Below are 72089 nucleotides of genomic sequence, written 5' to 3' on the forward strand. Positions count from 1 at the left end.
AAGATGTAATATAACAGCCACGAACCTTCTAAGTGGAGAACGCAATTGCATACATAAACACGTGAAAAAAGATCGCGAAGCTGAACATTGCTGAGATCAAACGAGACATGCACTGCATGTAAACTTAAATTCATTTCTTGAAATATTGGTAAAATAAAACAGCAGAACATTTTGAGCGAACAACCATTGATACCAGGAAGGATCTTGAAAAACGTACTGTTATACCTATTTCCATTTTGAATACATACAGTTTTCTCTTTGTCAAAACTTTCAGAAATTAGAGGTAAAGATATGCAAAACTTCCGTTATTTAATGGATACGAAGTCCACTTCGCTTAAAGTATTTCAGACCCTCAGCATGGAACTAGTTTAATTGGGCCCAATCCATCGTATACGTTTTGCGCCTATTTTGCCAATTTGCCACGGAAAGCCGGATCCTATACAGAAAGTCCGTGCCGTGTTTTCAGCCCACGAAAAGCTTCTAGACCTTAATCTAAGAGTGACTTTTGTCACATCTTCCGTTCTCGCATGCACGCAAAAATGTCAGTATGGCACGTTGAACTCTGTGACAGATGTTAGCATACACATAACATTAGCTTTGCTTTTTAAAGTTGCATAATCACATTCATGAATCTTTGGGCCATTTTTAATATTTGAAAGTTGTATATTGAAATCTCTTACAACAAGAAAAAATGCCTTCAGCCCAGAGTTCGGTTTTAACGGTCACGTGAGTCGTTTCTTCAAGGTCGGGTTACTAAAAATCGTTGCTGAATGCAATTATACTGGATGAAACCTACGAAATTCCAATCACTTCTGTTGTATAGCTTGAAGCCAGTCGATTTTTTACAGAGAAATGTTACTGCATCATAACGGAGAGCCAAAGAAAACATTGCTGATGGAAACGCCGCAATACTAAAACCGTCGGATTCAGTTGTTCGGTAAAGAGTGAGCGACTCAAATCAAACTGATTTGCGCCAAATTACAACAACGCCTGATTGCGTCAATTTGCGTAAGTGTCCGCCTCGCCGTGAAACGACATAACGGTTGCATGCGTCAGCAACGTGATAGGCACAGCTGAGAAGATCTGCCGACAAGTTAAATATCTTATGATCGATACATATGGGGTTTCCCTTCCCTTTACTACGCAGCATCGACAGGAGGTCAACTGTTGGATTGTGTTTTTGGAAAAAGTATTACTACAGAACCTTTGGCGATTCGATTAACCAAGTCACTGACACATGATCGGAAATTTACCAATCGAAGCTCTTGGCGAAATAATGAGAAAAGGAAAGTTGTCCTTTGCAAGCACCTCGATCTTCGATGACTTTCTTGTGGACAGTTTCACCTGAACACGCACAAAGAGGAAAGAACGAAAGTTCTGACAAACACAGGCTACAAGAACGGACTGGCAGAGTTTCTCCAAAAAAAATGTTCAGTATAAAATTACAGAATTTGAAGATTGCTTTTAAACGGGAATATTAACCAACCGTTCGCGTGTATCACGGATTTTAAAGGCTGGTTTTATTCTATGACGAGATAGCACACCGTTTTGAAAATTTTGTTTTCATTGAACCTGCATTATCAGGGATGTCGTAAATCTGTAATCGGACTATAATCTTATACTCGAAAATATGTCAAATGCCAGTCAGTTTGTTAGGAGCTTAAGTGGACTATACATACTCTAATAGAAACAGATGAAAAATCTGCAAAATGGCCTTGTACCGCTGGTTAACGCATTGTCTTAAAAGGCTTTTAACATACTTGAAGTACGGTTGATCCCCACGTAATTTGATGTCATTTTTTTGATAATATATATTTGACAAAGACCATGCAATGTACTTTCCTCGTGTAATACCTGCCATTCCACCAAGGGTACAGAATGTCTTTCATATATTTTCAGAACTCACGTCTCTTGTGGCGTTGGTGTCAGGAAAAGTAGTAGTCATTCCGTATATTTTGAAATACGATGTCCTAGAACCATGAACCTGATTTAAACTACATACATACATACATACATACATACATACATACATACATACATACATACATACATACATACATACATACATACATACATACATACATACATACATACATACATACATACATACATACATACATACATACATACATACATACATACATACATACATACATACATACATACATACATACATACATAAATACGTACGTATGTACGTATAGTAAGTACGTACATACATATACGTACATACAGACAGACAGACGGACAGACGGACGGACGGACGGACGGATGTGCGTACGTACGTACGTACATACGTAATACGTAGGGTCATTACATACAAAAGTAATGTCGGCCTCGGGATTCACATAATCAATGTTGGCGTTGAAAACACTCCCGCCGAATGTCCTTCCTGAATTTTTAACGCATTGCGTCAAAGCGGAAGTCTATCATATGACATTAACGATAATCTAATTGACTTCGCGAACCAAGAGCATGTTTTGCATGTTACAAGTCGAAGCTATTGAAAGTTTGCTGCATGGATTTGCTCAATTCATTGGTGCAGTCACTGTCATGGTGGAGGGACTTATAAAACTCAAAATATTTTTCACTTAAACGTCACTTAACTTCAAAATACGCATTGGTGATTTGATGAGCTTGTTTTAATGCTTCTGACCATTACCATAACTGTTACTGTAGTGAGACGTAACAATGCTAAATGTGATACCACGGGTTCACACAACTATGTTGAGTGTAGACAGTTCAGAAATTTTGATGTAGATAATTTGACAAGTGATCTGAATTCTGTTCCCTGGTATCATTGTTCTCGTAAAGACAATGCCAATGCCATGTTCAGAGCCCGGTTGTGTGTTTTCAATTCAGATTGTAATGTGCATGCGCCAAATGCAGTTCTGCGTGTAAAACGGCTATGACAACCACCGTGGTTTATTAAACTACATTTGAGATCTCATCCATGTACAACATTATCATCTTGTCAAAGCTTTACGTTCTTACTCTGGCTTTTATACAAGTCCCTTAGAAGGTTGTGCATGCCATCGCCGTTGAGAAACGTAGGTTTTACAAATATACTTTTTAGATAACGTAGAGTAAATTTGCAATCGTCTGGCGTACTGTCAATGATATCCTTTCCCAGGGAAACTCCCATTAGCAAGTCCTCGCATTACCCATGATGGTGAATTGGTGTGCAGTCACAAAGGTATTGTTGTTGTATTTAATGATTACTGTGCTAGTATTGTTGTTACAGTGAATTTCAAAATAGCTTGAAATTACAACATGCTTGGGTGATAAGAAAAACGTTTCTTGCGATAGAAAATTAGGCTAACTGCATTCATGATAAACGTTCTCCTTTGATAGATTTTGCAACTGTTACAATTTAACCTAATACAACATCCACTCAATTACAGAACATGTTCAGTGTAGGAAACACCAATCGTTGAACCGACCCGTACACACTGTACCGAGAAAAAAATCCTGCTGCTAGCGTTCTGTGCAGTTTCATCGGCGGGAAATGTGATAAAGGCAGTATAAGAATGTTCAAACAGTCAGTGTACGTGACAGTGAGTTCTGCGATGGGAGCGCGGCAACACTGACGATGTTGACTGTTGCGCAGTAAACATCGTATTGGGTTAAATTGTTGCAAAATCTATCGAAGGAGAATGTTAGTAATGAATCTAGGTGGCGTCATTTTCTTTCGCCAGAAACGTTTTTCTTATAACCCAAGGAAGTTGTAATTCCAAGCCATTTTGAAATTCACTGTGAGTATACCGCCATCGTCTTCCAACTCACACAAACTGTAGCATCACAGAAGCATGGGTAAACACAGAAATGGGCTCAAAGTCAAATTCTTTCGTATTGCCTCTGGTTTCAGTTTGACTTCGATTTTGATTTTTGATCTTCAGTTTGATTTTGGTATGGAGGAGTTTGCGTCATTGGATGCTACGAGGTCACAAGGTATCGATAACATATCTCCTTAATTTCTTAAGATTTGGGCAAGCAATATTACAAATTCTAATAAGATTATTTTCAATTTGTCAGTTTTACGCAAGACTGTCTAGGGCAGTGCTAAGATAAGACCAAAACACCAAAGTTTGGTAGAATAAATCTGTATTAGCAATACAACAAAACACCTCTACCCGACCCTGGGGACGGACATGTAGGCAACCCCCTATGATAGGGGTCACGGAAATGAACAATTGTCGAGATTTGAATGAACGGTAGTCCAACTTGATAGGATAAGAGTGTTGTATTGTTAAGCTATATTTATAAGGAGTATTATCACATACACAACACAAATGTGTCATCGCCAAACCAAAGATACGGGATTTATCATTCTGTCGCTCTGCATCACGACATTTCACGTCTGTATGTCATCAATTTGGTTTGTCGGATCTTTGCTTCGATCTTTATTGGACTCGTCAATGCAAACAAACAATAAGGCGGCCCGTATGGAATTTGACGTAAATTTAGAATTTCGGTTAGAATTATTAAAGTCTGGCATAACAAATGCACTCGGCAAATTTTTAGTCCTTGTGTTTTAGTTTTGCCGCCAATGAGGAGGTTCGTATTTGCATATCTTGACTGGAACGTGCCGACATGCGGTAGACGTAATTTCCACTACAAAAATCATGGGCCAATGGCTACATCTAGAGCGCACGCTGAACCTCTAAACGTCGTGTCGAGAAATCAAGTTTGAACGTATTATGGTGGGTTTCGTAAGCATTGCACCAATCTTTGGGCGCTGCTGGCTTGACCGACGCCACAGTGTCCATTAGGATTCACTTGAGGTTTGTTCTAGAAAAGCAGTCAAACTTTGACAGGAGGAAAACGGAAGTACGTGTATACTGAGCGATCGTCTGGGATGTGCCCCGTTCACCAAGGTGAGCGCCGTTCCTCGCTCACGCAATCGACTAGAAATGATGATTGACAACTTGCCCACGGCGTATTGATATTATTCCAAAAGCAGTTCAAAAGTTGAAATCATGCAAACGACTTGTATCTAAAATTACCTTTGTTTGGTATAACAGTTCAACGTTTACATGTTTATCGAGTGTCCCAAAATATCATAGAAGTGGAGGACGGTTATGAGACATTGAACTCAGATTAAAGAGTCAAACAAACGACAGGCACAAACTCACCGAAAAGCCCTGCGCCCTCTAGAGACCGCCTATGTGACGCTCCAAATGGAGGCTTTCGCAACTACTCTTCAATAAATCTTCTGTCGAAATATATCTGCATGGGAAATGTCTTTTTACCGTTCATATGCATCTTAAGAAATCCGGTCCCTCCATTGAAATATAGCAAAATGATAAGATTACACAGAGACAGAAATATCGATCGGAAAGCATCGAGGCAGAGCACAAATCGTACTTTGGCCTAACACACGACTGTGTCCACATGTTCCTGACAGTCACTCTTGCTTTTACTCACGATAGTCTTCTAACTGTTGTCTAAATCCGATGTGGTGTAAAACATATGTTGACGAAGACTTACTTTCATATTGCCGTTCATATGTAATCTTGACTTGGATTATGGTTTGTAAGGAAATTATACTCCTGCATTCTCGGCAACTGTGCCTTCCAAGTAATTTTTGAGGGAATACTCGTTGTGTGCGACTAACTACATGTGTAAATGAATCATATTTGTACATTATTTCTATCGCATTAATTTCCAAAGCCATTCATTTATGAAAGATGTTGGCGTATGATTGTGTTAGACATGTTACTTTCTGGTTATTCTTATGCGAACGCCAACATCATGTCTGCTAGTCCTTCAACAATTAAATCGCGGAGTTTCTACGGAGACTAGAGGACGTGTGGCTTTCCGACGGCCCTTTCTGGCCATAACGATCAACTATAGCATGGTGATCTTCGTAAATGATTATTTTACAGCCACTAGCAGCGAACATTCATTCCTAAAGCTTATGGCACTATTAACACGATTGGTCCCGATTTGGGAGAATAGGATATTGTAGTAATGTTGCTATAGTCAGCAAATTTCAGCTCGTCTACTTTTTTGCAATTCACTTGTTTTTACTGGTAATTTGTAATATTGCGACTTTCAGCTATAGGGCACCTAACACTTTTGATAAATTTGAACAATTGAAGGACCCTGTTCTCTTCAATTAGATACACGTCTTTATTGAGGACTTATCGTCAACCGATTATATATGACCAAACATAGAACACAGTCAGAGTTTATCCTGCCAACGTCGATAACAAATACACTTTCGGTTTTGTTATTTGAGTGTATAACTTTGTGTGGAACGGGTTGAGTGCATTGCTTGAATGCAATCTCCACCCGGATGTCAAACGTCATTTTCGTGATCAGACGACCCGTCAAGTTCTATCAGACAGGATGTCCTCCACGATATCGTTCAATGATACCGTGCCATTGAGGTAGATCAGCATTCAAACTATTATCTCGATGCATATACTGCAGCCGACTAGATCATAGTTTTTTTCTCAGTTCCGAAGGCAACTAATTCTCCAAGATTTTTTCAAAACCTTACATCACTGTTCAAACATTTAGCGGTATGTGACTTTACATGGAATTCGAACGAACATAAATTGTGACATTTAAACCATACCTCTAAAAAAGGCACATGAGCTGTAACTTTTGGCATTATTTTCATGATCTTATATTTAGATTAAAATTAGTTTATAGAAATGTTCTTTCTCAGAGATGTTTACTCAAGGATAATTATCCGCTGAATGGGACTGCATGGGGAGGTTTCAGTAAGACAAATAATAAACGGGTGCCGCACCCAAATATGGCCGCCTCCATACAACTACATGATAAACAGCGTAAATGGTGCATGTACACATTTGAATCTTTACAAATACAACATGGTGCAACCCAATGAAAGGACGGGAAAGGGATTCACTCCACTTTGACAAAAATTCTCTGTTTTTCACATAACATGGCAAGATTTTTAAAATGGCGGGAAATTTAAAATGAACAAAAATCTGTTCAATTTCTTGCCTATTCTGCCACAAGCAAACATTGTTGAGGCATAGTTAATGACTATATCGTTCAATTTGCAGATTGCAATGAATATCTGAGGAAATTGGAGGTATCTTGAGGTTGGACTAATTTCGCAGAGTTGCAGCTCATGGGCCTTTAATAAAGCATAAAAATCAGGGGTCACAGGGCAAAATTTTATACGAGAGAATCAAACTATCAAATGTTTACCGGTAATTGAAATCAAAAATGGCAGTGGGGAAAGTTTTCGATTTTCACAAAAAAAAATGCTTTACGAAAGTTTCACCTACTCCCAAAGTGAGCACAATCAAGTGGTAGACCGAAACATCATTGTAAAAGTTTGAGAGTCTAAATACCTGTCTCTGAGGCGCATCCTGCCTCAAACACGAGAGTATCGTTAATTTGCTCATAATAAGCTGACACTCGACTTTCGCGGCATCCAAAAAAGACGCCATTGGCATCTCCACAAAAAAGATGACACTCACGGTCATTGACAAAGAACGTATAACGCGATTGGAACTAATTTGGGAGAATTGCATATTCATATTGTTCAAATTTCTCAAAAGTGTTAGGTGAAGTGCCCTATAGCTGAATGTTGCAATATTACAAATTACTCATAAAAACAAGTGTGTGACTCAAAAAAGAAAAGCAGATCAGCTTATATTTGCAGATTCAACCGATATTACTTCACCATCCAATTATCCAAAAAGTATCTCCAATCATGTTATATGTTGCAATATTTCAATCCTACGCTTCTAAACCAAGACGTAAGGCTACTTCTGTAGGACAGGTACGTCTCACGAGGACCCTAACAGACAAAACATTTGCCGAGTCAACATGAAGACACATCATTAACGATGGCGTCTGCAGGGTTATCTGCCTAGAATCGTAGTAATGAGCCACTGAATATGGTTCCAGTTACCTTTCTGAAGGACAAGATGAGTATCACCAAGACGAGATAGTGAGGAACAAGAGAAATCTTAAACTTTCTTTTACATGTAACACAAGTATTGTTGAAAACAAAACATAAGAACATAGTCACGACCCCGTCAGTCAATCATTGACCTCAGTATTCAGGGGTAATGTACAGACCTATAGGCTATTGGCAGTCATGTCGAGGTGAGTATACCTAAGATAAGATAGGAAGAAACTTGAGAAATCCAAAACTTTCTCTTATTTGCAATGCTAATGGTGAACAGAACACAGTCACCGACTTGTAGGGCTATCACTGGCTTGCCTGAGCTCTACCGAGTGAAACTCACAAACTTCGATCATTGAATGACCTTTGCAATCTTAGCAAGATTAGTTTGTGCGTCCACGAGTGATGTCAGGGTGAGATCAAAGTGCGCTGGTGTCTAGGGTAGGAACTTAGTTACTATGTTAGTGGACAGCTTATGTCAAATCGAATTGGCGATTGCTAAGAGACCTTGAATATATTGGGAGACTCGTATTTAAGACGTATTTAGGGACGTCCCAAATTATAATTAAAACTCAAGAAATACGCTTGACTGGCGAAACAAAAGCAGCAATGGATATACGAGATTTTAACTCACTCTTCTAAAGTAACACAGGGAATAGAACATACACTTGACATAACAATCAGCTTTTTAGAGCCTTTGCTTGTCCATTGCTATTCAGACATGCTAGTCTAGACCAAAATCAAATATTTAGCAGGATAATTAAAGTGCTCTACGCTTGATTAAAACAGTCGGGCTCTTAAGGCAGAATGTGCCTCGTAGGAATATATTTGGACTCTCAAACGTTTACAATTCTTTTCTGATCTACCACTTGCGATGACTAATTTTGAAGTTCTCGGAGTAAGTACAGATAAAGGCGTAAAGTCATCAATATCTTGAACTGACGAAGGCTTGTATCTCATAGGTGCACAGGGAGAACCCCTCACTGCAGGATTGGGATGTATCTTTGTTCTTAGTTTCTGCATTTGTATGGAAAGGTGCTTTGTCAATTGCGAACAACATTTTCTTGGCGTTATCGTAATTTTCAGAGTGTGTTTCACGCGTAGTGCACCATGGTGATTCGCAGAAATATCATATTGAACGGGTTCTTCGTCCCTCTAAAATAAGATTTTCGATCGTATACAAGGAAATCATTGAACTTGGAGATAGCTCTTAAATTATTATCTGTTCTGACTTCTTAATGATAGAAAAGTTGCTGAGTGTTCAACCCTTCTTATCTCTCCAGTTGTTAATTTGTATTCTTCATTAGCATTTTGACGCTATTATGCCACTAGACAATGATCTTTGCATATACTCTAGGCGTAAACATACACGTGTAAGAGGGAAATGTAGAGAACCTTGGCTTACATGTCAAATACAAGAAAGAACCAGTCCTGCTGTCAATCGTACCAAAGCGAGTTCCCGCATGGAGTTCGGTATTCAGGGTAGCTTTCACTGGAAAAACAAAAACAAAAAACAAAAAAAAAACTCATGGATAGTAGAAAAAGAAAAAGTTAAGGAAAGTTTTCTTGAAAAAAGTGAAGCTTGTACTTATGAATCAAGTCATAACCTAACTTGAAAAATAACAATTCGACGTAAATCATGCCAACCTGGGAGACTGTACATTACAAACACTAGATCCAACTTTGTTGAACTTAGCAGAAGCAAAGCTGTGAAGCAAACAGTTATGTTATTCTCATTCCCCTTGACCAACTCTACCTCCGTATCCACTATATAAAGAGAAAAGCGTTTCAGTACTCTTGGACAGATATTAAACGGTTTATCCGGCTAGATTTTTAAGAGGTGGCTGCGCAACATGTATGTCCAAACGTTGTATTTCTATCGCTAGAAGATATCATTCAAATCGACAGGCAGTACGTGGAAATGGCGTAAACCACATGTTTTCCTTATTCGTGTATGAACATTGCAGTAAACGAACGAACGAACGATCAACGTGACTGGTCTAGGAGAGCGGAAACTGAGAAAACGCCTGAACATGACAGTAACAGTAGGTCCACCTGTTCATATGATTGTATATATGATATGATATTGTATATATGATTGTATATGATTGTATAATACGAATGAATGACCGACGCCATACATGTAGACTCACGCGTTAAATGAAAATACACAAATCATGGCCCTTGCAGTGAGAATACAATTGTGAAGTAAAAGAGGCCTATCATATATACACAAGTATGTGATGTTAGTCTTAGGAAAGCTTCGTAAAACTGACACCCCGTTAATGGAGATGAACGTCGACAGAACGGCACCGTGGACGAGACACGATACTTATTGAGGCTGTCACAGTGTTGCGCATGGGAGTAAATGGAACGTTAATGTCATCGGGTCAATATATCTGCCAAAAGAATCTTGTTAGTAATGGCTTAAGTACACCGAAAAGGAACTTATTTAGAGATATAGATTACTAGGTTAACTACTCGGGGCCGTATAACTTGCATTTTTCGGTCAATGGCTGGTCAATAAATCTCTTTTTCCTGACTAATCACATATTACTTTTAGCCTTATTAGGGATACTGTGTCCCGTAGTGCTTTATTTATCACGATGATGTTAAGGTGATATATCCTACAAGGTTGCCTTAAATCGAACGTGGCTTGGAGCGGATCAGGCGTGACGGTATTATTACGACCATTAGTACGTCGGACCGAAGCTAAGACGTTGTCGATTGAAAACAGATTTCTTTTCCAATGTTTACAGCTTCACTGAACACCGATGACTTCGTTATAAAACGCCTGTAAGCTTAACCAAAAGCTCTATTTTGTTCGTCTCGACTCAGTACAATTGGTTGATTATTAGACTCAAGGCTAAGGCAGCCTGTGAAAGTCACTTCGCTGTGGAAGTAGTTATTTAAATGTACTATGGTGCGATAAAGAAATGCTATGTTCATGTCTCATATGGAATTTCGATAGCGGGCGGAACGTTATCAAAATCACGTATCATTTTTCATACTTAACAAGTAATGAATTGTTCTTGATATTGCCCAGTCCCTTTGCTGGATGTCTGTTTAAGACATATATTCTGTAAGTATCATAACGCAGGCCAACGGATACGATATCTGTTCATCTTACAATTCCAATTAAATGTTATCAATGATAGTGTACATGAAGCATGCCGATTTTTTATTATGACATTTGATGTGAGCCGATTGCATGAGGGGATAGTAAAAGCTCAATCTTTTCAAATCACCCGACACCACTTCTTGATTGTTATCAATATACATTTCTTTCATGATGGACTTGACTTTTGATCTCGTAAACAATCTCAAATTTCAAAAGTAACACAAAACTTAAAGAGAGAAATGATATCTGAATGTTCATTTTTTTTAATTAATTCTTCCCAAAATTCTTGCATAAGTAATCGTAGGCTTGTATAAAGTCTGTGTATTTTAGTAATATGTCGTATACTTGTTATGTTCCTATCAAGAAAACGTGTGTGTGCTGTGAACCTGATTGTCCTCAAAGTCGATGATAACTATGGGCGGGTTTATCCAGCTGTACCGCGGAGACGCCACTTCAGATTCGTTCCCTATGCTTTGATGATGAACAGCAAATAAACTTTCGCTCACCGAGGTCAAATAGCTGAAGATGAAAAAGGGAAGACATACGGTAAAACTATTCAAGTGACTTCTTTAATGCTTCTTTCGTCTCTATACCTGTTTGAACATATGGCCTATGTAAACACAGCTTGAAGAACGAGGTACAAGTCACAGCTTGAAGCATGTCTTTACATTTTATTGACAGAAATTTCTCTGATGCATGATAGTATTGCTTCGCAGGGCATGGAAATAACGAAACTAAATAGAAGGGCTAGGCGCTGCAATTCTATGGTTGACATTATTGATCGGTAAGACGACGATTGGCAAAAGCGGGACTTTTTATTGCACATTCTTTGTTCGGAGTTTTCAGCCACAGTGAGACAAATCGGAGTTAACCAAACTTTGCACATCAGACACGCATCATCTAATATCGATCGATATTTGAAATTCAAAATGGCTGCCATCCCTCTATTAACTCCATTAGGAAAAGTAAATTTTCTATACGTGACGACAACACTCAATGTGTTGCCCGTTAGCGTTGTACCAACATCAAACAGTGAGCCCGTGTGCACAGTTTGCCTTTATATAATTTAGGCTTCAGCGAAAGCATTTCCTTTGTACTACGTTTCACAATTTTGCAAAAAACTACATCTTATTAATTGCCTAGTCTCTGCAATTATAGAATTAATGGTGGGATATCAGTAAACATAAAATATCCCAATATGGCTGTGCCCATAAGCTCGTGCAGAGTAAGATTGGAAAAGTACATATTTCTATTAAATGACAGTTTACTGTGCGAGCTATCATGTGCTCGGTAGTCGGACATTCAAATTTCGACATTTCTTTTCTGATCTACCACTTGTATACAGGAGGCTCATTTTAAAGCTCTAGGAGAAAGAAAAACTTTCACCGTCTTATTTTTTCGTAAATCCCAAATTTAATTCTCCCCTAGAGTTAACATAGAAATGGCGGCCATTTTGAATTTTAAATGCCACAAAATGTTGAGTAATTTATTTCGCTAGTTCTAAACTTTGCACGATGACCCCTGGGCTGCAATAATTTTAGCCAACGGGCCTTTATTTGCCGTGTTGCCAACATGGCTAATATAGGCCCATGGGTTACAGTTATTTCAGCCAGGTGACCCCTGATTTTTATTATTTATATGGTAAGAGAATCGTTGAAAGTTTCATTCAGGAAAGTTTGAGCAAAAGTTTAAGCCTATACCTTTTGGCTTAAACATCAACTAGGAAAGACTGCGTTGATGTGTTATTTTCAGTTCGACGATGATTAGGAGTTTAAACGATCGTTGTGGTGCGTAGTGCATAATTTTATGAGAGTTACGCAATGCTCCTTTGGAGTGAAATATTACATCGGCCAAGCAAATTATTCAAGAACGGAGTGTATATCAACCAACATGAACTCTGAATAACCATATGAACTTTGCTTGTATTGTAGCATGTCACCGGGAACTCGGGAATTATTTCATTGAATTCAGGTATAAGTTCCTGTAAATCATGTATTGATCAATAAGCGATGGTTTTTATCTCCCAGTGCTCAGTTGATAATTCCAATATGATATCATTGAGATATCCGATTGAGTGATTTTAACGAGCCGTCGTATTCGCCACGTATATATAGTTGACTTTGTCGGCGTTATCAAAATTTTAAGAGAAGATAGGAAATAAGTATTTCGTTAGTGATCCTGTAAAAAAGACGTCCCTAAAGATTCAACAGAAGCAGTAGGTTAAACATGAAAGCAAACTGCCACTCGTGTGAATAATATTAAACTCTCTTGGGTGATCTCAAAAATACGTAATGAAAAATAACGCTACAAACAAAGGAAGTGGTGCCATGCAAATACCGATGCTTGATTTACTGATCGAAAGACCGTAAGGCGCTCAAGGCCAAGGCCAAGTTTGGCGTAACTCATTGTTTCAAATTTACGACTTCATTCCGCTGGACGACCATTGGGTGGCAGTACACTTACATCAGTTGTTTCATTTCGTTCTTGTACTGGCGATTATTAACCTTGAATTATACGGATTATTGAACCTGTTTTGATGTAATAGATTACTCCGTTAGGCTGCTCGCATTTGGATTTTGGAGCCCAAAATAGAAGGAGGGGTTTAGCAATGAACAATGTATCACCTAAAACACATGTCAATCAAGAGATCAGTTTTTGCCAAAGTTAATTTAAGGTCCATTTTAATTGCGATTCATCGACACGATGCATTGACTGCGGTTTAGCTTAAATCCATGGTACACATTTTACACTTCTAAGAGATCTGCGTGACTCTTCTATGGCGTGGGAGTTTAAATTGGAAAGTTACACGCATCAAATAAAGCCCTTCAGGTTACTGTGACATCTATGGCACACATTGCACTTCTAAGTGATCTCTACGACACTTATATGGCAAGGGAGATTAAAGTGGCAACTTACACACATCAAATAAAGCCAAGTCAGGTTACTGTGACATCTGAGGTAGGTCGTTCGCCCAGCGTATCAATATTCTATTCTTGTTGTATTGCCGGGACATATGGAAATATTCGGTATTCGATTTTTCAACACATATAGCATATGTGTGTGTCACCAGTATAACTGAGACGATAAAACGAAAGCCTGGACAAAATTACAATCGTCTGACAATGCCTAGAGAACCCTAAGGTGCTATTGATTGGTGAAACATTGCGTAATTCCGCATGTAGTACTGAGAAGGCTAAGAAATTGCAGTTGATCCATAGCACAAAGATATCATACTATGTAATTGGTTATAAATTGACATTTTAGCAATTGAAAAACTATTGTTAAAAGTTTCTGTACTTTAGGAATTACATTCAATACCGAGCTTTAACGATGCCATTGAGGCACAATGTCACCCGACGCGACTTGATGCTCATTTTCCCCGGCCCTTAATAGTGTGAGCATTAAGAAAACCGCATATGGTAGCATTTCAAGTTGGTCAATTCAGGATGTCACCTATACATGACATATGCCACTCTACTTACCTGCTTGCGAATGATTCAGTTATTCTTTCTAGTATTTGTTCCCCCGTCTCCCCTCTCTCTCTCTCTCTCTCTCTCTCTCTCTCTCTCTCTCTCTCTCTCTCTCTCTCTCTCTCTCTCTCTCTCTCTGGCGGAAGAGCTACAACTACATCAAAACGACCAAGCTAATCATTCGCCGAACTCATCACCGTCTCATCATACACAAAAGCGACTGAAATCCCACACATTTCTGAATTTAATCGAAATACGACATTCGCCTGACAGTTTCGACGTTACACATTCAAAGCCTGAGGATTGCCTTGTAAAAGTATTAATGACATTTCCTGACGCAGTGCAATATTTCAGAACTCAGATAATATGAGATCTACTAAAAAGATAGGAGCATCGCTAAGAATTGAATCTATACACCGTATGATATAGTCCTTGTAGTCGATCGGCAGAATAGTATGCATATTAAGTTCTCTCTAAGCCGGTATCTCTGGTAATCCGAAATACTGATATTTCAGACTTGTAAGTTCCTCAAAGGTATACCTTGATGCAGTGGAATTTTAGAAATAAGCGGGTGTATTTTGTATCTTATTGTCTCTCATTACTATCGTATTATTGTTCTTAATATCTGAGCTTGACGCCCTAACATAGATATGTTTTGTCATCGTCTGTGAATCTGTATTTCTGCAGTAAGATATTCATCTTACCGGTTCCATGATGCTTTTTGTGCCAGGGTGAGCAACTTGTGACGTTTGTGGCCGATGATACCCTGAACGATACATTCGTAGCCGATGGAAACACCAGGCATGGACATCGTGACACATTATGTATACAAGGAAAAAGCCTTGACGTTTTGTTTCTTTTGCGTAAATGGAGATTCAGCAGCCGCAAGAATGCATTTTGTGTTAACCGGAAAAGGTTTATTTTCATAGGCAAGTACACTACTGTGGAATCACACACAACATTCATTCACATGACGTCATGTGTCCCTGCCTCTGCCTTTCAAATGCGCGACCAATCAACCTTCATCAGCAGCTTGAACAACAGAAATGCGCCGATACATCATATTAAACTCACAAAATGAGACGTCGTCCATAACATGATCGTTGTTTGCATTATAGGCTGCCAATCATCAGAAACTGCCAAAAGTCTATCCCTCTGAGGCCGTCTTGTTCGTGAAGTGCGTCAGGTGACATGATAACGTCTATTGTCTATTACTGGTAAGATACAAGTAATCACAGCATAACTGGGTTGCTTGTACTATTTCCAATGAGTAAAGTGAATTCAATCGGATAGTCTTAGACAGACTTAGTATAAGTGGGGCCGTCAATTCAAATACGTAATAAAAAAGTTTGTCTGTTCAAGGTTCTGTGTTCTGTCGCTTGTATTCTTTTACAGCTTGTATTCACACTGTATTTGTGTGTTATGAACTGTCTTTGACTCCTACAGAAAGGGAGTTTAATTGTCATATTTTAATGGTGTTGTTTTGTAGTTGACATCTTGGTTTGCTGTAATATGCCACCGTTTCTCTCATTAGTTACGCTTGAGTGCCGTGTTAACATTTTACAAAATACATGACATTAGGATCGTGTGCAGAACTCAGTCAACGAACACCCTCGATATCATGCAAGGTAATTAATGAATTGGGTATAGATCGCCCACTTAATTCAAAGAAGGCGCCTCCTCTCGGTTGTAAGTTATGGAAAGTTCTTCTAGGTGACCATCGAGCTGATGTACGCATGCGCCCCAGGGCACAACAACACCAAACTGGTTGGACAGGAGCAGATGTAAACATACTAAACGAGGAAGGGCGGATAGCGTCATTTGCATCGGAAGCGTGGAGTGTTCACGTTGATCAGCAGCTACTGTTGTTGATCGCTCGTGCTGTAAATGATCCAGAGTGTACTGAACACAGAGATGCTCCTCGTAACACGTCATTGAATGAAGTAACTATGAGTAACACCGATATTGAGTTACTTCGTCTGTTCTTGTTATTTGGTTACAACTGTTCGTGTTCAGAGGAATCCTGCAAGCAGAGCAGTGTCTACTGGCAATTTCGAGACCAACTATGCGGCAATGTGTCCGGCTGGCCACCAATAGACGGACTGCCCAGCCAGTCGGTAGAATTCGACAACCCGATCTCGCCAACTGGGCAATATGTTCTGATTGCAGCCTATTCGATAGCCATTGCACTCAGCTTGATTGGAAACCTGACTGTGATAGCCGTCTTGTCTCGTAGTCAGCGGTCAAAATCGAATTTGAATATATATTTGGTGAATCTCGCTATAGCCGATATTGCTATGGCAATCTTCTGCATGCCATTTACATTTATGTCGGTGATGTTACAAGAATGGATCTTTGGTGATTTCATGTGCCCATTCGTGTACTTCATGCAACAGGTAAGCTGACAGGTGAAGACTAGTTTTCTTTTTTGGTCGGTAGCATTTCTTAGTCATTCACAATTGCTATATCCCATTCATGGTAAGACTTATCAATGGTGACAAAACCGAAGTTGAGAAAAAAAACAGCGACCAACAATATTGCCCTGACGGAAACTGGTATAGCCATATATGAATTATTCGACGAGCGTGTTTTTTAAATTAAATGAATTTCTTTTTGTAAAGACTTTCAAAGTCGACCTAGGTTACATTTTAGGTGAGAGCGTTGTAAAGCGTTCCCCTCGTTTCAAGATATAACAATTCAAATTCTCTTTAATTCTGTTAATCATCGCGCAGCACGTTGTAAAAGCTTATCACTATTTGCATTTTCTATAATGCAATGAGCGATATTTAATCTTGATAGAGTAAGACTATATTAAAAGAGTGATGGGGGCGTAAATAACATTTGGCATAAAGGTACGAGACCCTGATTGACTTTTGCAGAATTTTCGAACGAGTCAGAGGAGAATAGAACACTTCCTGTCAGAGTAAATCGACAATTTATGGCATCAAAAGTGAGTTGATTTTGGAGCAAAATTGCATCGTACAATGGTGATGCGTGCCAGTCGTTTCACTTCGTTTCCTAAGACTGACAAAAGAACATTTACACATTATGTACCCCACCCCATTATCTCATTATAGTATTTCACATTACCTTAGGAAGATGGTGTCGAGTAATTAACATTTTTGAAGACACTTCATATTGATTGCTTGTCAACAATTATCTCGTAAGCTTTTTATCAGCTTTGTTACAGTTGATGTGGAAATTGCATACGAACATGATAGAGCGATACATGAGCGAGCAATTACTGTAGAAACACCTTAAAGTGGTAATAATAATATTTTCACAGTGCTCAGTTTGTTTGTAAAAACAAAGTAGCGTATGAGATTTGTAATATGTAATGATGTTATACAAACACGACCATAATTCGTTAACAACTTATTTGCATAAATATCCCGCGGATACAAGCAGGCGAAAGAAGCTTGTTACAGGTGAACATTACTGATATCAACAAATGAGACTTACACGTGTCGGAAGAAGTTTTCGAAACATTTGAAATTTCTGAAGGAGCGGCGCTAAATACGGAGGAAGACGCATGACGTGGCAGGCCTTCAGTGACGTCCAATATTTCTGGTTTGAATGAATACGTATGTTTTTGTCATAACTTTTGAAAATTAGAGATATCGACAACACCTATATCGTGTGCAAACCTAACGCCATTGGATAGTGAATTTGCCACATTCATGAAACAAATGCCAGTACAATAACTCATGATGCCAATTCTGAAAAGAAGGACAGAAACACCTGTATAGCCCCGACTCCTCTTTCTTTTCCTTTTTGCTTTGAAATTTCACTACTGTATTATTTGCTATATGTTATACTGTATGTTTTAGTGAGACTTAAAACATATAATAACCTTTTATTTCCCCAGAGAATTAGTGTGTGTTAAATAAACAATTAATTTGATTTAATTTAATTCAATGAATCGATCTTAAATCCGTTTCGCTTAAAGCATTCCAGACCTCCACAGGGAACTAGTTAAATGTGACCCGTCTCGGTGTAGTGTTCAAGGAAAACATGTTCTTGTCAAGCAGATGACTTTGTTAACGAAATCATGGCAGTCACACAAACGGCATTATCGTACTTGATCATTCGAAGGCTTTTGATGTTGCAAACCGCGAGATTCCCTTTGAGGAACTGTCAGTGCATGATTTGTCTACCGCATTTATATATTGGTTTTAGTCTTATCTTTGAGATGGTGAGGAAATTGATAGCTATATGAGTAGAATGTCAGAGCGATTTTGTTAATGTAGGAGCCCCAGGAGGCCCCATTTCGATCCGATTTAGATTCTATTTACAGTTCTCTTGAGTGGTTCGTCTCTTTCCTTGTATCCTTCTCATTTACATGTGTAGACAGATGATCAGACTTTGCCTGCAAATGGTGAAAAACAGTTTATGATGTAAATGAAGCTATAAATAACGACATTCTATCAATTCTGTGCGTCAAAATTTCAAGAAAAATAAGTATCTTCTGATTAAAAGCTCCTTACAAATTGTACTGTGTAAACACGATTGGTGCATCATCGTCTCTTAATATCGACGGAACGTCATTTTCTGTGTGCTTTACAGCCAAATGTTCTGGTTGTAATCTGCAGTGAAAGAATGTCTTTCTTTGAGAATGACCACATTCATGGTATGTGTACAACAATAAGCAAACGAATTGGTCCCATACGTAGACTGCGTTCTTTTACACCCAATGATTGGCATGTTATTTTATACTATCGACTTATCAGTATCAAAAGTACATCAGATTATGTTGCGCGCCACAAATCTTGATAACTTTTCATCAAATTCTGCGGAATAGAGCTTTGTGTGTACTCTTTATGATTTTCCTGTAGTTGATTTATTCGCTTTGTTTGATTTTATGTCGATAAAACATAGAGTTAATTACTCTATTACAATTTTAGATTTAAAATATGTCACTGGAAACGCTGTGCAGTACCTGTCTGCTATGTTACCTTACCGAGAATTAAAGTTCATCGCTACATAACACGTGTTATACCGAATATGGATTACACTACTTCGAAAATCTCGCTACCCACACGCCAAAGAAGTTTACATTAAGATTTGTAATCGTTTTTCCATGATGCTCAAAAGAAATTAACTTCAAGGTAAAATTGAGCGTGCTTGTTAAAGGATAATTTCTCAGTACCAATTTCCCAAGTTTTTCCCCCACCAAGAATTTTAATTTCCTTTGTAGTTCTTTGTGTACATTTGAGCGCCGTTGATAATTACCCTTTGGAGTAACTCCACACCTCATTAAAATTGTAATATAAATAACAAAAACAGACAAACGGCCAAACAAATCAATCAATGTGTGTTTCGCGTCGTCCTACCTTTTTGCTACGGAAGCGAAAGCTTAGAGAAAATATTATGCTGTATTTCAACTTTGAGATCTACCAACGAAAAGCCCGAATACCCTCATTAAAGATTCTATACTTTCGTTGCATCCCCAGTTCGCGCACTTTAATAAATCTGTATGACATATTTCACTTAGTGTCAGACGATAGCATATATATATATCACATCAGCTTTGCTTTTAAAACTATTTTACTATCATATTCATAAAATTTTAGCCATTGTTATGTTTCACTGTCGTATATTTATTTTATTAAAACAAAAATACATGCCTTCAGCCCTTATACGGATGACTGATTCGTTTGTTTGAAGTCGTGTTACTGGAATCGTTGATGAGTCAAATCATACTGTCAGAAATTGGTGAAATTCTTATCATTTCCGCCAAAGTACAACAACAGCGCTCGATTGCGTCAATTCGCGTAAGAGTCCGCCTCGCCATGGAAAGACATGACGCATGCATGCGTCAGCAACGTGATAGACACAGCTAAGAAGATCTGCCGTCAAGTTAAATATCTTATAATTGATACATACGGGGTATCCCTTCACTTTTAGGGCTACTGTGGTAGCATCGACGAAAGATCAGCTGTTTGGTTATCCGTTTCTGGAATGAGTAGGACTAAAGCACCAATAGTGATTCTCGAGATTACCAAGTCAATGACACAATCATTCGGGATTTTCCATTCTAAGCTCTTGGCGAATAAAGACAAAACGTTCATTGCAAGCAGTCAATCTTCTCTGACTCTTATGTTGAAAATTTCACTTACGACATAAAATGCAATGAACGAACAAAACCTTACAAACTCAGGCAACAAGAGCAGACTGGCATATTAACTCATGATCTAAATGTCAAGTATGTTATTGTAGGATTTCAAGGTTTGTTTAAACGGAAATATTTGCCAAGCATATTATTATAGGATTCAAGATTTGTTTAAGGTATTATGCACCTCGAAAGTGAAAGACTTAAACTTTGCTCTAACTTTCCTCAAGGGATCTTTCAATCATTCTCTTTCAAAATCAATAATAAAAATCGGGGGTCACCGTGCAAATTTTGGTACTAGAGAAACAAATAACCCAAGATTTACCGATATTTAAAATTCAAAATGGCCGCCATCCCTGTGTTAACTCTATGGAGAAAAATAAAATGTTCGAATTTCGAAAAACTAAGCCGGTGAAAAGTTTTCTTACACCAAGAGCTTTAAAATGAACCCCCACAAGTGGTATATCAGAAAAGAATTGTAAAAGTTTGAGAGTCCGAATATCTGTCCCCGAGGTGCGTTCTACCTTAAATGGAAATATTTGCCCATCAATAAAACTATATCTTGAAAAAGCAGTTTTATTTTATGATTAGATAGCACTCTTTTTCTATTTTAATTGACTTTGAATTGTCAGACGAGCGGTGTCATAATGTAATCTGCAATCGGACTACTTTTTGGTGTAATAACATAATCTTACACTCAAAAATGTCAAATGCCTATCAGGTTATTAGGAGCTTAAGTGAACTCTGCCGCAATATGAAAGAACCGGTTGTCGAATGAAAAATGCGCAAAATGGCCTTGTATCGCCGGTTGACGAAATGCCTTGAAAGGCTTTTAACATACTTAAAGTACGGTTGATCCGTTAATTTGACGATATATTTTGACATGCAGCAAGGGACTTTTCTTGTGTAACCCCGGGGATATCTGCCATTCCAGCAAGGGCACATTTTGTCTTACCTGTATTTTCAGAAATAGTCTCGTATGGCGTTGATGTTAGGAAAATCGTGGAAAAGTAGATGTCAGTCCGCGCATTTTACATAGTACATACATACATACATACATACATACATACATACATACATACATACATGCATGCATGCATGCATGCATGCATACATACATACATACATACATACATACATACATACATACATACATACATACATACATACATACATACATACATACATACATACATACATACATACATACATACATACATACATACAGGCAAGGGGACACCCACCCCTCCATCCATCCATCCATCCACATCTTTATCCATCCATCCATCCATCATTCATCCCTTCCTTCCTTCCTCCCTCTTTTCCTCCCTGCCTCAATCAATCTATTCATCCCATCCATCTAGCCATCCATCCACCCACTCACTAAATCCACTCACACAACCAACCATCCACCTCCCACCCTCCCTCCTTCCCTCCACCCGAATGGTCCACCTACCCATCCATCCGTCCGTCCGTCAGTAGTGACAGCTCGTATAACAAAGGCCTTCATAGAATCGATGTTGACGTTGAAAACGCTCCCGCTGTATTACCTTGCTGAACTATTAATGCTTTACGTCAAAGCGGATATTCGTATATATATATATATATATATATAACACGAACGATATTCTAAATGACTCGGGCAAAAAAGAGAATGTATATCGCACGTTTACAAGTAGAACCTGTACAAATGAACACCATGCGTTTGATTCATTGATGAAATGGAGCAAAATGGAGGATTGTCAACGTAAGCATGACTATTCTTTTTCCATTAGTGTCATCCTTCGCCTTACGTGACCATCAAACCCCCCTGATGAACCAATCACTCTGATCGACTTCCCTGACCCTGATCATAACTGTAAACAAGGTCGCAGCGGCGTCAAACCTCTTTTAGCTTGCAGAAAATTCCATTACTGTAACGTGTCCCGCCCCGACTCCATGTTTTCCCTGTGGTGTCAATATCTCAAGTTTTCAGGCTTGATGTGGGACTGTTTTAAACTACCTTTTTCAATTTTACACCCACCGAGCCTGTAGTTGCAACTTAACTACACTTGCTTGCGTGTAAAAGTATCGGCAAACGTCGCCGGTATAAATAACTCCTCAGTGAGAGTTCTCAGGTCTCGAAATACTTCTCTCCGTGGTAATATTGCTATGATGTTGAACCACGAAAATTTGATCAGATCTTGAGTGTACTATTCATCAACGGGTTATCCTCTGTTTTGCAATTCAGGCAATTTGCCGATTGCAAGTGAACCAGTGAGCGATAACTAGGCTTGCGCTTGTAGTTATTACATTTAATGTAATCAGCATAGTAATCTGTAGAAACTGTCACACATTACAGGACAACACTCCATTATTTGCATTTATTTAAGAGTGGTGTTAGTGAGGGGTAAGGAAGTTGAATAGAGGGAAAAAAACCTGAGTTCATTCTTAGAGTGAGATTCGATCACAAACACAAAAGCGTTACTTCGTAACTGTCAGTATCCCATAGAGCGCCTTTGCGTACATTTAAAACTTAAGAATCGGAGTTAACATATACCAGTGAGGAGGCTCTTTACATGTATGTTTTGCTATTCGAGCTACTAAAAGATAAGCTTGTATGCATTTATAATGAGATTAAAACTGGTAGTTTGGTTTGGGGGGGTTTTTTTGCCTCTCCGTTTAGTGCTCTCAGCAGGCTCAAAGTGGACATTCAGATGCACATTTTACTCGGCATTAAGTTTACCTTGCTCCTGTATAGCTACTTTTTAAAAAAATTTGCTAGTTTACCTTTTGTTCATTTTTTATATGTTTATCCATGTACAGCGACTTTTAAGGAGCCAGTAAATGGGACTCGATCACCCGTAGGTAACCCTGAAACAAATAAGAAAAAAAATAGATTACAATAAATTTGTTGTCGAACATCGAGAAAACGATATGCTGAATTGTCTCTGTCATTCAGGACAGCTTAAACAATAGCTTTGTATTATATGATAAAATGATTTATTGAGCGAGAGTCAACAACACATAATGGCGTCAGACGCTTCTCTGAGTACAAAGGAGCTCGGCAGACCTTGACTTCGATACATAATTGCGATGTAAAGTGGAAAAATTTTCACCTATTTGAAACAAGCTTTTAATTATCATCTCTGAACAGAAAGCCGTTAAACTCCTTGAATAGACAAGTACAAAGAACACGTCATTACGACTCTGTTAAAGGATTCGTTGAACCATCAAGTGAAAACTAAATAAGCTCACTTGTAATTATACATGTAATCAACATCAGCACTTGCAACAATTTGTCATTTTTTCTAATTGTCTTAGATATTAAAGATTAATGATATTAAACATTAAAGCCCCACTAGCTGTAATCTTGGAATTTGTTGACCTCAAAATATCTTCCTATTCTCTCCTGGTTTTCTCTGAATTCTACCCTCTGAAGGGATATGGGCTTTTACTGCATTAGGAAACCATTCCTTTCTGAAACATTGGATATGTAAATTCAAATTTAACAGTCAGTTTGATTTCCCGCCTTTTTCAAACGTTGGTAATATTACAAACGAAACAGAACATACAATGTCACAGTTGACAACATTCACCCCTATGCATTACACTGTACTACTCTGTGCAGTTTATGTGATAATTCTGTGCAGATATGCACACACTCCATGGCTTTTGCTTTTCCGCATCGGGCTGCGATTTAATGTTGGTCAAACATTGAAACGCAGTGTAATCTTTATCTTGTTTGACAGTCCCAGAGGTAAGTTGATAATAAGTGTATACACACTAAGTACATTCTCACAAATTTATTTTAGCTTGAAAGTAAATTCATAAAAGTAATGCTAAAAGACACAGCTAGTGGGACTTTAATTTCATCAATCATTTATTTCATCAATCATGTAAGTTAGCGGGAAGAAAGCAGGTTGGATCGTGACATGCAAATTCACCAAGGCATGAGAGATAGGGAGATACAATGTGTAATTACAGAGACGATGAGATGGACACACAGATGATATGCCAAAACATTTGTGTGTGTTGTAGAGCTCTGCTATAAACTATACATCGCACATTACAGTTCGTCATCAAAATTTGTTGACCTCAAAATATCTTCCTATTCTCTCAGTTATCAACATCATCTCGCCCTAGATATCTGATTCGCCCTTAACATCATGTCTTACAATAATTTTTCAGAAATGAAATTTGCAAATCCTTTTTAAGGGCAGTGACTTCGGAATGGAATATTTTGGATGAGTTTTTTTGTTTATGCACACTCTGCGTTTAAACCTGTACACTGGCATATGAAGGCATTTGTGACGGAATAAATGAGCCAGACTTTGATCAAGGTATTGATACAATTGTGCGAGCTCAAGTTTGCGTACCTGATTTGATGAAATAGCGCAGCTGATGTCATTTCTAAATTTAATAATTGTTAATTTTAAGTTCCATCCGACGTGGTCATTGTGACATCATACACATTATTTGTATTAACTCTGTACATACAATTTTGATCGCTAGTTCATATGGAACTCTTGTTTGCTGAAAAATCCGGTGCTTGACTTTAAACCACTTTTGTTTGCTCAATAAACGGTTTACAATTCACTTGTTTATAGCTGAAAAGTACATCGTATTCTGACAAAGTTCAAACTTCCCCGTAAATCAAGGCGGTATTTTCGGTGATAAGTACACATTACTCTAATTTCTGTACCAAACTGTTTTAAGTCACAGAATACGTTCTAAGCTATATCACTGAAACATACACCGCCTGATATATCTCTTGCATGTAAAGGTAAATACTTCATTTCGCGTGCAACACTTGACCTCTGCTAACAGAATAAGTCAAATCAATAATCCCCGCCACAGGCGGGTATACACGAGATTTTGGTGCAATTCGCGACATTGTATATTACGAGCCGATAGGCAAGTGCTATATTAAAGGAATTGTACCAACTCGAGTGAATACCTGCCTGTGGCTGGGGTTATTGCTTATATTATATTGGTTTGTTTGTCTCTGCCATTTCATTTTGGTATTCTCGTCACTTTGAGCCCCAAATGCAGAAAACGGATGTCAGAGAAATCGAACGTCGGAAATTCAGCGCCTGAGACCAGGCATTTCTATAAGTTGGGATTATGTTGACAACATACGCGCACAATAAGCAGACGACAAAAAAGTGAGAGTATGACAAAGTGCCAAAAGTACAGTGAGACATTTCTAAAACGTGGATGAAATGGTCTAGATCTGTGTTTGCAAAATACTAATTATCATATTAACTACTTTTTTACTTAATATATTGATAACCCCTAAATTTCCCTGCAAGAAAATGTCCTTCCTTTATTTGTTTCCGCGTTAACTCTGTATGCTGGTTCAGGGACCCATTTTACTACAGCTAAAACAGTATTTTAGCATCGGTGGAATGATCACAGACGTTCATAAAAAAGCTCTTTTCATATTAAGTTAAATATAAATAAAATAGAAATGTATAAGTTAGAATTTGACATCATAAACGTGTCACTCAGAGGCTCTCATGCACAGTCCCTCCACACACCGTTTGGGAAACGTTTGTTGTTTTAATGTGTGAAGTACCAGATTAGGATATGTATGCGCATTATGGTTTGGCATCCGTATTTCATACCCATTTTCGTCGCGTTTTTCTTTCGAACGTTTGTTACCCGAAACCAATGATATTTACTCTTATATGTGAAGTCTGCGTAAATCATTTCAAAACAAAAATCTATTAGATTTTTGAGAGATCGGTCAATTGGTTTTGTTGTTTTGATTTCCGTAAAACAAAATTGCGGTTACGGTAGCCCACCTTCATTCCAATGCAGTAAACGGCGTTTTTTCACTTTACCAGTCGCCTGATAATAAACTCACGACAGGTATTACATGAAATGTGGTGTTTATTTTGGTGTTGGGGTGGATTGTATTCAAACCGAAATGAAGCCCTGCAATGTCAATTACAAACACAGACATCTTATCAAACCATAAGGCGCATCGTGATAATAGGGATCCAGGTTTGTAAAGGGACTGTGTCTCATGTCATTAATTTTGATATACGTTAAATAGAAATATGATTTTGTCCGAGGCTATGTTCAAGTATTACGAAACGGAAGATGCGATCTACCATATCATTTTATCATTCCTCCCCTCGTCGCTCCCGGTCGCCTATACGAAATGTAGACCAGGGAAGTTAAAACTACCATCGATGAAAATACTGTGAAACAAAATAAACTCTGAATGCAGATATTTCTACTTCAATAAATAAATAATACGATACGCCTGCTCAACGTGCGTTATTGAGGATTCCATTTCAATGGCATTTAATAGACGTTAATTTTTCACGATTGGAACTAATTTGGGATAATTGGATTTTCATAATCTTTAAATTTCTGAAAAGTTTTTGGTGCCAGATAGTTTAATGTTCAATAATATAAATTACTTATAAAACAAGAGTGTAGTGTAAAAAGAAAAGCAGATGAGATCACATTTGTAGATTCAATCAACATTACTTAACCATCCAATTATCCCAAAATAGTTCCAATCGTGTTAGACGTTAATTTTTAACGAGCAGAACATTTCATGTGCACACGCTGCGAATGAAAGCATTTAATGAACTAAACTTTTTTATCGGAACATGTGTATTGGAAATATAGAAATGATTCCGTTTTGGAAACAGATGTTTGATGAATCCTAGAACATTTCTGTTTGAAATATGGTCAGCAATTAGAGCCTCCATAATAGCTTAAAATATGTATTTTTTTATAAATAAGCTCGGTCGCACATACAGTAGTATAGAATTTCGCAGGTGTAACTTACATTAATATAGGAGTCACCTGTACTATATTGAAAGGGTTAGAGCGATTGCTAAATTGGGAAACTGTGATGCAACTCATTAGAATATTTCTAGACCATGCAGCATAGATACTGCGTATATCTCAGCGAGAGAGAGAGAGAGAGAGAGAGAGAGAGAGAGAGAGAGAGAGAGAGCAGACAGACAGACAGACAGAGACAGAGATTAATAATGAATGGATAAGACGACATTGATAAGTGTTTTGCGACTAGAAATTGATGCATAGGATGAGATAATGGACGATAATTTCATGCATGGATTGAGTGCGTAGAATGTACCTTGCAATACATTAACTCAAAAGATATTACAACAAAAAATAATGACCGTAAGGGAACTCTGTTAAGCGTTAAGTTGTCTGGAAGGAATATATGTTTTGAAGATAATCGAATGCCGAGGTCAACATATGTGTCGATGGTCTGCATGTATGAGCGCTGCAGTATTTATGGCAATTTGCCCTCGATAAGACTCCAGAACTTCAATGCGGACTGAACTGAACGGTGTCGGTACTAAATAGGTCTTTTGCGCGGACTGAACTGAATCGCATGTGTGCCAAATAGGTCTATTTGACCGAAGATTGAAATGGACAGGATGACGCTCATGTTTAGCGACGAAAGTGAAATGAGCACAGAAAGCAGAATATAACGATATGTTTATGATTCTTCTGACCTTTGCCAAAAATACACAAAATGTCAACTTCTACTCTATTTTGGTTTTGGCTCATTCATTGTTTGCTTCGTTGTCACGGTCAATAATCAACAGGCACAGCCACGGTAGACTAGAGTGCGTATGCTTGTACAAATGTAATTTTAAATTAGTTTTTTTTTAAGCGAACTCTAACGATAAATTATAAAAATATAGAAACAGGCAAGCTTGCCAAACATGTCGCGGAAGACTGGTAAAGCGTACTGTTATTATCGGCCAGGATTAGTTTTATTTTTGTCGTTAAATGTACATGATTTGTTTATTGCAAGGTTAGGGTAAACGTAACCAATAGAACTAAAACTGATGAGACCAGGTCATGGGTACGCCATCTAAATTGACTATTTTTTATTTGTTGTTTGTTTGAATTTTTTTTTGTGTTGGTATTGTTGTAGATAAATAATATTTCAATGCAAGAGTTATCTGGACATGACAAAATACAAGCCATTTTTAGAACAATTCACGTCACCACTCATACTACGTTTTGCTCACTGCACGACGTAACGGTCGGCCGAGCTGGCAGACGTTAAATTATTGGGACTAAGTACGACCAGACTTCTAGAGCTATAGTGCAAAAACAGCGTAGAAGGGTTATTTGCAAAAAGAGCGCTGAAGGGTTATTTTACCTGGGCTGTGGAAAATATCACTTTAAAATGAAATTTATTGCGAGCAATCATCATTGACAATCTTAATCATTTTACATTGAGCATTTTTTATTCATTATATCACAGGTTTCTGTCCTTGCCAGCATATTCACCCTGTTAATCATCAGCGTGGGCAGGTGTAGAGCGGTTGAAAGCCCCCTGAGGGTCAGGACAAGGTCACCAAGTTATCGTAAAATTCTGATGATTGCTCTAATATGGATACTCGCGATCAACATTTCAGTCATCGAGTTGTTCATCACACGCACGCATACGTCTGTGCGGAACAACGTAACCCGAGTGATATGCCAAGAAACTTGGCCTGGGAGTGCCACGCCCCGGTGGTGTACGAGCTGTGCTACACTTCGATATCGTTCGTGATACCTTTGATAATTATGTGTGCAATGTATGGCAGGATTGCACAGCGACTGTGGAACAGAAATGTCCCTGACAATGACAACAAATCGAGACATGAACAACAGCTGAAAATGAAGTGGAAGGTATAAAATATTTCAAAAATGCCTTGTCCAATAATTGCTGATACTCAAAATTCTTCCTTTTCTATCTAATACTCATTATTCTTGCTTTTACACAGCTTTGCACTCCAATGTCGTTTTGTTTTCCTGAAAGATTCGGAGTCTGTGTGGTCAGGACATAAGGAACCACATCGAATCCAGATGATTAAGAATAATGTTTTCAAAAAATATCGTAAAACCACTTGTATTTTAATGGTTCATGCTCCTATACGTTAGCTTCGTCCGATGGGTACTCGTTATATGAAATAAATTACTGTACCAATATTGAAAATATATCTGTCAAGGTACATAAAACACAATTTGAACTAATTTGGGAGAATTGGATCTTTATATCTTTCAAATTTCTGAAAGGTGTTTGGTGCCATATAGCCGAATGCTGCAATATTAATTGCAAATCACTCATAAAAACAAGTACAATATTGAAAGAGAAAAGAAGATGAGCTTACATTTGCAGATAAGATGACCATCCAATTGTCCCATATTACTTCCAATAGTGTTTAATGAAATGATTCTGTCGTTTGAATTTAGGTCAATCTGTTATAATAAAATAACAACGATTAGAACAAGTAAACACATAACAGTAACAGAACTAAGTGATGAGATTACTACTTTTGTTTTGCAATATTTTATTGTTAGGTGATTCGAATGGTTGTATTGGTGGTGGCCGTGTTTTTCATCTGCTGGCTGCCGTTACATGTTCTACGTATTGCTTACCATGTAAACGAACGATGGGTTGAAGAACAAAGCAAAAGCGTCGTCAAGATCTTTTTTGTTGTGCACTACATCGCCATGTCAGACAGCTTTCTAAATCCATTCATCTACACCATTCTCAACGAAAACTTCAGGGTATGTTTCTCCATACACAGTAGAGTTTCTCTACTGTCAATGGTTTCTCGGATCTTTGTTTTGAACAAATCACTTTGATTTTGCTGTTCATGCCTATCTATCTGTATTTGAAGCCGAAGAGGCGGTGGTTCAGTATCTTATAATTCATAATTATGTTCTTCCACTTTTCAAATCAAATATACTCCGTGTTATGGCTTTTCACAGTAAAACATCGAACGACTAAAGCTTTAAACTTCTTGATGAATTATAGTATCATTTCGTAACTATTATATTGCAGTCATTACAAGATTATATCTCGTCGTGCTGAGTTTCATATTGTATATAAGATTCATGAAAAGTCTGATTATCGAAATCGTATTAATATTAAAGTATACGTTATGAACAGCCTTGGTTTTCTCCTGAGGCGGGTAAGACAGCAGAGATAAGTCATGAAGGACTTGTTATACATTACATTGCTTGAGTTGCAATGTGCTTCGGAGAAAGATATTCAGACTCTTAAACTTTTATGATGCTTTGCTCATGTAATGCTTGCCGGGGCTCATGTTGCAGCTCTTTAAGTCCCGAATGTTTTCACAGGGATGACGGCCATTTTGAATTTGAAATAGTGTTAAAGTTTGGCCAATTCGTCTCTTTAGTACCCGCATTTGCACGCTAACCAAAAATCTTTATTCTTGATCTTGAGTATAGTTGAAAGTTTCATCAAGAGCAATTTGAGAAAAGCTTTAAGTCTTTCACTTTCGGGGCGTGTACTTTCTTAATAGTTTTTGGAGACATGTTTAATAGTTTTTGTTGACCAGGGCCATACGAGCCTTAAAAGATTTTGAAGGCAACAACATTCAGTCAGTACTTGGCATACCATGTCTGGTCCGTAACTTTTGGATGAGCAAGATGCAGTCAAACCCTGGTGGACATAGAAAGGCCAGACTGTAACTTTGTTATGCAAATTACAAAGACCATCTGAACTGATGTACTTGGATGACTGGCACAGGAAATGACAGCCAATTTTGATCATTACACGCACAGATATTATGCCTCCTCCCTAGTCCATGGTCTATTTTCAGCCATCCTACAGTATGTCTCATGCACGTGCTAAGAAGGTCGCGGGCGTTGTCATGACGACTATTAAAATTTACATACAACTCTGAGAATGAAACCAAGAGTTCACCAAACTTTTGAGGATCACTGTTGTCCATTACACCTGCTTCCTTTGGGTATTAAAGGTGTGCAAGTATTCACATCAATTGACTAGAAAATTCACTTCATGGACAGAATCTTGAAAACTAGCTTCTTCATATAGTGGTAATGAAAATAAATATCGCTAAAATATAATATGCATGGGCTACCAGCTATTGTCACTGGGCTACCAGCTTCAGAAAATGGTAGCCCAAGTGGAATACCAGGGATGCCCTGTAGATGGATAGATAGATAGATAGATAGATAGATAGATAGATAGATAGATAGATAGATAGACAGATACATACATACATACATACATACATACATACATACATACATACATACATACATACATACATACATACATACATACATACACACATACATACATACATACATACATACATACATACATACATACATACATACATACATACATACATACATACATACATACATACATACATACATACATACATACATACATACATACATACATACATACATACAGACATACAGACATACAAGTACATACCTACTTATATATGTATATGATATCCCCCTTGATTGTTTTAATTCTTGAGTTATTTTAGTCTATGAAATTCATGCCATTAGGTCTACACTTGTAGAACTTTACTGCTCTCACTTCTAGGTTTTGTTATCATGATTTACTTCGTCTCTCTTCTTGCTCCCCTAGCTCTGCATTTTTTTAGCCGAGTTTTTTATTAGTCTTTTAAGACCTGTATAAGATCAACACTTGGCATTTTTTATACTCAATTTGTCTAAATTTTGACGCTTGTTATAGAATTTCAGATTGGCCTACATGGAGATCCACATAAACACAGACAGACCAACTGACTGATAAAACATACAATCACTACACAAAATTACCAGAGTAAAAGACGATGCAGATATGCTCAGGGTTTAATGTAGAAAGAATCTTCTGAACAACTCCCCATTGTAACTGTATTTGCCCAACGTTGAAGTTTAGGTTTGAAAATGGTTGATCTACGCATATACAGTTAGTCCATTTTGCCTATTTGTATGTGATTAGGAATGTTTATTCTAGGCTGAAGTGTAATTTGTGAAGTGCTCATAAAGGGCATACTGGGACTTTCGGTGATTTTACACGATTTGACTTTACAAAGAATCGATGACACTCGACGTTACATAGAATCAATGACATCCAACAAATCTCTAATAGCTCACATCTGTAGGTACTTCGAGACTCTTAGGTGAGGTGTTTAAAATGAATGTAATGCATGTAGACACATTTTCGCTTGCAAGAATTAAAAAAATACATTGTCGAACGTTAAAAATTGTATGATTTACTTTTAGCTCAAGATAGTATTTAACAAAGAAAACCTCAAAATAGGTCAATTTCGCCTTTTCAGTGCAAGAGTTTATTTCACTGAGTTAGAAGATAGAAGGCATGTTCTACTATACCTATCAGGTTAACTTGGCTGAAGATTGAGTTTTTGTACCATAATTGGTTTTAGGAAACTACAAAACGTATTTGCATGTCTTTAATGTCACACGATCTGCAAGTGGTAACAGGGCATGTATATTCCCCCTTGTTACCCTATTTTGCATTTTGCTTCAGGTTACAAAGCCACATTTGCAACTGATGCTCAGCAATCTGAATTCTTTGGTATTGACTTGTATGTCCGCCTTCTACAGTTTCAAAGCATTTCTAAAAATACTTCATGTCTCTCTGTTTTGCTTACAGACAGATTTAAAGCACGTTCTACCATGCAATTTCAAGACGATGGCGGGACGCCAGTACCAATCTTCTCTTTCAAGAACTGAACATACAAGAACGTCATTTATCAGGACTGTGAGCATTCTTTGAGTTCGCTCGATACGCAAATCAGTTCCAAATGCTGCTTACATTTTAGTAGATCGGTAAATAGCTTTCCTTTTTGATCAAAAGTGAATAGTTATGTAGGAAAATGATAAAACTAATTGCTCTTTGGGAAACGCAGTGAAATAATTAATTTGCATTTAATCATTTAAATGAGTCAAAGATATCAAAGTCAATTAGTACTAGTGTATTTTATCAGGCATTTCATTTACTAATTACATCACCAGGCATGCTTTCTGTACGTGAATGAATCATACGTTTACAAATTTGAAGTAAATTTCGTTCATAATGGAAGAAAGGCATATCATGGAAGTTAACTTCTGTTCACTATTTCTATAGACGGTCGATATATTACTCACAACATTAGTATTGTCTTGATAAGGGGCAGTAGATAATTGAAAAACGCGCACAGTAAACGCAATTTCTTTGTTTAGAGGGATGGAGTTTGGCTATATTTCGATTATCATGCACAAAAATCGCACTACATGTTTGTATATCGCAACATCTTGCAACATTGTTTGGCGTGTACCAGGCCAGTCAGTGCGGCACGGGCGCTTCACCATTTTTTGACATACATGTGGTTCAGCGCACGTGTAAAAAAACGTAACAATCATTTTGGATACACTGTTTCAATTCACTTCATTCTGCTGGTTTCGTCATTGTCGAGTTGGCGCTTAACAAAATTTTATTTTAGAGGGGGTATGCCATATGCCGGGGTGATGGCAGCGTATAGCGGCGTTAAATTACCAACTGATACAGAATGAGGCTTTGTTGGATTTTCGCACTTCCAATTAGTTGCGTTTACCATGCGCATCTTTTAATTATCCACAGTCCCTTAGGTCTCATAAAATCACCAATTCTACCTATACTGAAGGCTTAATTAGCATATTTATCACTGAATAGGCATCTGATCTTATAGAATAGAAATTAGATTTGGCGACAACGATATCGTAGAAATCGTCCTCATGATGTTTAGTAATTTTTGTAAAAGTATTTTATAGTAGAACATTATTATGTCGATTTGTTTTGTTTTTGTTTGACATAATCTTAATTTTGGCAGTCATTTTTCTGAGTCGTAACACGGACTCGTGACGTTTCACAGTACGATGATTTGAGATTGGGCATTTCCAGATTTCACAATGGCAGTTTTTGAGGGTAAATGTCAACATATTGTATCTTTTAGAGCTAGGAACGAAAAGTTTGACTTCAGTGCACACAACTGCTATGGGTATAAAGGCTCGAAAGGCGAATAAACTTAAAATATAAATGTAGTTCAACTTTTTATCTTATCAAAACATATAAAAATGTGTAAAAATATGGTTTAATTCTCACTTTAAGGATAACACTCGTAAATTTACAAATACATTGACACATTTGCATTTTTGAATCTTTACTTCATCACAATAATCGTTTCTACGGACAAACATCATATTTTAGCTGTCTCTCAACAACGTTTTTATCAATTATGAAATGCTCACAATACAATAAAACGTCTGGCATTTATTAAATCCAACCAACCTTAGATAATTGGCGATCTTTGTATTAGGATCATTCGCTTTGATTCAACAAGTATATTCTATGATTGTATTTATCTCTTGTAACTTTAAAAAGGAGCGATGAATAGATTTCCGTTTGTGCAAATCTCAAAAAATATTTCGAATCACCGAATGAAGTTCTGTATTTTTCGCTTTACAGCATACATCACTGCCCTATATATAAAAGCAAATGTAACAATTCAATAAGGATCAGTCACTCTTTTTTCCTGGACTAGACTTTCTGTCAGATTATATTTACAATACATTAACTCTTCATTATCTCAAAAATATGGGCAATTCTTTGTATTTTTCGCTTGGTTTGGTACTTGAGAGCAAATTTAAGCGTTTGCGAGGTTAAATTACGAGGTTACTATATTGGTGTATGTATTCTTTGAGAAATTATCATATATTACCAAAGATTTAGAGCAAGTTATGAATTAAAATTATGTGCGAGTGTATGTATTCATTTAACCATTCATGGCTGTATTAATACATTAAGTATTCCACTTGACTTATGTATATAATGTTATATAGACTACTTACATTATAATGTAATGTTCAGCACAAGACCAAACGGATCTTTTATCTTGTAAATGATAGATGAAAGCAGATTTGGCATTGAGGAAACGTTAACCAGAGGCGTTCTACATATACGATTTATTTTCGAAATAAAACCTTACATATTTCTCTCTTCCCGGAGGGAGTCTGTGATTTCATTCGCTTGTATGCGAACCCTATCCACCACCACATAACTCTTATATGAGGTATGAGGCAATATTTCTTCATCTGAAGTAAGACTGATAGCCAAAGGAAGGCGCAGAAATCATGTTGGCATATCACCTTACTCCTTGTGAGGTCTGTGGTTTCCGTGTCTATCGCATATCTCAGCTCACCATCATTGTCTAAGGTCAACCCGAAACACTTCTAGATCCGTTTTAAATGTCGTTCGACAAAGATGTGTTTTCTTCTACGGAGGTAATTTATAACCTCACTGAACATAAAAATTACCTATATGATCACTTTGTCCTAACTTTAATAACGAATCTTGAATCAAAATGCAAACGATCGTCTTCGAAAATAATCAAGAAATTTTACTTAATAATTGGTATAAGAAGATGGCAGATTTTGTTGATCCTCGATAACAAGTAGGCAAATATTTCTCTGTGCACTCTCTCCTTGTTTGAAATAAAGCGTATATTAGCAAATTACAAATACAAATTGAAACATGTTGTATCTTCTGTAAGTGACAAAAAGGATACTTCATATTTGCATGTATATATATATATATATATATATATATATATATATATATATATATATATATATATATATATATAAGGATACTAAATATTTGCATCACAATCTGTGAGGAGGACACTCGTTAGAATTTAACCTCGCAGTGAAAGAATTACATATGTATATCGGAGAGGGGCGCTTACTACGACATACTGAAATGCCCACTCACAATAGCAGAAACGGGATTTGAAAAGAAACATTAATCGTATTAGGCACCTGATAAATCATTCTAACACATTGTGGTCCGAGTAGAGGCAGTTTTTCTACATCAAATTTAACACTGACTTTTAGTACATTTACAATTTTACAGTGTTTTTAATTTCTTGTGACATTTCACCTTTTCAAAGTATACGCTTACAAGATTACTTTTCTGTCAAAAACGTTATTCAATACTATGACCGACGAAGAAATATTAGCGCATTTTAACAGCAAAAAATCATCGAAAGTGATTTCATATCACCAGTGCCCTGTTGGTAAACTCTGAACGAAAGAAATCTAATGGTTTTTTTTTCTGGGTTATTCACACTCTATATTTCTTTGTAGTCGCAGGCAATTCACGAAATATTCAATTAACGGTTTCAATATTTAATATGTCGTATGGATTGGTAAGACATCGATTTAAAGTTAATTATTTTTCCCCTGAAGGTGTACAAAGTTGTGTCGTTCTCTACAAAACGACACTTAAATTTTAATTTGACAAACGAAAAAATGTCGGCGCATTTTATCAGCAAAACACTCATTAAAGGTGACTGCATATCATCAGTGGCCTGGTTAAGAAAGAATCTGACATTTGTTTTTTCTGTGAGTACACAATACGTATATCTTTGCAGTCTCACGTAATTCACTATGTATTCAATTAAGTAAACGGTTTCAATATTGGAATTTAAGATGCTGTATGGATTATAATTTTAAAGACATCGATTGAAAGTTAATGTTTTTTCGACTGAATATACCGCTATCTTGATTTGACAAATTAATACGTTTCCTACAGTCCTCGCCTTTTTACTCTCTAATTCGTGCCTTGCTAGCAGCAAATGGTCTTCCTTTCGAAGGGGTAACGTCACGCAAACCCTAAATAATTCGACCTTGATACCAACATTATCTGGTATACAATTTGCGTGTGCCGTAGTGTACTATGGTGCGAAGTATAATGACATCAATTCCAGTCAAATAAACCAGTATATCATTCAAGGTATGTAATTTTCAGGTCAAGAAACAAATACAAAGCGACAATAACAACAGCGTCATGTTTAACATCTGCTTAGTCTTGGCAAATCATGCTGCATTCATCAAAATTGACCAAAACGTGACAAATTTAGTGTAATTCGACAGAAACCAAATTACTGTTGCGAGGTAAAGCTAGGAATACTGTTACGTATCATTTGAGAAACACTGTTGAGAACTGAAAAACCAATATGTTTAGTTTTTCATGAAGTTTCATGCCTAGCGGGATGGGGGATACGATAATCACGCTTGATACGATCGAATGACGTTCCGAAAAAATCCAACCATATTTCATTTTGCCGAATGCAAAAGAAACTTACGGCTGTAGAAATAAGCTGATAACATTTCACTTCTATGTGAGGGAATGATATCACTGAGCGCAAATATCTGAAATGCCTTCCGGTATACTTCAGGCATAGTAACATATATAGTTCAGACTTTGCGATGACCTCACGATGAAAAGGGGGACAGTACATCGAATCATCCACAACATGTCTAAAAGGTCCAACGTTTATGTCATTTTAGGTTCTCACCATAAGTCAAATTCTACCATGACAATCATGCAGGTATATCGTGTAACGTGCTGAACTAGCCTGTACGGATCCAACGTGTCTAAAATGTCTAATGTGCAGACTTTTACTGTATACAGTCATATACGTTTAGCTTACATGTTTGGGTTCTATAATACTAAATCGCATACAATTGCAATCATATATTTTCAGCTACTGGCCATTGCTCACGTCGAAATGGGAAAAAATACTATAAGCCGCAGCCATTCTCGGAACGGAGTAGAGGTTAACATTGGCATGTCTATTAACAGAATCTACGCTTTGAAATTTTACTTATCTACGATGCAAGTGAAGTACAGTTGAGTTGATCTCCTCATTTGTTTGCAGGCGCGGCGGGTATGAGAGTCACCCGAAACATTTATTTTCATGGGGATGAAAATAAAAGTTTCATGAGGGAAAATAAACTTCTGCTAGAATCCGAATGCAGCCAATTAATACGTCTTGTGTGACGCACCTTATCCTATCATCTCACTGAGAAATCGAGAAGTAGCTTTTCTATCTCTAGCTAAGTCGAAGACGATACTGGGCAGACAACACCGTTATCCTCTGTCTTTTTTAAAGACAGGGGATTAGAGAAGAATAATTCAGTATCAGCCAATTTCATAGGTTTGCATATAGAAATGCAAGAAGATATCCTCGCAATATTGCGATTTTCTTGAAAGTTTCACAGAAGACTTGGAATAAGTAATTGTTTCGAATGTTATATGATTCTTGAAATTAGAGTCAAATCCTAGATTTCAAGATACAACACCATATATATATATATATATATATATATATATATATATATATATATATATATATATATATGGTATGTGTATATACATATACACACATACCATATATACATATACCATATATGTATATATACATATATATATATATATATATATATATATATATATATATATATATATATATATATATATATATATATATATATATATATATATATATATATATATATATATACACACAACTGAGTTGATCAGGATAATCTAAAATATTACATTTCCACTACAAATTTGTTTCGTATAGGCTGCAGAGCCGCCTACACTCATCGGGTGGCTGTGATCGACTGAAACTTTAGGCGGGAAACGATTTCTTTTGTTTTGTTTTTGTTGGCACCTGTTTGTTGCAAAAGGTTGAATAATTAGTGACTGCACAAGAGAAATTTTCTCCTGTGTCTGCAGGTCGATACTAATTCGTTTCTATTGTAAAACTTTTTGTGATAGTTTAAGATATATATATATATATATATATATATATTATATATATATATATATATATATATATATATATATATATATATATATATATATATATATATATATATATATATATATATATATATATATAAACTATCAAAAAAGTGGCAAAAGAGGAGCCCGTTTATCTAGTAGAAACGAATGCGGGGTCGCGGCACTTCAGGACTCCCAAACGCAAAAAAAATACAAAATACAAAATATGCAAAAAGCAGAAAGATGATGACAATATTCACTGACAAGTTTTGGACAAGCTTTGTGCTGAAATGACAAATAAAGCCTATTTGTAGTTGAAGAAGAAGGCGGTAGGGGTACATTGGGATCCATAAGTCAAAGGTTAAGACGGTAAACCTTTTTCTTTCAATTTTTGTTGTTGTAATTGATCAGGGCACAACATACGCAAAATAAAAGGAAAATGGCACTAATTTTGATTCTGAGTGGGACCCCCTTCTCCATCCCCATTAAAAAATGTTTTAGAATGGGTGCCTTTATTGACGGTGCCTTAAAGCTGCCAAGCCAGAAGTTGTCCGAACCGATCACCGTTTCTTTACTGAATCTACTATCCACCAGGAGATATCCAAATTAAATTATGAGGTACCAACTGTACCAATTAAATTATGTGGTAACTACAGTACCAGTTGAAGGATGTGGTACCCACTGTGCCAATTAAATGATGCGATACCCACTGTACCAATTTTAGGCTGAGGCACCCACTATACCGATTAAAGGATTAGGTACCCATTGTACCAATTAAAGGATGATGCATCCAATTTACAAATTAAAGGATGAGGTACCCACTGTACCAATTAAGGGATGAGGCATCCACTGCACCAATCACCTAAATGAAGCATTAAACAGTTATATATATATATATATATATATATATATATATATATATATATATATATATATATATATATATTATATATATATATATATATATATATATATATATATATATATATATATATATATATATATATATATATATATATATATTCCTGGGGGAACAATAGGATGCTCGAGTCTCGGACTTACTTTTATCCGATTGTATGTTTTCTACTCTGAACTTACCGAACAATTTTGGCAAACAGTTCTTGATACTGTCGACTGGTAGGGGCTCTTTGAAATTATCAGCCCCAAAATGAGCATAAAGTAAGGAATAAAGACACGTGCTTTGGGCGACGTGTGTTACTATGGTAACTGTTTATCAACTTTCCGCATGACAGCAGCGGAATGTAGAGAACGGTGATTCGCGATGCAAAAGTTCGAGAATAATTTGTTGTTATTAAGACGAACAGCATTAAAGAACCTTTTCAGGATACTTTTCCTTCTCAACTCGAGTGTTTATCCTCATTTACTCCCTTCGTTTACCTGGCATCATGGACATGATAAGATCTTCAGGGCAGTACGAATGTTCACGCAAAAATAACAGTTGTAAAAACTAGATTCACGGATGAAATAACATTTACTTTCTGCTACAATAGTGGACGATGTCATTACGTTGAGAAGATACATGTATATAATAACAGGCGACGGTAACAGCAGCGTCCTGACATTTTCTCTATTCAGACGCTGTTTCAACAATACAGCCTTACGGGATAAAACATTTGGCATTTCTAGAGCCGAAGAAAGCAAACAAAACATGAAGAAATGGAAACTGTGCAACGTTTTGATTTCAGCATGATCATGCTGATGTGCTAGACGAATTTTAACCACTGCTTTCTCGTCAATCAAACGACGGCGTCCATTCAGCGAGCACGTCATGGTGAGGCCAATAACTGCCTCAAAGAGAAACCGATGCCGCAATCAATGACACTACTTTGAAACTTTATTTGCTGTCAGGAAGTCTTGATTTGGCGCGTAGTTCTCTTGAGTACCTACTCAACATGAACCGTCGTGGCAAATTTAAAGAGTTGTTTTTTAAAGTGAAGCAGTCGTTCACTAGGGACTTTCATCATAGATTTCTTTATCTACAAACCACAAGACGACGCTGTTTGTTAACTCACGGCAGCTGGCTTCAAAATCAATATAATTAAACGAAATTCTGCTGATTCACTACCGTTTTAGTTGAGGCCGCAACGTTAAAAATCAAACACGGTGAGAGACTACAGATTGAATCTGGTTTGTGCGGAATCCGTCATGAAGACTATACCTGTATTAGTCGCCTTTCCCAATTCGTCGTCACTGTTGTGCAACCATCATTCTATCAAACAGCATTGCAATCAGCACTAATATTGCAATCATCATCATCATCATCATCATCATCATCATCATCATCATCATCATCGCAGTTGTCATCAGTGCAGGCGGTGGGGCGGCGATGTTGTTTTTATAGTCGACATAAGGTATATACAATTTACTGCGCAAAGGCAAATGTACGTTATATTGATACATTCCACTTTCTTCTCTGGTTTGCGGACGAAGCTTATAGATGCAAGGATATCCATTCACGGTCGGATGACTATATATATATATATATATATATATATATATATATATATATATATATATATATATATATATATATATATATATATATATATATATATATATATATATATATATATATATAAACTATCTCCTGTTGATTGACCAATCAGAGTGCTCAATTCAGGGTGTTTTATCTACTCGTAAAGCCTTGGTCACCAAATTCCAGAAACGAATGACAGCGCCGTAGTAAAGTACTGTCCAATCAACATGAACATGTCATATTCTGTAGACATCTGGTGCGTTTTAATATTCAAATTTGGTAACACAGCGGAAACCAGCTGCAACACAAAATCTGCTGTGCCCTAGGGCATTTATATAACGTGCCCTAGGGCATTTATAGGATGTTCCATTACATTGGAAGCTATTTCACAAATAAAAGTTTTAATTCATATCCTAAACATGTTACATTGACAAGGGGACGGTTGACGTAAACACATTGAAAACGAAAATATATCAGTTAGGGGCGATAGTTTTTAAGTCGGATAAAAACCCACGTACTCGGGCTCTTCTGGTATATAAAGTCGAACCCTACAATAAAATGTCTCGGCCTGCGGCCTCGACATTTTATCGTTGTGTTAGACTTTATATACCAGAAGAGCCCTCGTACTCGGGCTTTATCCTATATATATATATATATATATATATATATATATATATATATATATATATATATATATATATATATATATATATATATATATATATTGTGACATAGCCCGTCATAGTTTACTATTTTATCACTTGAATTTAGCTTTTACTGTGACCTATAGTAACCCCTTCTACACGTGGGGCATCGTGAGAATGATACCCTTGTTTATCTTCGAGACTCTTTGATGTAACCGTTCATCCGCTCTTAGTGAACGTATTGTTTTGACAACTGCTTAAGTCATTAACATTGACCGGACGCTATGTTGACAGATGTATTGATGGGAGCGACCTTTCCTGTCTTTCGCTACTACCGACTTTCTTTTAGTTAATTATAGAAGCATACCAAAGGCATGACAATATGCATATTTAGAGACGATTTAAGTTGTACACGTTCTAGACAGAGAGACACTTCACTTCACTTCACTTCACTTCTTGACGCATTCCTGTACAGAGATGTAGACGCTCTGAGACTTAGACGTACCGACTTAGTGAGAAGCCCAGTCTGTTTGACTGTGGTGGACCACGTCTTTGTAGAACCTGTCGAGAATCTGTTGAGACGCCCCAGACGACACTGACCGTGACCGACGCCTATTATTAGACTAGTGTGAGACATAGAAGTTTTTCCGTGTAACTTATGTTACTCAGCTGTATAAAGTGCTTCGACTTAGAGTATATTTGTGTAACAGTTGCCGTCTCTACTGCCTGACGTTTCTTGCTACACAGTGTACGTACCCGACGATAGCTACATCACAACCACGCAACGTGAATATATATATATATATATATATATATATATATATATATATATATATATATATATATATATATATATATATATATATATATATATATATATATATATATATATATATATATATATATATATATATATATATATATATCCCCCGCGAACGCTGTCAATGCTGGACAAGGCCCCACATCACTGGTAGTGATGCTGTGCCCCGGCCAGCTACAACACTGGCAAATTAAGAAATACCCAACTCATGTCTTTATGGGTGAAATGGGCCACGTAATGGGTGACCATTTAATGAAAATCTGTAACTGTAAAATACATCAAACAGGCCACTAACTGATGACACACAAAATTAGTACAAAGCTTGTAACCTTACAATAACTTACCTACTTATACGTGTGATAAAGTTGTAAAGGTGAGATACAGCAATTAGGCCACCAAATTGGTGACATATAAACTGACACACAAACAAATTTCCTTACAATAATTAACATGCTCATAACTGTGAAATACATAAAGTGGGCCACAAAATGAGTGACCAATTGAACAGTCTAACAAAGAATTCACCTACATAGGTAACTCATTTAATCTTGCCCCAATCTTGTGGGGCCCAAACACAAATCCATACATGGTAAAATGTTGTGGGTAGGGGAGGCGTTGTTAAAGTTCAGATGAGGTCCAGCTGCCGAAATGCAGTTTGCCTGGAGGACCGTGTCAACGCCAAAAGAGGATAGGACAAGCCTACAATATGACCTCTTGATCCGCCATAGTGTGCTGTAGAACGTATATATATATATATATATATATATATATATATATATATATATATATATATATATATATATATATATATATTATATATATATATATATATATATATATAAACAAATTACTTCTAGTACAAAGTAATGAAATCTATTACGTAAGTTTCATACATCCCTGCAATCCTCAGATAGAAGTGAAAGAATTACTAGCTTGACACTCTTACTTTTACCCTGAGCTATTAATTAGTAATCCTTTCACCTGTATCTGAGGATTGCAGGATGCAGGAAAATTAAGTAATAGATTTCATTACTTTATACTTGAAGTAATTTGTTTATTTATAACGCTCTGCTTAGAATCGAGCACTGTAATTTGGAGGACATCTGTATACTTCGATAAAGATATATATATATATATATATATATATATATATATATATATATATATATATATATATATATATATATATATATATATATATATATATATATATATATATATATATATATATATATATATATATATATATATATATATATATATATTCACAAATTGTTGTTGATATATACTCATCAATAAACAAAGGTGATTAATAAAGAGAGTATAGAACGGGCCCCTAAGTACCGTGCGGGTTGATGTTGAGACACAGCTCGTTCAGAAAACGTTGAGGAAAAATTAGACTGAAAAAATACATCGAAATGATGGGTGTAAGTGTTGAGCTGAAAGCAAATGCGTCCATTTTCTTGCAAAGCAATTTTTTATGAAAATAAAATTAAACTAGTGGCTAAGTTGTAAATGACTAACAAGTTACGGCACGAAGTTATGATTACAGTACTAAATCGAGCTATATTTACATGTAAGACGGGTCTGGAACTCCTGTAAACAGGCTATAAAGGAGGTAAGACATGTTCAGTAAAGATAGACACTGAATAGGAATATCAGTCTCTCTGTGGCTGATGGCTTGATTCAAGTTCAGAGTGATTCAGATTTATACAAATTTCTGGAGTGAACTCTCAAAAAGTCTAGCTAACTGCCTGTGCCGATCCAGAATTTATAGCTTAAAGCCCCCACTCAATCATCATATTTGTCTAACATAAATATTATTTACTTGATGAAATATTCAATGGAAAACAAAATAATGATAAACTGTTAATGGGCTGTTGACACATTCGCTAATGCGAGAAGCTGGGATTGAGAAGGGCGTTCCATTCTGGAACATTCTGGTATTGAAATAATTACATAATAATTCAAGATAATTTTCACTTGCATGAAAACAGAGAACAGTTCAAAAGAGCTCCAATAATAGATTAATTACAATTCTAAAAATAATCTACTTGTAGTTTTTATAATGAAACTGTGTAAAATTTAATGATTGCTTTTCGCAATATACAGCTTCCTCTGAAATACATATCCATCTTCACCAGGATAGATTTCAAACACACTACAAAATGACAAAAATTAAAGGCGATGTGTAAATACAATGAAGGTTTAGTGTGCAAGCGAAATACTGAAATAAAGTTCAACAACTTTGCGTGGAAACTGTATTCCCCAAGCTTAAAACATTACGCCTGAACATGGTTTCGTATCCGGCATCGCTGCTGTTTACCTGTTCATATGTTGTTACGCCTATCTTTTCTTGGCTCTAGGTTGTGGAGTACTTGTATAGGGTATAGGACACATTGGGACTTTCGATAATATGTACAGGATGTTATTTAACAGAGAACAAACCTACACCGCAAAGAGAGAGAAAACAAAGAAAAAATGACATCCAAAGGCCCTATGAAAATTTAATCTGTAGCTACTACAAGCCTCTTCAATGAGAGTCGGTTATTTCATTGTTAAAAATTCATTCAGTACGTATAGTTGATCTACCTTAGAAGAGTCAGTAGTGATCTCTAATGTTAATACTTGTTGTTGACCTTTATGTCAAGATTTTGTTCAAAAACAATGGAAACCCCAGTGAGTCAGTTTTTCCAAGACAAGGTTTATTTCAGAGTCAGTCAACAGCAATGTTTTAGGACACGGGGAGTACTCGCTTAACTGTTCAAGCGTGGTTGGATAAATGTTGTGTTGATGTAACATAAATGGGTTTTGAAAGCTGCGTAACTCATTTGACTTTCTGAGATGCCTGGAGGTCTGAGATTGAGTACCGCGCCAATGTCCTCCCTTGATATACTATGACATTTCCTTAAGGTTGAAAAAGTCACCTTCCGAAGTAATACCTAGCCATCAAAACGAACATTGTACCGTGCAATTTCTAGAAGATCGCAGCACCAGGACTGGGAGCATCCCTTGAATTTATCTGATACACAAGGCCATTTAGTATACTGCTTAAGTTAGTTTATCGGCGAATGGTTGCCCCATACGATCGAAGTGGCAGTGTATGTAGGAGAGTGATAAAAGTAATAATTTATTGCTCTTGGGGGAAACATAATAAAAAGAATTAAGTTTATTATTTGCATGAGTCAACATTGACAAAATTCAATTATTACTATCTGAGTTTAATCCGAGTTTACATTTACTAAAAACGAACATTTACTAAAAACGAAGGTTCCGATAAGCATGTATAAGGTTCGGATAAGCATGTGTGTTTACGATACGTGCTTGAATTATAATACGTTTACAAATTTGAGGTGAGTTTTGCATAGAGTGCAGCAACGGCATACTACGGAATTCGACTTTCATTCAAAATTTCGTCTATACTTAACTAACTTCATTAATACTGTCATGTACTAAGTTTTGCCATTTACCATAAGCCTTATTTGCACATTAAACAATTGGCTAGGTCCTATGTTTGGGCATGTGATCTTTAAGAGCAGAAACTAGTGTAGTGACAATGATATCTTTGAGACGGCCCTCATGAATAGTATTTCTATTAAGATATTTATGTAATTTAATACTGGAACATTATTGTGACGATTTCTTGTATTAAATAACTATAATTGTTCTTTGCTACTCATTTTTCTGATTCACAACATTAATTCGTGACGTTGCGAAGTATGATGATATTTAGCCTTGACGACTCAAGATCTTACCAGTGCAATGTTTGTTGTAGATTTCAAGATTGTAAAGCTAAAAGGATAAATAAACTTAAAACAAAACCGTAGTTCAGATTGCTATGCAAAATCAAATGATAACAATATGTAAAACAATGTCTTACTCTCGCTTTGGAGATGTAACTCGTCAGTTTACAAATGCTTCGAAACATGATCAAACTTACGTGTACCAATCTTTACGCATTACAATCGTCCGTCCTACTGGCCAAAATTGTCATTCGCTTGCTTTCATCAATGTCATATTTTAGAAGCTATCAAATGGAGACTATACTGGTGAAACAGAATCAGCGCAGAGAAAATGTTAACTAGGGATTTCCTACAAATAGACAGACTGTTTATTTCGAAATAAGACGTCACGAATTCATCTTTTCCTAGAGGGATTACCTGATTTCGTAACCTTCTAGGTGACCCCTCCCCAAAATCATATGCAATTATTAGAATTATGTCATTGTACTCTCAGTTGATACCTAAACTGTTGTATAGATTAATGCCTAAACGAAAGTTCAAATGTGCAGATATGAGCAATACGTATACAAACAGTCATTGTAACAACAACCATACTGAGTATTCGTCTTAAGGTATCGGATATCGACGTGAGCCCACTGTTCTCTCGGGGTCGCTGAAGCATTTGTTCAAGCGTTTGCGCGATGTATGCCGATAAGATTTGCTTTTTACCTGAACGTAATGTTTGATTCTTGCTCCCTTAAATGGCTTTTGTCTTGTGCTTGGGGACAAACTTAATTTTACTGAAATGTTTTGTCGGTAAAAAGTCGACTTCTCAACAAAGCAGGAGCTTGACATAGTGATCCTTTAACATAAATGTAATCACTGTCATGGCAAATGCTCTGTTTGATCGTGAAACTAGCTGAGCCCAAAAAGTCGAAACTAAATTGAAAAAACACACAACTACATCTGAGTGTCTCTGCACAGCAATTATTGGGGCTTGAAAAAATGACCCATTTAGGACTTGAATCCACATCCCCGAATTCAGTTCGGATGCTCTACCAACTGAGCTAACGAATCAGTTCAAGTTGGTTTGACGTGCGCCGTCCTGTTGGCCTTTTTTCTTCCCCAAATGAGACCTCAGATTACACTGGTTAATCTCTCGAAAGAGTTGTTATAAGAAACCGTAAATATGTAACTAGAAACGATATATTCCTGACTATTTATATGCATTCACTAGGCTAGATTAGGGTACGTAGAAGTGCTTACATTTACAACAAATATGGTATTGGTGTTTCACTCAAAAATGTCGATTCACTAAACACGGGCGTGTATGGGGGAAACAAATGAATTTTAGATCCAGTTCAAACTAGCTATATGCTTGATTATTTATATGAATGTACTGCATTATATTGGATGCTTAGTGTGTATAGAACATATGATATGAGGATTTCACTAAAATTGTCAGTTCACTCTATCCGTGGGAGTCCAAGACATAAATACACACAGGATGCATGTGCTCAATATGGGTTAATTATTAGAGTAGTTTCTTTTTGGCGAGATTAAGACCTAGTGTGTTGTTTTACAGGACCAAACATGGGGTACAAACAAATGAGTGTGAATAGGGTAAATATGGAAGTCTATGGGAAAGGCGCTTATAATTATTTGCAACTGGGAGAGGGTCCTGTCCTACTTTTTGGTAGGATCATAAAGCTTTTGACCACATTTCAGGGGAATGTCATAATTCTCTACGCGCTGTAATGCAATATCCCCCACCCTCTGCTAATTTACGTCCAGTCTCTAACTGTTTCGGAAATTAAAGCCTTCTGGAAATTGTCCATGCATGAAAGGTCTGTTGGTTCGTTGTAAGTGATAGTAAATGAAAGATCTGTTATGATATACACAGACCATATTAAACGGTCATGATGGTACCTTAGAGTCGCCCAAAAAAATCTCGTTTCATGAGGCTGAAAAAAACGTTTCACGCGGGAACAAAGCGTACCTGTAAGCTGTAACATAATCTGTACGTATTTTCCGATTTTCCTCTGGAAAATGATGAAGTGTCTTTACTATCAGTAGTCTCTGTTGCTGCAGACGACACTTTGCAGAAGAGAAAGCTATCTGCTTTGAAATGTTCTAGAAAGTGCGCATACACACACGGCGTTTTTCACACTTACCAAATGAATGGTTGCCCGAACTTTCAAAATATTTTTATTATCTATTACCCTATGGAGAATCGAGGAGTGAAGTACCTTGCTCGACGGCACAATACTATTATCTAGTCTCGAACTCACAATCCTCCAATGGTGAGTTCACTACTCTAAGATTATTAAATAGTTTTGGAAACAGGATTTGAAACTGCTGATCGATAAATGGCTCTTGGCATTTGTAGGCCCTAAACTGACGCAAGCAAAATGACGCATGTCATGTAACCATAGGTAACGAATGAAGAAAGACAGAGATGAAGGACGAGATGGGTTGCAGTTCAACGACTTGCTGGATGACAGTGACGGCGACATTTTCGGAGAATGTAGCGAAAGATGATTTGTGACAAAAGATTTTGAGAAAGAATGGCCGTTATTAATGCAAATATTATTGAAGACCCCCGTTTCTTGGTTATTTATCCTTCACCGCTCTAGTATCCGTTCAGCTGTATAGCTGACGTCAATAGTCAAATCATATAAAACTTTAAATAGCAGAGAACAGACATTGACGTAAGCACAAAAATTGCAAGAATTAGACAGATGTATAAAATGACATATTTGTTACAATAGCAGATGGTTCGTCCTTCCGGCAGGTGTATATATAAAGGCAATGGAATATCATAGTTACAAAGCATCATGATATTATTCGCTATTCCGACGCTGTCTCAGGATACAAGCGTAGTTCTTCGACTTTTCCGTAGCCGAAGGCACACAAAACATTGGCAGGAGTGCATTGAATTGTTGGACTTTTGAATTCAGGATGCTCATGGGTGATGTGATGAGTAAAATTTTACTCTCGTTCAAAGACGACTTTTTTCTATCCTGGGTTGGTAACTCTGCTGGTGGACAGAATTGTCCCCGAGGTTATCGTTCGCCCAGTTAAAGCGATGAAATTCGTTTCTTCGCTTCGCTAAAGTTTGTATGTGCGATGTATGATAGTGAGCATGCGTGCGTGAGTGCTTCACGAATTATACAGCGTGTGGAGCGGTCTCAGTCAGAAAAATGTAACAACTTAGCCGGCTATTGAACCACTCTTTTTGGGAGTGGAGATTTTGCCGAGTGGTTCACAGTAAGTGAGGCTACCCACAATTCTCCATGATCTGCACACACGGAGATCACTCATTGAACTGAAGCAAATTTCTTCTTTACACAGAACAACTCGGTCCATATTTCAAAATTCTGGCAACATAGTTCTGATAATCATAATTTTCTGATTTCTCACTGTGAATAATGAGAAGATCAACCCTTTTTCCACGGAGGAGATAGCAATTTTGTAATTTTGTTGACATAGATTTTTGACAGCCATACACAATATTTTCGAGGAAACTAGGGGAATAAGTTGCATCTGTGTTGGCAAAAGAAAGGGTATTGATTTTTTTTAATGTTCGTAACAAAGGAAATTTGCATGTCTGACAGGTGGTATGATGAGACCATCTTAGTTGCTGATAACTTTATCTTGACAAGTGTACAATTTTTAGCTCCTCCAAACATCGACTTCTCATTTAATTTACTCTTGAATTTTAAACATAATCAATGTTTTTGGAACATAGTTTAAACAAATAATCTTGAATTTAAATTGTAAGTTAAAAATTGTCAAGGATCTGATAGAATTGAAAAAGCCTTTAGCAAAAAATGTCTGAGTGAACAATCAAGGGGAATTGTGGGTAGCCTCACTTCCTGTGTGGTTCTCTCTGTGGCCTCTCCGCTAGGCGACTGATGCCGTATGTTGTGGGTTCGAAACCGATTGAAAACTAGCCGTATTATTCTTCGAGCACGTAACAGCAATACCATTCACCGCCTCAATGAGAATTAAATGCCGCGATCAATATAGTACAATATGAACTCTGCTTTTGTGCCAGGAACTTCCTGATACGGCATCAAACAGTTCTCATGAATGCATAGCCATAATAGACCACCGGGGCAAATTGTGTAGAGTACTGTTACTTTTAGAAGTTTCTTCCGTGGGTAAGAAAGAGACGGAACTCCCTGCAAAACCAACATTTACTAGGGGCACTCATCATACACTACTTCATCTACAAGTTACACGCCAACATTTTTAGTTTGGTCACGGCAACTGTCATTAAAATCATCTTACCTAACCTAACATCTGCTTCTCCACTTCTTGTTTTATTGAGGTAATAAAATTTAAATGAAACATGATCACAGACGCAAAGGAACTGATTCTGGTTGGTTGGTAAGAGACCTCTAATGAAGACCGTGCAATTAAGTTGTAGTATTTTCCTACTCGTCGTCGATATTACTTAACCATCACTTTATCAAACAACATGGCCATCGGCACCATCACTGCACTTAACTTCATCGTCATCGCAGTCGCCATCATCGGCGCAGGCGACGGTGGCGGTGATGTTGCTTTTATAATTGGCATAAGACATAAGGAACACAATTGACACCAAAAAGTCAAATACATATAATCTTGATAGGTTTTACTTCCTTCTTAAGTTTGCAGAGGAAGCTGATGGGTATAAGTATATATATATATATATATATATATATATATATATATATATATATATATATATATATATATATATATATATATATATATATATATATATACGTATATATATATGTATAAATATACATATATAAAATATATATATATATATATATATATATATATATATATATATATATATATATATATATATATATATATATATATATATATATAATATATATATATATATTCTGGGTCGAAGGATACCACGTTCGAGACAGGTTGTGACCAATTTTTCGAAAGTGATCCGAGGAACGTAATGGTGTTTCAGACAAATATGTGGTGTACCCTTGAACAGGACTATCTAATTCTAATTGGTTTTCCTTTTCAAGTAGAGAGTTATTCAAAATCTAACCGAAAATTTTAGTGAGTATAGTTAACATTTTCATGTGATAAAGAGGCTTCATATATTCATCAAAGAATTATTAATTCTAGGATGGATAATCAAACAAACCATGGCGTAAACAGAGCAAACATGAGTGTGGAACTAAGATTAATTGTGATATAGAATGCTTACACTCTGTTCCTCTTCGGAATGTACGCTTTTACTGCTGTAAAGGTAACTTGCCAGTATCAACACGACCAGATGAAGCGTAAAGACGATAGGCACCAAACTTAAACTATGCTGATCAACATGCATACTATATTTACTTGAGAGACTTGTCGTGTATAGATAGGCTTGATTATTTATATATAACAGTTGGTGAAGGTAGGGTTGAGGTCAGTCTTGATGAGATTGATTAATTATTCCCTTTTACCCATGAAATATATCCCATATGTTAAAATAGAGAAATATATAAAACCAATGATAAGTATCATCAATAACATTTTTTATACTTGAAATAATTACATGAATAAATGATGTTTCTCGTACATAATCAATGTACAGATAATAAAATACATGAATGTGCAAAAATTCAGGTGCTGTCACCTGAGTCATGAAATTACTTTATCAGTGAAACAAGAAGGCAACTTTACTAGTAGTGACTGGCAGATACAGAATTTAATAAAACATTGTAATGTTGATTGGGGCGCATTCAGTAATTATAATGGGTACTATTCGCCTGTCCTAATTCCAAAATGTGACCCCCCGCCCAAGCTCCTTCCAAGCTATGTATAGTGACTCCTTCTCAACTATGGGGGCGTAGGCTTGTATTAAAGTTAACTATCAACAGTCTGTATACAGTTATTATAATACGTACGCATATATGTTCTCGCAATTGAAGCCTGGAGTTGATGGACGAGTTTAAAGACAGCGGCAAGTTTTAGGTTTCAAACCGGTAAAAACTGACTGGAAAAAGTGAAACAGTCGCCTTTTTCTCAGCGATAAGAAAACTGCGTGGATGGAACGACAATGAAAACTAGTAAAATGAAAACTCCCTAGGATCCTGTACATCATTACATCGTCATTGGAAAGTGGGTTATCATTTACTTTGTATTCTACTTTATATCGTTAATCATTACCTTATTCCGTAAAATTGGCAATTCAGCGATTCACCGGTCTTCCCCTGCTCGTAATGACCGACACCTTCATGATAGGTGACATGATCAATGAAGTATTTCAGTTCTGTCATAATTTGTCTTTCTCTCATCTGTCATCCATATGAACCAAGAGAAGCGAGTTCCGGTGCTTTGCTTCATTATACATTATCTGATATTGTGCCAATATCAGCTGGCCTTTCTTGATGTAAACGTTTCCCTAGAGAGCTTGATCAGTCGAGAAATAATACATGAGGAGAAGTAAGACTTTGAGATGCCATTGACACAATGAACATTTCGTAAATACAAATAAGCTTGAAGGTGGAATAACTTATATGCGACCGTATATCATGAAGTATAAGGTCGTCATGAAGATGAATTGCATTAAGCCTCGGACATTCCCTAAACGTATAAGAGATATACAAAAATATACAAAAATAGGAGCCTCCGAAGATGTAATTAATTCAATGGGTACGGGGACATAGAATTTTATGTCGATATATCTTATTGCCAAATACGCGAGTTTATGGGCCCAAGAGCTGGTGGCCTTTTACCCGACGTAAGGATGACGTCATTGCCTATATGGTCTCTTATTCAGCGCAAAAGAAACAATTTCGTAACATCGATCATTATAAAAGTAACATGAATAAACAAAAGGAAACTTCATTCAAGTGGTTGTTTTGACTGTTTCTTATCCTGCTCATGACGTTATTGCTTACACAAGGCCGGAAAAACGTCAAAAGGTAGCGACGACATAATCGAGTGGCGAATCTAAACTTTAGAAGACCAACTGGCCGAGCTTTTATAGGGTCAATTCCAGAAGAGTCAACGCCACCGATCAAGCGATCGAGATTACGATTTTATAGTCCAGTTTAGTAAAATTCAAGCGATGCAAGGTTCAACAAAGTATGGATTCGATGACGATCGTGTTTTCCATAACATTAGGGTTAAAAAGATGGCACGACTGTTTATTACTGGACGATACTATTTCATATTTTGAATAAACATTGGTACGACTGCTTCTTCCTGTGAGATACTATTTCATGTTTTAAACTGAAAAAAGATGCTTGGACACACGATTAGACATTAATAGAACGTTTGATTAAATGTCTCCAATCAGTCAGTAGGTAACGAAAAACGATGGCTTATTCCTTTCATGCTTGCGGTGGCTGCGCAGGTTGCAGCGTCGCTGTGAATGAATAACACTTTAAGGTATAAACGTTTGTCACTATAGTGTCTTTGTGTTTACGTTCATAACAATTGTATCCAAAGGCTCTTTAAGAAATGTGTTTCTTTGTGGAGAAATTTGATAAAACCTTGAAAATCGCACAATCCATGATGTGATGAAACTGCGACAAATTCATCCCTGAGACAGGAAATTATGAAAGTTAAACTCGTGCAATGCCAGGAGGATTATTGAGGGTAATGTTTTGCACACGAATCACACTATTCTAAATGTCACATGTCGCCTTTAGATATTATTATGTACAATGTTGTCCCACATGTAGGTGTCTCCTGGCCTCATTTTGACAGTAACGGTACATTAAACTGATGATCAATATCAATCTAAATAACACGTGGGCATGTTACTAGACGAGACGGTAATTTCCTTCAGATGATTGTTTTGAAAACCAGTCGTGCAAAGTGACGCACGTGTGTATTTATGTCTTCAAATGCGTCAACAAAATGAAGTCGATTCTCACACCTGTAAATGAATTGCATGAAGGGAAATTGCATTCGTCTAAGCGTGATAGAAACTACAATGATGCCAAATGAAAATACCCTAACTAGAAAGTTATTTTTATTCAAGGTATTGCTTGACGTCCTCATTTACAATGTATTTGTGTAGTTTGTAGCAAAGATCCTGCAGCATACTATGCACATTTCTATAGCTACAAATTGTGCGCAACGTCTAGCCTTCATTTTTGTGTCCATTTAAAACTGAGTTCATTTGGTCTCTCCACAAATATTATTACCTTTAGTATATCGGCAAAGAAAAAGTCAGAAAGTTTTACATGACATTCTCGAATAAGACTGTAGGTATAGTTATAGTTAGCGAGACAGGGGATCTCTGAAAGGTGAGTAATGATGCATGAACCATTAATAGCAATCATTCCCTTTCGTTATTCAATAATCAGAAGTCAAGAGTCGTACTACATAGTTATAGTATAGGAAAAACACAGTACAGCATATCATAAAGTACCAGTACGCATGACACAGTCAAAGTCGTGACAGAAAGATATATGGACCTCTGGTTAAATAACCAAGAAGTGATGTCAGGTTTTTCAAAGGGGTGAGCGCATCCTGCTCTACAAGTGGTACCCGCCGTATACCAACCCTTTAATCAAAATAGGAAGTACATGGTCACAATTTACATATGCCATCAGTGATCATATCATCTGTCTAGAAATGTCAAATGTCCGTTACACCTGCCAAAAACGTTTGAATATAGAGACAAGCCATTGCCTTGTGTACCGTTGATTTATAAGTTTGCAAGAGAAGTAACCGTGTCGCTCTGCAAAGTCACCATATGAGCTACATACTCTCGCCTAATGAATATGCTGGGATATATTAACACCATAGGCTTGTGAGAGTGAAATATTGTTGTCTATGTGAGGGAAATTGAGGACATTAAAATTGAAATAATCTCTCTTGTCGTACAGTCTTGTGGAAAGGTGACCATTAGAGTCAAAGTCGAGAAACACCCGAATATGAAGCAGAAGGAGCTGATTCTGTGATCCCTTTAATCTCCAATTGAGGAGGATAATCATAGTGAGAAAGTCACTGAATCTGGATATATTCATAGCAATGACAATCTTAGGTGTATCTGAATGAAAAATTGAAAGCTTTAGCTAAAGATACCTTCCTTTGTGTAACTAAGCTCTGGATGAATTCAGCTTTGCAGGAACACAGAAAGAATTGGTACCCATAGGAATTCCTATAGAATATTTGGCATTCATCTAAATGCAGTCCCTCCTTTGACGCTCAATTGTGTCATCAGAGCTTCACGAAACCCATCTAGAAAGCTTAGAATATGTTTCACATGTAATTTTAATCATTACCCAGTCAGCAGTGACCGTGGAGATCAATCAATCAAACCCTCGATAAAACATTCCCTACCGAGCAAACATCAAACGTGAAGCGAATACTTTTTGTTCAAAGCAGCGAAGTACAGTTCGTTTGCTCATCGAGTGCTTTTCGTTTATAATTTAGCCACGAACTTCAAGAGAGAGAAAAGGTCAGGTAGATTAAGATATACGAATTAAAAGTTGACTTATTCATTACTGACAAGTATTCCATATACGCTTGTTCTTTCAAAACAACAGAAGTTGTAATAGAGAAGAAAAATGAGTACTGACTAACATTAAATTTAATTTATTACGCAAAAACTCCATCAAACATTTGTGATGACTTATAATACAACTTATAATAATATAACGCACTCTGTTTCTCAAGTTCTTTTGAAGGACTTACTAGAGCTGGTGGTTAATTATTTTAAAGAATCACGCAAATAATGTTTACTTGGTATTATTTAACCAATGCAAGGGAAAATCTCGTTATATAAAAATGTCAATGTTTCTCCCAAATAAAAAAAAAAACATTTAACTAATGTTAATATTTACAATTACATCAGCGAATTAAGAATATTTCAACTCAATGAATAAAGAATAGCTAACAGCGAGTAAATCGAGAAAATGAACACACAGCCATGTCCACGACAAGATTTCAGTGAAAAAGGTTACTATGAGTGTTCTTATCAGGAGACATAATCTTAGATACGGCTGAAACAGGAAGACAAGGGAATTAAAACTTGTACTGAATATTGCCCTTTTTTTATCTTGGAATTCACTCATGTTCAGATAGAAACGACGCCGATACTGGTGTAATGCATTTCAATGAGTTCAATTCAGTGCTGTAGAGGACGTTTTCCCTGACAGGAACTAATGTATTTTAACTGCCGCAAGGGATGTGATCCCTGACTTAAAACAGAAATTATCCTTTTCAGGCAAGCTGAAAATATCTGCTCATTCTGCATGACTTATATTAAAAATATACAAAAGGATTAGGTGATTCCATACAGGAGTTTCATTGCTTATTAAATGTCATTAATTTCGATGACGCACGAAAGTAAACGCCGCGTTCTTCATTTTTCCAAAGACAGGCGCTTTGTGTGGACTTTCTCAGAAGATTTGAGAATATACATGCAATGAAAAAGCGTAAAATGGAATTGCTAATTTTTGATGGGTTCGGCTTAAAAAATGCACGAAAATACAAAAGTAGTGAATTTCTTAAATCCCTGCAAATAACCTCAAAAACCTTGAAGCCCTTTGGTAAGGATAAACAAAATTCACTTTTCGAAATGCTTGGCTGGTTTTACTCACGTACAATGGTTTACGATGCAACATTATCCCTGAGGATTTGTCAGTTAATTGACACTGGAATGGATAATGGCCTATCTTTTCTGATGTAAACTAGTGCACAGACGAGTCGTATAGCCTGTGTTCAGTGAGGCTTGTTATTCTCAAGACCTTTTGTGATATCTCATTCATTATTGACACGAGATGAAAGTTTGAAACAGCTTCCTGGTTTAGCCGCGAGGTTAGTGCTGTTTTATTTATCTGATCAAATAGCTTTTGAAATTGAATTTTTGCTGATGATTTTGGAGAAATAAATGCCGATGCTTCTTATTATAGTGTACCCCAAAGAGATCTCTAGAATCAGATATCTCAGGTTGAAACATTTACTCAGGTATAATGTTTTCATAAATCGAATCAACAGTTACATAAGTAAAAGTATCAAGTAGAAAATAATGAACAATGAACAAATCATCTACAAGCACAAAACAAAAAGTATAGAATAACAACCACATAAAAACTAGTTACACATAATTTTAATAAGTCAAGGAAGTTATAAAACATTTCTAGTGCTATGGCGTTGAAGATGGAAAACCAATTGCCAATAATAGCATCTATTTTTACAGTGTCGACGATGCCATGTATAAGGACCGTAAGGTTCACTGAAAGTTACAAGTAACTGAAATATCCTTGATCGTCATTTTCAATTAGTATAATACTATGTATGGTCTTTAAAACTCTCGCTAAATAACGGTCGGATATGATTTCGGCTCGCATCATGTACCAAATGGTTAACCCTCTAAACACTCTAAATCGGTGGTACTGGGAGTCCTTGGCTCAATTTGACGATTCCCATTATTGGAGATCAACACGTCCTACAATAGGAAGAGTTCATGAAATGTGATTTACAATGACAAAAGCCTGCGATACAAGTTTGTAACAGCCTAAATAGTGACCAAACTTTTAATAATTTCTTCAGAAATTATCTATGTTCGCCATTGACAAGGAAGGATCAATATCCGCAACAAGTCAAGTTTTAAAAAGGAAATTTCTGAGAGTTATTGGTTTCATTTAAACAGTTTTGCGACACAACATTTACGTCGTACAATGACCTCACAAGGTATGACATAAAACTGACAGAGAGAGATAAATTGTTTAATACGCTTTCTTATTTCCTCAATAATTCCACCTTATGTTGCCGATGCTCTAGGCCATGCGAGGGAGCAGAAAATTTATTAGCGACACTGCGTCTGGAATGAAGCAATGTAATTACGTACACTACAAGATGACGTTCTCTGGATATGACATAAAGTGCGTCACAAGACTAATAAACAGTATACTTGATCGTACATCGATGTACTCAACACATAAATCAACATGGTAAATACGCGGTGTACAGGGATACAAATGACATGAACAAAAATATTTGTACCTTAAAGTCACATCATGTATCAAAGTAAACGGTTGTCCTTGTAGGGAATGACAGTGCTCGATGCGAAAAGGAAGGCGTTACAAATAATAATGTAAATTACTTCAAGTACAAAGAAATTATATACGTTACTTAAGTTTCATACATCTCACAATCTTCAGATTATATATTCAGATTATATATATATATATATATATATATATATATATATATATATATATATATATATATATATATATGCAACCAAAGAAATGCATATCAAAACGGTAAGTAGATCGTGACTTATCAGCCTAAAAACAATTGACTGAAGCAACAACTTGATTCAGTGAAAGTATTCTTAAAGTCAATATACATATAATCTGATGTCGAAATACGTGTCTTTAGCAACTTAAAATGTTTTTTGATTCGTTCTTATTGACCATCTCATTCTTAGAGGGAAAGCAATGTCTTTTATGTATGTTTGAATGGCAGCTGCTTAGCTCACTTTTTGATTTGATTGTTTGTACAAATATTGCTTACCCTATGGAGTTCAAATCGTAAAATACGTTACCGTAACGGTATATTATTTGCGTGCAAATAAGATCGCGGAGTCGCATACGCTTGCGAAATTGTTTAGGTGCTGAGTTGAAAACATTTAAAAAAAATGTTCACAGGACACGAGGGAAGTTTAGACAACTAAACATACAACTGAAGAAAATAATGGGGTTTAATTCAACAAATTGGTGTGTTTTAGCGCAAAATGTTCAGCTTTTTGCCAAAGCAGATTCTATGCGTGTTGCACAACTAATCTGGAATCGTGCAAACGCATATGTTGTAGTGCGCGTGAGCGACAGTGTACAGTCGTTCGAGCTCTGTTCAGCAGTATGAAAATTATCTGTGTATTAATTTTACTCTCAGTTCTATGTACCTGTAGTTAAACGGTACTAAGCATGAGCCCTTCTCCCAAAATGCCAATGGTTTTGCACAAAAATGTCTTGGCATTCAACATTTAGAGAATCTACAAAACATCTATACAGTTCTGCACGAAACACAATTACTGTATGCAATGGGTTCAGACCCTTAGACAAATACGTCATTCAGGGACCCCTCGTCCGTGCATAAGAGCATAATGTGCAGTCTTGTATGATCTCACTTGAGAGTAATGACTGTAAATCGTTTGATCTAAAATACCATTAATTAATTCCAATTGAAACTCCCGGCAAATGAGATTAAACTTTTACAGCTGCGGATTTCTATCATTATTGCGAACACAACCTATCCTGTACGCCCCGGAAGATTGAAGAGTATGGGTAAGCTCGGTATTGGACGTGGAAAAAAGAAAGTGTGTGCATCTGATGACTCGGTAAACCATGATGATTTTTATAAAAGTAATTCCAGTATTTTGCACTTCCATGCTATTTCGAATCCGTTCGAAGTCCATCGTCTGCAGTGTCAAAACTGAATCTGAAAAGAGGGCCGGAGGTATATTTTAAGAGCGTGGATTTGGCGCCACCACTAGTGTCAAACAGGCGACGAGACTTCATTGGCAAAGCTGGATTATAATTAAGGTAGAATGTGCCTTGAAGACAAATTGTCGGACTTTCAATTTTTTTGCAATTCTTCACTGATCTGTAATGAGAATATTTTCTCCAAATTTTTCGCAATTAAAAGTTTCTATTTTTCCCACTGAGTTAACACAGGAATATGAAAACCACATTTTGGATTTCAAATATTGGTAAATGTCAAGTAATTCGTTCCCAATTACCAAACTTTGCACGGCGACTCCTGATCGTTATTCTTATTTGGTAAAAGAAGTCGAAGAATGTTCCATTGAGGAAAGTTGGAGAATGAAAAATGTGGATAAAAAATTTGAGTCTTTCATTTTCGAGGTGCCTAGTAAACATATTTTCGGTCAGCGCAGGTGCACCTCGAATCTGGTGGCAGAGTATTAATGTGGGAACTAATTTTGCGTGCCGATATGATTTATAACATCATTACAAGCATGTACCAAAAGTAATATCATAAGGGAATTTGCAAATTAATTTTCCTGTTGTCATTCGCATTTTTAATACTTGAAACGCCTCTATTCCGATTCATTAGGAAAAGGCACAGGTATGAAATATAGCTTTCGTTTCATGTAACAAACAAATGTTGCCAGCATGAGAGATTGCTTCTTAAAAGACATAGCTGTCGATGTTTTCCAGGGTCACTGCCTAATGATCCATCTACACGTTTCTTTCTACGTGACACAGGCCATTTCATGCATTTAACTTCCATGGATGTGAGATGTGTAATAACAGGCGTACTACGAAAGGACCGAAACATGTGCACTTCGACCGTCGGGCTCGGACACCAGTGCAGCGCGACGTACTTTGCTATGCCTTGAGCTGATACCATCCTACATGATTTGCACGTTTTCATAATTACTTCCTATCGATCTTGGTTCATTTAAATTGGAATTCGTTATAACCAAGTACTAGTAGCAGCCGTTCTCCGACTTGCTTGAAGTAAGATCCTTAAGTTTTTGTGTTGTTACTAATTTATAAACATGCTTCGATATTGAGTCTTCTCGATTTGTAAATACACTGCTGATCACAGACGGTGCTATATTCGTCACAAGCAAAATGCTATCAGTAAGCCTTTAATTCGCTTGAATCAATGCTTCTTCAAAATAGTGCATTGCATAGCGTGATCTATGGAGGACAAATTACCCTAATTACCTCTATCGATCGGTCGACTTTTTTGTAATAGGTTTATTCCTGGCCCCTTATGCATTACGGCTGTTGTCCGTCATGCATAAGATAAGCAAGTGACGCTTTTGCTCAATGCTAATCCGTGCTACTTCATTTCGAATTTCGAAGAGCGCTCCGTGAAAACAATTAAGCTACCGAATGATATTTGGGGAAAACGCGAGTAAAATATGTTGTGCATCAAATTGATTCAAGAAATATGTCGTCAAAATGATCAATTCAGTTATGCTTTTGCATTCCGATAAAATTGATCGGCGCGATGGTGGTCTTGAGAAATCAATGTCTTTTAGTCATATCATTACATCACAGTAAATATCACCGAACATTTCAGGCTATTTTGATTTAGAGGACAGTTAATCTTATAATAAATTATGCTACATTCGATTTCAATAAATGTTGCCGTAATAGTCAGAGTCTATCAACTGTATTGAGCATTCTTGTCACCTGTCCTAAATAATTTGAATTTTGCATCATCCATTTGGTTTGTTCCAGTCTATCGCATCTCGTAGTAGCCAAATAATGCAATATATATGTAAGTCTCGTTGCATCATAATGAAATATAAATACTTTTACCTTTGTTTTTACTAGTCAGTTATTGTTTTCGTTCTGTTCACACAAATGTTGTATGCTTTACCAATAAACTCATTGACATGTTATATCCATTTTCATTCCACCAACAACATCCATCAACATATTGAGCTACTATACATTTGACCAATCATAAACTAAGCTTCGTTTCCACACGGTTTATTGGTGGTCTTTGTGGGTTTAATTTAAAAGGAAATATAGTTGCCTGAAATTCAGTCTGCTCTTGCGGCCAGCGGGGCAACCGACTGTTTGTTGAAAACGGTTTGTTATACCTTGCAGACTAAATCCAACATTGACGAGAACATGAACACAGCCAATATTGCATTTAATTTTACAAGTTTTTTTATTTGCGACGGCGAACCAACCCTCATATATACATGTAAAACGTAATGACAGCCGCGCTGGATTTAAACATGCAACCTATAATTTGTATAGGCCGATCTAGAATATATTATAGCCCAAACAAGGGACTATGTGCCCGAGGGTAGGTGACCATGTGCCCAGCGTAAGAAGGGCAAATGGTCTCCTGCCTCGAGGCTATAATATTTTAATATTATATAGGGCTCAGCCCTTGGTGTCGCGCCAGGGGTTAAGATTTGATTGGCAATGTTATTTGTATTGTTTCATGATAAAATATAATTAATTGATACTTCATATGACAACTATGCCCAGTCTCCCTCTGATGAAAGCAGTTCACGTACGTACACGACGTCAAACCCTGCAGCAGTGTAGGTGTAGATTATCTGTAATGTGTAAAAATGTTGGACAAAAATTGGCAATTTTTACCATGATAACAGCCTATTGCGTTAAACAAGGGACGTATTATGCAATAATTATCATTACCATGGTAACCGCTGAGCCAACCTTTCACTTGCAAGCTGAAAACTATAGCGTTCCGTCTAAAAACTGGCAATTTTTGAATCTAATTATTGACAGAGGGGGTGCTTTTCTAAAATTCAATCCCAGCATTCTTTGCGTATGCCCCCGTTCATATGCACGACAGTTTTCTCCCCTTTTTCTATTTTTATGAGTTATATTAAAGATATTTTGTATCAGCGACAAGGTGGATAATAACAGTTACTGGCCAATAAAAGAGATATCTTTTATAAATGGCATTTTATATAATAATTTGCACGTTTCGTATTTGTTTATTTAAGAGTACTCAAAAAACATGGTGGCGCCAATGAAAGTAGGGTACACTTCCGGTCACTCGCATAGTATATTATGAATCTGCGCATGCGTAGTCAATAAGCCGCTGGCGCGACTATTACATGCTTCACTCCAAATTTTTTGGTTTGCATACAAATGATAATTACATACTTATTAGTCCCCACAGACATCGTGGGACTTAAAGTTTTAATCATGTCCGTACGTTCACGCAGATATCTCAGAGATGCCTGGAGTGATTTCATTCAAACTTTGTACAAGGGTTACTCCTATGACATACATATGCACGTCGATTTGTTTAATGATCCGATCCAATATGGCCGTGTGACGGCCATTTTATTTAAAAAGCGGCGGGGACTATGTCATTGACAATGACTTTTGAAGAAATAGCTCTGTTTCTAGAGCGACTGCACTGAATTTGATCAATTTGAAACTTTGGAAAGATTTTCGTCACACAGAGCTCTGATAGCGAACAGTGAGTCAGTCAGTATTGCATAAATTAATTGCTAATATTCATATTTGATGAATTTTTGTAATGAGGGTGATATGTCTACAAATACTGCAGCAAATTTGATAAAATTTGGTACAGACCTTTAGCAAAAAGTCTCATAATAGTGTACAAAGACACTTAACAGTGTCATGCGAATAAATTGCTAATTTGCATATAAATGAACTTTCCTAATTAGTGGGCCATCTCCGGAAATACTACATCAAATTTGATGAAACTGGGTACAGATGTTGAACTCTCAGTACTGTAATACTGTGTGAATCAGTAATCAGTATCATGTCAAGTTATTTGATGAACATTCATAATTAGTGTGATATGTCTAGAGATGCTTCATCAAATTTGATGAAACGTGGCAAAGATGTTTATCTTTCCGTAGTGTAATGGCGTGCATAGCGTGCATGGCGTGCATACGTTGTAGTATCATGTCAATTATCTGCTGATTTGCATATTTAATGAATTTTCGTAATTAGGCTGATATGTCAAGAAATGGTTCATCAAATTTCATGAAACTTGGTACAGATGTTGAGCTCACATTGCTTTAACATTCAATGAAGATACTTAGCTGTGTTATGTAAATTAATTTTTAACGTACATATTTAATGAATTTTCCTAATTAGAATGATATGTCCAGAAATACTAACTCATATTTCATGAAACTTGGTATATATGTTGATCTCACAGTGCTGATGAAATGTGGTACATGTGATAATCTGTCAGTGTTATAATAGAATGCAAAAATATTTGACAACATTAATTACTGCTTGACTTATTTAATGATTTTTTTTTGTTATAAGGGTGGCAGCCCACATTGGTTTTATGTTTTAACCACAATGGAACTCATTCTTAATCACAGACCTAATTAATGAGCAGGAGTCTATCCTCTCGAAGGACTTGTAATCAAAGTACCCATTAACAAGTGGGGACTGTGTCATTAAAGATGACTTGTTTGCATGTAAGACGAAAATCTGCTGAAAAAATTGAAGGATTTACATCATCAAACGGCGCACTGATATATTCAAATCACTGTTATGCGGTTTACAGAATTTTTTGCGAATAATTTTGTAAAACAGTAATTCCTTTGTAAAACATGCAATTTTATCATTTTTCAATCCCAAAGTCGTCAAGCTCAAAAAAATAGTTTCGGTTCACTTTCAGTTAGTCGATGACTATGCGGCCCGTGACGTCATCAACAAGTAACCGTTCAATCCTGTGGAGCACGCGACGTTCGATATACGAGGCATGTTACGTAATAAAGTAGCTTTTCATACCTTTGTCGCTGCTTTCATCACACAAATAAAAACTTTCAATGAACGGACAAAATGAAAAAGCGCCTTGTGACATCCCTCTACCAATGACCCGAATATCTATATCTGCTCCATAACAGTGATTGGTTTGTCAAAATGATGCACGTATTGCTGTCTATAAGGTGTATTACTTTCATTTTCATATAATATCAAATATATAATCAATTGCATTGTGAGATGATGGCGGTAGAAGCCTTATATAACTGTCTTCGGTCAGTTGTAGAGTTGTTTATTTCAGTCCATTGCTCTATTGTCATGTCAGACGTCATCGTAGTAAAACAAACGATGGTTCATGATCTGTTCTAAACGTAGCCGTCGATTCCTGATGTATTTGAAACGTATAGGGACAGAGAAGTTGACGTAAGCATTATGACCTTCCAGTCTGTAAGACGACCGTTAACATTTGAAGTTTAGTCTAGTAAGGGAATTGATGTAGAAGGGGGAAATGAGCGTTAAATGTCGTCCTATCATTCATTGTCGGTATAAATTACGTTGTGCACAAGACGTTATACGGTTGCTTGCATAAATTATCCTCTTAACTACGGCGTACATTTGACTCTTATCGCCGACATTAAAAAGGGAGGGGGTTGCCAAAACCATAAAATCTACCTCGAGTGAATGATTGATGAAATCCCGTTTTAAAATTACTCTAAGTTTTCAACCATATATATTATATAGATGTTTAAAAATTTCAATTGTTGGATCTGAAGCTCCTAACTGCTTGTATTCAGTATCGCTGTCCGGTCAAAAGTTGCCTTGATATGTACGCTATCGCCGTATGACAAAGCGATATGATGCTCTCAGCAGAAATGTAGCTGCAAACTCCAGTTTTGTATATTTTATATACTTAAATTATAAATGACATGAAAATACCTACAGTGAAAAGTTTTTTTCCTATTTTGTACTGAGGGACAGACAGCCAGAAACCACTTAAAATATACAAGAAAATTGGCGCCATATGTTACCATGTTAGCTGAAGCCATGATAAATCATTTTATATGCTAGTAGCGATAAAATATTATCGCGTATGTGTGCCCTTGTAGCTGTAGCATAAGCCTAACCTATCACGGACTAACCGACGTTAAAAGATTATTAAGGTCACGTTATTCTCATTATGCATACAAATTTGAGTTCGAGAAACTCTAAATCGCCGCCCTTCAAAAGGACAGTTACGCTGTCGTTCAGGTACTTACACTGTGAGCAATGATTTGAAGCTTTTACAGGAAATTACAATGGCAAATGAGTTTCTCCCCTTGTGCAATAATGCACAGATAATCCTATACATGATTCTTATCTCAGTTTTTCTCTGCTTGCCTGTCCAAGAAGGTGAACCTTCCTGGTTCACATTCACCCACCTGACTCTTGATATAGGTATTCCAGAAACGCTTCACTTGTCTTTAGGCGCACTGACATACGTTTTTGTATTACCGTGCGAACACAATCTGTCATTTTCCAGATTTATAGGGCTCTCCAATCAGATCATGTATTTTTCAGAAATGTGTTGCAGCAAAGCCAAAGGGACATTGCTTATGTACAGATACTTTTGATTCGCTGCCATTGCTGTGGATAATCATTATCTGAGTAATAATGTCCAGAGGTACTTTAACGAAACTCCCATCTGTTTCAGCAATTCCGTGCTCTGTAATTTTATTTGTATACCGTTAAAGGGGGTCGTCGGAATTGCTCTCAAAGGTCGTGTGGGATCCTTACAACCAATGTTTCCACTAAATCTCAGCTGAGATTCGTTGGTGATTGACGAAAGTTTAAAAAAATGTTTGCCATAATGTACATGTTGTAGCAATGTTTGCGCGATGCATCTAGATATCGTGCATGAAATATATTGTTTGTAATTAGGCAAGGGATATTAAATTTAAGTGACACGTTGTTTTGATAGACAAGAGCAGAAACTACACATGCTTGCTAGATGCATTGAACTACAACTGCCCTTTGAACTATCATTATTAAATAGTACGTTTGTAATGTGCCTTCTGGCTCTCAAGAGTTTTTCACACTTTTGCTTGTATTCTTCTTGTGTGGTCTTCTGTTGAAGTTTGAGAAAAATCAAGTTTTCACCATCTCATTTCATAAAAATCAACATTTGCTTTTCTCCGTAGAGCACAGGGACTCATGAATGGCCCTTTAATATATAAGAAAGATTAAAGAATATTGTATTAAGGTTCCAAGACAAGAATTGACCATTTTAAAACAACAATTCTCTAGTATTTAAGAAGCTCAGAACCCCCGTAAATTGTATATTTTCGGAAAGCCTAGAATATAGGGGAACAATTAAGTACCATAGTGTCACCATTGTTTACATAACTATCACGTGACATGTAATTTGCATAACCTTTCAAAAATCGGTTTTCCCTATGTTTTGTTTCAATGCTTTGACATATGTGGCTGAAATTTGTGTGAGTGCAAGCTGTCCTAAGGGTCTTCAAAAGTGTGTCTCAGAATTTTTTTAAACCTTCTACAACAGTTTTTATGCCAGAAAAACTTCCAGAGCAGTGAATTTAAGCGTAATTGATTTCTCTAAAATTGTGCTCCAAAGAAACTAAGCAAGATATAAAAAAATCTGAGACACACTTTGGAAGAGCGTTGTGACAGCTGGCATTCCAGCAAGTTTGAGTCAGATATTTGAAGTATTGAGACAAAACATAGGGAAAACCGTTTTTTAAGGTTATGCAAATTACCGTGTCACGTGATAGTTATGTAACAATGGAGACACTGTGGTTACCAAAATGTTCCCGTATATCTAGGCTTTCAGAAAATGTATACTTTACAGGGGTTCTGAGCTTATTAACCGTTAGAGAATTGTTAGATTAAAAAGGTCAAATTCTTGTCTTGGAACCTTAAACCTTGTTTTGTGTACGAGCCTTTTTTCCCCCTTGTTTTCTTCTTTCGCACCTGTTGCCTCGCTTTGTGCCTTGAGTCATGACGGTTCAGTGTTAGATATGTATGCGGTATGTTGTACGCCCTCTCTTCGTGACTATTTGACACGCTGTACAATAACCTGAAAGAGTTTAGTATGGCAACAGATGGGGGTCAACGCAGAAATCCTGTGCGAAAAGTTCACCAAGGAAATTACCACTGAACCTCACGACTTACATGCACAGAGCTAGGAAATATAGGGGCGAGAGGACAGCACAAGAAAAAAGGCTCGTACACAAAACAAGGTTTAATAGCAGTATTATTTATTATTTCTTATATTTTAATAGGCCATTCATGGGCCCCTGCGCACAAAGTTGATAAAGGAGTAGCGGCCATTTTAAAATGTCCAAGTCATGCGAATTGTGTGTAATTTGTTTCTTTAGTGGCAAACTTTGTCGGTGACCCCCCCCCTGACTTTTATTTACAATTCTGAAATAGGGTTTAAATTTTTTTAATAAACTTGAAGTTTGAACAGAAGTTTGACATTGTTAGTTTGGAGAAACGACCTTCAGAAGATATGAACACGATTGTAACTAATTTTGGATAATTGGATTTGCGTATTTTTCAAATTTCTCAAAAGTGTTTGGTGCCGTATAGCTGAATGTTGCAATATTACAAATTACTCATAAAACAAGTATGTAACGTAAAAAGAAATGCAGATGAGCGTACATTTGCAGATTTAAAAGACCTTACTTCACCATCCAATTATCCCAAATTAGTTCCAATCGTGTTTATGTCAAAACAAACCGAATTCTTTGCAAATCTCTGTTTCAGATTATCGTTGATCTGTCTTCTGAAAAATGATTTGGGGGATATTTTTGCAAGTTTTTTTTTCAGAGAATGACGTATAGGACATTCAGTTGACTCGCATTCTTAGGGTATATTACAAACAATCGGCAATCTCAAGAAAGAGAGATTATTCTAAATATTTGGTGCTTTTCACAAACAAAAACCACGGCGATATCATCCGTTTACAAACCGGGTGACAATATCCTGACATGCTGCATATTCGAATGCAGACTGATTTAGGAAGCCTTCTTGTTGAATAATTATGTACAGGGAATTTACAAGCGCCAAATTAGCCAAGTCGCTCATTTCCAAAAAAAGAAGGACCCTATTACACTGACATTTCACATTTCTTTTTTGATTCAATATTACCCAGCTAGAAAGACTTGATAAAATGAAGTATCTTGGGTTATCTTTTCTAGCGATTTGAGCTTTTCTGCGCATGTCTCCACCTTTATCAGTAAAGCTTTTCGCATGCTTGGATTTTATTAAGCGGAGTTGTAATACTTTCTCCGAGATCAACTCCCTCATTTTACTGTACACATCTTATATTATTTTAGTTCACTAGTTGAATGGAGATCAAACCTTCCCCCCCCCCCGCGTAAACGAATAAATTTCGCTTTGTGAGCTTATGCAACAATCTGAGACGGTACCTAAGTTATTTAGTAATTCTGTTGTGCTGTTCATTTCATTCTTCAAAGTTTCACTTCAGTTCGTAAGACTACGCTCATCAACAAGTGTTTATTGAAAGTCGGTGGCAGAACAAGTGTTTATTGAAAGTCGGTGGAAGTATCATAGCAGTTTGTTCCCCGCATTGCAAGACAACCCAAGCATTCGTTTGATATTTATAAAAATGACCGAATTACAAAACACCAGGAAACATCCAGAAAAAATACACCGAATCCGATGGCTTTAAAAGGGGGAGCATTGAATAAGTGCTGAACACTTGAACAAATGAAGACAGAAACATACTCTCAGTCACTTGTTACATATTTGCCTGAAGCTGTGTTGTCACTAAGGTAAACTGTGTAAAATTAGGAAAATTTATAATTTATTGTTAGAAAAACATTTGTTATCCACACGTGAATTGCTTCGTGTTTACCTTAGAGTGTTTATTTATTATGCATTTACCTGCATAAACGCAATTTGACAAAATTAAATATTCAGATAAAAATCCGCCCGACTTCCACTCAAAGCCTCTAGTTATTTGATAATCACTGAAAAACGAAAATTCACGTGTTAGTGTTACTATAGAAACATAACCTATACTATACAAAGCTATTCATCTATTATTCATCTATTTTCTCTTGAATGTGTATTTCATTATTTGTATCATGCTGTTACCAAGCGTTTGATAAGGTATTCCAGTTAATGTTGATACCATATGTTTATCCACGTGTTCCGTTGATTATGGTAGTACGCGCCTCGAAAGTGAAAGACTTAAACTTTTGCTCAAACTCTCCTCAATGAAACTTTCAACCATTCTCTTACCAAATCAAAAATAATAATCAGGGGTCATCGTGCATACTTTGATACTAGAGAAACGAATTACCTTACATTTATCGATATTTCAAATTCCAAACGGCTACCATCCTTATGATGTTAACTCTATGCGGAAAATAACATTGTCAATTTTTCATGCTAATGTTAGCCCAATTAATCACATGGTACATCACAAAATTTTAAAAAATTGGGAGTCCAAATATCTGCCCCAAAGGTACATTCAACTGTAAGAGACATACAAAAAAATGATAGTGATTGAAATTTATCGGTACCTTTTTATTGTTATTATTATTATTATTATTATTATTATTATTATTATTATTATTATTTTCTCATTCTTACGGGCAACGTTTGTTGTAGCACTGATCTTGGAACATCCAAAGTGTTTTAACCTGTGTACACAGAGAGAAGTGCCGACGGCGATTTTAGATTACACGACATAAAGTTGCCGCGCCGTCGCACGTCGTCTCTACACATGGAAGACTACATTTGAAAAGTAAAAATGGTTTTGTACAATCAACTAGAACCTCTATCTGATATCCTACGATTCATCAATGACAGTGTGATGTACTGTGTATAGTGTGTATGTATGTGTCTGTGCCACTGAGACAGACAGACAGACAGACAGACAGACAGAGCCTCGGAGAAAGAGAGGGAGAGAAGGGGAAAGAGAAAGATTGTCGCTTTGCTTATATTATACGTTTATGTTAAGGGCCCACTTAAAAAAAAATAAAAATTCATTTATTTTAATTTAATCAAAATAAATTAATTTTTAATTTTTTAATTTGATAAAGACAATGTTATAAACTATTTGACGTCATACTGCAGGTTATGTATCATTACTTATAAAAATCGGGTAAACGATTTGTTATATTCAGCGTCAGACTATTCCATCATCGTAGAAATACAATTGGTTTCGTTTTTATTTAGTAACAGTCTCGTCTGTCATTATGTGGTAAATTTGCAATGTTGCGAACTTGTAATTAAGTTTAGGTGACCAATTATTTCGTCATCGATGTTCAAAATTATCAGTGAAATTGCTATTTATGCCACTATCATCGGGTACACAACACCGCTGTGGCACTAAGTTATAATTTATGTTCAATACTTTATTGGCTTGTGTAATGTAAAAAAAATCTCAGATTTAATAAGACATGTATTGAAATCTTTTCGATTACTCCGATAAAAATATTTTTCCTTATGCCAAGTTTTTTAGTTTTAATATTCTTCCTTTTACATACCAAGCTGATGTCGTGAAGGAGCGTGTGATTTTCGAATTCTCCCAATTTAATACAATAGGTGAGACATGAAGTGTTTCAGCACACAGTGGCTCGTTACCCCACGATCGGTTAATTATAGTTTAAAAGCGGCAAAATAATTTTATCGTACACGTACAAAGAGAATGTAAAGCATTGCTAACCCCTTCTTCTATGAGACGGTCAAAACACTATCATCCGCGTGACAATCTGTTCGATGTTGTTCATTTGCCCTCGTTGCATATTGCTACTTGCAACACATATCACGTGATCGTATTTCTCGTAGCATTACGCGCAATGTAATGGCCAAAGGCGACACGAAGTCGTGCTATCGTCTTAACCAGTGTCCCCGCGGAGCCTCCCTTCATACCAGATTTGTGAAAAGAAGTGCTCGCAACTCCTTGGACCATATCCCAATTAAAATATCTAAAATTTCCATTCCTATCACGTCGGCTAAAACCTTGAAAAGATGGAGGATTATTATGCTTGAGCATGATTGCATTTCGCGGTCTGTGGCGGAATGTGTTTCATTCGGCTTAAATTTCCATCCATAATTGGGTAAGCCACGTGTAACAATACTATTGAGTCAATCAAA

The 72089-nt window shown here is 36.7% G+C and overlaps 1 long non-coding RNA gene across 1 annotated transcript; it reads left to right on the forward strand.

Annotated features, from left to right (window-relative positions):
* Window positions 1-16310: 16310 nt before the first annotated feature.
* Window positions 16311-35421, forward strand: LOC139140289 (uncharacterized). The gene is made up of 4 exons (XR_011553972.1): window positions 16311-16887; window positions 28861-29270; window positions 29943-30152; window positions 33058-35421. It is a non-coding gene; the product is annotated as an uncharacterized lncRNA (long non-coding RNA).
* The last annotated feature ends 36668 nt before the right edge of the window (window positions 35422-72089 follow it).

The sequence above is a fragment of the Ptychodera flava genome, chromosome 9 (assembly GCF_041260155.1).
Source record: "Ptychodera flava strain L36383 chromosome 9, AS_Pfla_20210202, whole genome shotgun sequence".
Taxonomy (NCBI): Eukaryota; Metazoa; Hemichordata; class Enteropneusta; family Ptychoderidae; genus Ptychodera; species Ptychodera flava.